Source organism: Triticum urartu, chromosome 2A (genome assembly GCF_056163025.1).
Source record: "Triticum urartu cultivar PI428250 chromosome 2A, HENAU_Tu73, whole genome shotgun sequence".
In the NCBI taxonomy this organism is placed as follows: domain Eukaryota; kingdom Viridiplantae; phylum Streptophyta; class Magnoliopsida; order Poales; family Poaceae; genus Triticum; species Triticum urartu.
The window spans coordinates 113,931,941-114,004,029 of NC_141874.1; the positions used below are offsets into that span (position 1 = coordinate 113,931,941).

Consider the following 72,089-nt stretch of genomic DNA (forward strand, 5'->3'; position numbering starts at 1 on the left):
AGCTCGTAGGTAATGGATCGGTGATAGAGAATTATGCCGGATGCAGTTCATCATGTAACAGTCATAACCTAGGGTGACACAGAACTAGCTCCAATTCATCAATGTAATGTAGGCATGTATTCCGAATATAGTCATACGTGCTTATGGAAAAGAACTTGTATGACATCTTTTGTCCTACCCTCCCGTGGCAACGGGGTCCTAGCGGAAACAAAGGGATATTAAGTCCTCCTTTTAATAGAGTACCGGACCAAAGCATTAACACATAGTGAATACATGAACTCCTCAAACTACAGTCATCACCGGGAGTGGTCCCAATTATTGTCACTTCGGGGTTGCCGGATCATAACACATAGTAGGTGACTATAGACTTGCAAGATAGGATCAAGAACTCTCATATATTGATGAAAACATAATAGGTTCATATCTGAAATCATGGCACTCGGGCCCTAGTGAGAAGCATTAAGCATAACAAAGTCATAGCAACATCAATCTCAGAACATAGTGGATACTAGGGATCCAACTCTAACAAAACTAACTTGATTACATGATAAATCTCATCCAACCCATCATCGTCCAGCAAGCCTACGATGGAATTACTCACGCACGGCGGTGAGCATCATGAAATTGGTGATGGAGGATGGTTGATGATGACGATGGCGACGGATTCCCCTCTCCGGAGCCCCGAACAGACTCCAGATCAGCCCTCCAAAGAGGTTTTAGGGCTTGGCGGCGGCTCCGTATCGTAAAACGTGATGAATCCTTCTCTCTGATTTTTTTCTCCCTGAAAGCAAATATATAGAGTTGGAGTTGAGGTCGGAGGAGCTCCAGGGGGCCCACGAGGTAGGGGGCTCACCCCCCACCCTCGTGGCTAGGGTGTGGGTCCCCTGGTCTTGATCTTTTGCCAGTATTTTTTATTATTTCCAAAAAGATGCTTCGTGGAGTTTCAGGTCATTCTGAGAACTTTTGTTTCTGCACATAAATAACACCATGGCAATTCTGCTGAAAACAACGTTAGTCCGGGTTAGTTCCATTCAAATCATGCAAGTTAGAGTCCAAAACAAGGGCAAAAGTGTTTGGAAAGTAGATACGACGGAGACGTATCAAAGAACCACTCAAAATCTATCACACTCCTGGAGCTTATTACTTGGATCATCTTCGATCCCTTTGTGCTCATGCTGTAACCCCAACTAGCTTAGTTGAGGGCAAATCTTTAGATGAGCATGCTTGTTATGTGCGACACCGTATATCTGAAGAAGGGAAACGTTTACTGGATCAAATTCATCATTTGCAATGCTATGCTTGGAATTTATGCGAAATATATGATTATACTTGTTGTTCTAAAGACCCTAAGAAACACCTTCCCTACCAATGTTTGTTTAGTGATAATGGAATCGTATCTTCTTATGCTAAGGGTGCTTATAATTACTATTATGTTCAACAAATTGAAGAATTTGTTGCTTTTAAGGGTGCTTATGAAATTGCTTCTTTGATTGAAAAGTATGATGCTACTCTTTACAAGTCTGAAAATATTGCCATACTTGAGTATTGTTATGATAATTATGCTTCTAATGCCTATGTTAAACCATATATTGAGGACTCCTCCTCTGTCCAAGAAGAGACTAATATTTTGCAGGAGTCTATGGAAGAAGAAATTGATGAAACTGTGAGTTCATTGGATGAAAAAGATGATGAGGAGAGCGAAGAACAAAAGGAGGAAGAGCGGATTAGGTACCCGTGCCCACCTTCTAATGAGAGTAACTCTTCAACTCATACATTGTTTAATTTCCCTTCGTGCTTACCGAAGGATGATTGCTATGATGATTGTTATGATCCCGTTGATTCTCTTGAAATATCCCTTTTTGATGGTGCTTGCTATGCTTGTGGCCAAGATGCCAATATGAATTATGCTTATAGAGATGAACTTGCTATAGTTCCTTATGTTAAACATGAAATTGTTGCTATTGTACCCACGCATGATAGTCCTATTATCTTTTTGAATTCTCCCAACTACACTATATCGGAGAAGTTTACCCTTATTAAGGATTATATTGATGGGTTGTGTTTTACTATTACACATGATGAATTTGATGAATATAATATGCATGTGCTTGCTGCTCCTACTTGCAATTATGATGAGAGAGGAACTATATCTCCACCTCTCTATGTTTCCAACACGAACAAATTGCAAGAAACTATTTATACTATGCATTGGCCTTTACTTTGTGTGCATGAATTGTTCTTTTATGACATGCCGATGCATAGGAAGAGAGTTAGACTTCGTCATTACATGATATATGTTACCTTGTGCTCACTACTAAATTACAATCATTGCTAATTCAAATTGGCTTTGATATACCTTGGGATCCGGGTGGATCCATTACTTGAGCACTATATGCCTAGCTTAATGGCTTTAAAGAAAGCGCTGCCAGGGAGACAATCCGGAAGTTTTAGAGAGTCATTTGTTTCTATTGTGTGCTTTTATAAGGTTTAAAAATAAAAATAATGTGCCAAGATTTGCCTTTAGGATGTTTACTTTGCCTGTTGGTTTGTACGGTGCAGGACAGAAACTTTGGCTGTAGTGCACGATTTTACACTTTTTACTGGAACGTCAAACGGTTCTGATTCTTTTTGAACTGTCTTTCTGTACAAATTTTTTATTTTTACTATTTTTTTTAGAATTTTTGGAGTAACATAGGTATGGTGAATGTTCAGATTATTACAGACTGTTCTGTTTTAGACAGATTCTGTTTTTGATGCATAGTTTGCTTGTTTTGATGAAACTATCGATTTATATCAGTGGATTAGGCCATGGAAAAGTTATATTACAGTAGCTATAATGCAAAAACAAAATATAAATCGGTTTGCAACAGTACTTAGAGTAGTGATTTGCTTTACTATACTAACGGATCTTACCGAGTTTTCTGTTGAAGTTTTGTGTGGATGAAGTGTTTGATGACCGAGAAGGTCTCGATGTGAGAAGAAGGAAGAGAGACAAGAGCTAAAGCTTGGGGATGCCCGAGGCACCACAAGTAAATATTCAAGGAGACTCAAGCGTCTAAGCTTGGGGATGCCCTGGAAGGCATCCCATCTTTTCTTCAACAAGTATCAGTATGTTTTCAGATTCGTTTCGTTCATGCGATATGTGCAATCTTGGAGCGTATTTTGCATTTAGTTTTCATTTTTCTTTTATGCACCATGATGGTATGAGATAGTCCTTGGTTGATTTATAGAATGCTCATTGCACTTCACTTATATCTTTTGAGTATGGCTTTATAGAATGCTTCATGTGCTTCACTTATATCATTTGAAGTTTGGATTGCCTGTTTCTCGTCACATAAAAAATCGCCATTTGTAGAATGCTCTTTTGCTTCACTTATATTTGTTTGAGCGTGGGCATATCTTTTGTAGAAAGAATTAAACTCTCTTGCTTCACTTATATCTATTTAGAGAGATGACAGGAATTGGTCATTCACATGGTTAGTCATAAAATCCTACATAAAACTTGTAGATCACTGAATATGATATGTTTGATTCCTTGCAATAGTTTTGCGATATAAAGATGGTGATATTAGATTCATGCTAGTGGGTAGTTGTGGATTAGTAGAAATACTTGTGTTGAGGTTTGTGATTCCCGTAGCATACACGTATGGTGAACCGTTATGTAATGAAGTCGGAGCATGATTTATTTATTGATTGTCTTCCTTATGAGTGGCGGTCGGGGACGAGCGATGGTCTTTTCCTACCAATCTATCCCCCTAGGAGCATGCACGTAGTACTTTGTTTCTATAGCTAATAGACTTTTGCAATAAGTATGTGAGTTCTTTATGACTAATGTTGAGTCCATGGATTATACGCACTCTTACCCTTCCACCATTGCTAGCCTCTCTAGTACCGCGCAACTTTCGCCGGTACCATAAACCCACCATATACCTTCCTCAAAACAGCCACCATACCTACCTATCATGGCATTTCCATAGCCATCCGAGATATATTGCTATGCAACTTCCATCATCTTCATATACATGACTTGAGCATCATTGTCATATTGCTTTGCGTGATCGTAAGATAGCTAGCATGATGTTTTCATGGCTTGTTCGTTTTTTGATGTCATTGCTATGCTAGATCATTGCACATCCCGGTACACTGCCGGAGGCATTCATATAGAGTCATATCTTTGTTCTAGATATCGAGTTGTAATATTGAGTTGTGAGTAAATAAAAGTGTGATGATCATCATTATTAAAGCATTGTCCCAGTGAGGAAAGGATGATGGAGACTATGATTCCCCCACAAGTCGGGATGAGACTCCGGACGAAAAATAGAAAAATAAAAAAGGGGAAAAAGGAAAAAAGAGAGAAAGGCCATAAAAAAAGAAGGCCCAAAAAATAATGAGAGAAAAAGAGAGAAGGGACAATGCTACTATCCTTTTCCACACTTGTGCTTCAAAGTAGCACCATGTTCTCCATATAGAGAGTCTCTTATGATATCACTTTCATATACTAGTGGAAATTTTTCATTATGGAACTTGGCTTGTATATTCCGATGATGGGATTCTTCAAATGCCCGAGGTCTTCATGAGCAAGCAAGTTGGATGCACACCCACTTAGTTTCCAGTTTGAGCTTTCATACACTTATAGCTCTTAGTGCATCCGTTGCATGGCAATCCCTACCCACTCACATTGATATCTATTGATGGGCATCTCCATAGCCCGTTGATACGCCTAGTTGATGTGAGACTATCTTCTCCTTTTTGTCATCTCCACAACCACCATTCTATTCCACCTATAGTGCTATATACATGGCTCACGCTCATGTATTGCGTGAAAGTTGAAAAGGTTTGAGAACATCAAAAGTATGAAACAATTGCTTGGCTTGTCATCGGGGTTGTGCATGATTTGAATATTTTGAGTGGTGAAGATGGAGCATAGCCAGACCATATGGTTTTGTAGGGATAACTTTCTTTGGCCATGTTATTTCGAAAATACATGATTGCTTTATTAGTAGGCTTGAAGTATTATTGTTTTTATGTCAAATGATAGACTATTGCTTTGAATCACTTGTATCTTAATATTCATGCCATGATTAGATATGTGATCAAGATTATGCTAGGTAGCATTCCACATCCAAAATTATATTTTTATCATTTACCTACTCGATGATGAGCAAGAATTAAGCTTGGGGATGTTGATACGTCTCCGTCGTATCTATAATTTTTTATTGTTCCATGCCAATATTCTAAAACTTTCATAAACTTTCGGCAACTTTTTATACTATTTTTGGGGACTAACATATTGATCCAGTGCCCAGTGCCAGTTCCTGTTTGTTGCATGTTTTTGTTTCGCAGAATATCCATATCAAACGAATTCCAAACGGGATAAAAACGGATGGAGATTATTTTTGGAATATTCGGAGAATATGGGAAGAAAAATCCACGCGAGACAGTGCCCGAGGGAGGCACGCGGCAGGGGGCGCGCCCCTGACCCTCGTGGGGCCCCTGTAAGGCGGTTAATGCCCTTCTCCGGCCGCAAGAAAGCTAATTTTTAGGATAAAATCACGGGGAATATTTCAGTCCAATCGCGGTTACGGATCTCCATATATATGCGAAACGGTGAAAGGGCAGCCAGGGAGAACGCAGAAACAGAGAGACAGATCCAATCTCGGAGGGGCTCTCGCCCCTCCCATGCCATGGAGACCAAGGACCAGAGGGGAAACCCTTATCCCATCAAGGGAGGAGGTCAAGGAAGAAGAATAAGAAGGGGGGCTCTCTTCCCCTCGCTTCCGGTGGCACTAGAGTGCCACCGGGGGCCATCATCATCACCGCAATCTTCACCAACAACTTCACCGCCATCATCACCAACTCTTTCCCCCTCTATGCAGCGGTGTAACCTATCTCTTACCCGCTGTAATCTATACTTAAACATGGTGCTCAACGCTATATATTATTTCCCAATGATGTATGGCTATCCTATGATGTTTGAGTAGATCCGTTTTGTCCTATGGGTTATTTGATGACCGTGATTGGTTTGAGTTGCATGTTTTATTATTGGTGATGTCCTATGGTGCTCTATGTGTCGTGCAAGCATGAGGGACTCCCGCTGTAGGGTTTGCAATATGTTCATGATTTGCTTATGGTGGGTGGCGTGAGTGACAGAAGCATATACCCGAGTAAGTAGGTTGTTTGCGTATGGGATAAAGAGGACTTGATACTTTAATGCTATGGTTGGGTTTTACCTTAATGATCTTTAGTAGTTGCGGATGCCTGCTAGAGTTCCAATCATAAGTGCATATGATCCAAGTAGAGAAAGTATGTTAGCTTATGTCTCTTCCTCAAATAAAATTGCAATAATGATTACCGGTCTAGTTATCGATTGCCTAGGGGAAAATAACTTTCTCGTAACAATAAGCTCTTTATTAAAACTAACTTAGTTGTGTCTTTATCTAAATAGCCCCTACTTTTAATTTACTTGCTCTTTATTATCTTGCAAACCTATCCAACAACTCCTATAGAGTACTTCTAGTTTCATACGTGTTATAGGTAAAGCGAACATCAAGCGTGCGTAGAGTTGTATCGGTGGTCGATAGAACTTGAGGGAATATTTGTTCTGCCTTTAGCTCCTCGTTGGGTTCGACACTCTTATCGAAAACTGTTGCGATCCCCTATACTTGTGGGTTATCACTAAGCGGGAATACTGCTTGTGCATCCAATTCCATAAACCCCAAAGTTGTTCCATATGAGTCCACCATACCTACCTATATACGGTATCTACCTGCCGTTCCAAGTAAATTTGTATGTGCCAAACTCTAAACCTTTAAATAAACATTCTGTTTTATATGCTCGAATAGCTCATGTATCAACTAAGGTTGCCCGTATCTTCCATGTTAGGCGGGTTATTCTCAAGAGGAGTGGACTCCGCTCCTCACTCAGGAGAAAATGGCTGGTCACCGGGATGCCCAGTCTCATGCTTTATGCAAATCAAATCAAAATAATTGCAAAAAAAACTCCCCCAGGACTGTTGTTGGTTGGAGGCACTCGTTGTTTCGAGCAAGCCATGGATTGATGCTTGTTGGTGGAGGGGGAGTATAAACTTTACCATTCTGTTTGGGAACCGCCTATAATGTGTGTAGCATGGAAGATATCGGCATCTCTTAGTTGTTATGTTGACAATGAAAGTATACCGCTCAAAATATTATTCATGTCTATTTCAAAATCGAGCTCTGGCACCTCTACAAATCCCTGCTTCCCTCTGTGAAGGGCCTATAGATTTACTTTTATGTTGAGTCATCATCCTCTTCTTAAAAAGCACCAGTTGGATAGCACCGCTGTCATTTGCATTCATTACTGTTAGTTTACATTGAGTATGACTTGACTGGATCTCTTTTACCATGAATTACAATGTCTAGTCAGTCCTTGATCTTTAAAGGTGCTCTGCTGAAAGTGCGTTATATCGACTAGACGGGGGGTGAATAGGCGATTTTTATGAAATTCTTCACTAAGGAATTTGCCGGTGAGGAAAATCCTTAGCGAAGAACTACTAGCAGCGGAATAAGTACTCAAAAGTAAACATAACAGAATACAAGCATAGTCATCATGATGAAATGAAGACAGGCACAGAGTACAAGAAGCGTAAGCACAAGATAACACAGGATGAAGACAAACAGACTGAAGAAATTGAACTGAGGAAATTGAGAAAGTCTTCAGTCAAAGTCTTCAAACACAGATATGAACAAACACACAACACAGTTATGAGGAAATGAAAGAGTTGAGGGAATAGAACTAGTAAGCTTGGCGAAGACAATGATTTGGTAGACCAGTTCCAACTGCTGTCTCAGTTGTACGTCTGGTTGGAGCGGCTGAGTATTTAAACTCGAGGACACACAGTCCCGGACAACCCAGTCCTGAACACGCAGCTCAGGACACCAAGTCCTCACCGTATTCTCCTTGAACTAAGGTCACACAGACCTCATCCGATCACTCGTGGTAAGTCTTCAGGTGACTTCCGAACCTTCACAAACTTGGCCACTCGACGATCCACAATTCCTCTTGGATGCTCTAGACCATGACGCCTAACCGTCTGAAAGAAGCACAGTCTTCAAAGGTAACAAGCGTCGAATCCACGCAGGATCAATCTCTTCAGTGATGCTCAATCACTTGGGGTTTGTAGGTGTTTGGGTTTGGGTTTTTCCTCACTTGATGATTTTCACTCAAAGTCCTCGGAGGATGGGTTGCTCTCAAATAACAAGTGTCAGTTTCTCTCGGAGCAGCCAACCAGCTAGTGGTTGTAGGGGGCGGCTATTTATAGCCTAGGGAGCAGCCTGACATGATAAGACATAAATGTCCTTCAATGATATGACCGTTAGGTGGATAGATATTTTGGGACAGCTGGCGCATAGCATAGCAACGGTCGGAATTTTGAGTAGCAAAATCCTAGGGCTATCATGTTCCTCACTGTGTACGCAATCCGCACTGGCGAATTCCTAACTCCTCAGTCAGAACAAATTCCTCAGAGACCAGAAGAACTTCATCTGTCACTGAAGAATATGACTGGACTGTATGAGATTTCCAATGGCTTCACTCGAAGGGATTGGTAGGTGTAGGATTTTGAGTTGAGCATCACATGGAAATTTTTCCTTAGTATTTCCTCGACCCCCTTTAACAGTACGGTGTTTCCTATGGCTCAAGAAAGAGAAAATTAAACTACGAAAACAAAAGTCTTCACCCTTCATGTTCCTCGAATGAATACCAAGTCTTCAAGGTCACACCAATTTCTTCACTTTCAAAGTCTTCAGAAAGTCTTCAGAGATCCAAAGTCTTCAGTCGAAGAACTTCATTTTAGGGGTCGACTTTCTCTGTAAATATCAAGCTCCTCATAGACTTATAGACCTGTGTACACTCACAAACGCATTAGTCCCTTAACCTATAAGTCTTCAATACACCAAAATCACTAAGGGGCACTGGAGGCACTTACAATCTCCCCCTTTTTGGTGATTGATGACAATATAGGTTAAGTTTTCAACGGGGATAAACATATGAAGTGTAAGTACTGATATTGCGGAATTTGATTGCAAGATATAGAAGAACTCCCCCTAAAGATGTGCATAGTGAGGAATTTGCTTTTGAAGCAATGCACACTTGAAGAGTTGAATCATGGAGATCTCCCCCTATATCTTGTAATTCATACACGCATTTGACATATAACAGTGAAGAATTTGAAATGCATGATGAAATATGGTGACTGATGTAATTCAACATGCGTGCATTAGCATATATGAGGAATAAGCATGCAGAAAAACATATCAAAAGTATCAGAGCACCATCGGGTTTAAGTTCACAACTCGATCCAATAAAGTCTCAGAAGAATGAGAGTTGTAACTTAAAAAGAAACACCCATATAGAAAGACCCGCTTGAAGACTAACTCAAAATTCTCCCCCTTTGTCATCAAATGACCAAAATGATCGAATATGAGGACTAACGCCCCTGAAGAATATCAAGTTGATGAAGGAGCGCCAGCGTTGTTGGGGTCGTTTGTTGTAGTAGGGCATGCCGCAGTGTCGTCCAAGTCTTCATTTTCATCAGTGTCGCGCGATGAAGAATATGAGCTGGCCACCAAGGAAGGAACCTTGACCTTCTTGAATTTCTTCGGTGGAGGTGCAGACCAGTCAAAGTCTTCCTTGAGACCCATTTTCTTTAGATCTTCTTCACCATACAGATGTGACAGTATTGCCCAGGTGCGACTGAAGACTTCATGGAGGTAGTAATGGTTTTTCTTCGCTGCATTGTGTGTAGCAGTCATGTTGTGAAGAAATGAACCAAACTAATGCTTAACCCATTTATGATTTCGATCCACCTTCTGGTGAAGACTAAGCAGAAGCTCATGATCAGTCATCACACGAGGAGCAGTGGCTTGAGGAGTAGACTTGGGTGCATTGGCGGAGTCATGTGTGGCAGAGCCATCATTGGTGGAATAAGAGGCAGCTTTGTGAAACTGTCCATCCAATGGACGAATGCCTTCATCTATAACAGCTGGTGCCTTGCCCTTTTCATTAACTGAGGAATAGGTCCGCTTGAGGACTTCAATTGGGGGCAAGTAGCTGAGGTGATTCTAAAAATTAGCTTTGTAGTTGAGTGAAGACCTTGTCCTAAGGAATCTCATAATCCAAGGTGCATAAGGCTTCAGCTCAAACAGAGACAGTGCAACATTTGCCAGAGTCCTCATGAAGAAATCGTGATAATTGACAGGAATGCCATGAACGATATCGAATACCAGATTCTTCATGATGCCAACAATTTCCTCATCAGATGAGTCGTGGCCTTTGATAGGACTCATTGTCCTCGTAAGAATACGGTAGACAGTTCTGGGCACATAAAGTAATTCCTTCACGAGGAATTTGGTTCATGGGGCCTGACTTGGCTTCAAAGGTTTCATCAGAACTTGCATGTAGTGATTTGTAAGCTCAGGTTCACTGTAGATGCAACGAGCTTCTTTAAGGGGAGGACTGAGTGGTAAGGCACGAAGCAATTCAGTAGATGGTGTTGTGTAGTGAGTGTTCTCAGACATCCAGTCCAGCACCCATGAATTGACATCTTCATAATCTCCTGTGATGTGCAGCGTCGCATAAAATTGAAGAATCAGTTCTTCATTCCAATCACAGATGTCAGAGCAAAAGTTTAATAGTCCAGCGTCGTGAAGAACACTGAGGACTGGCACAAAACACGGCAGAGATTCCATATCCACGTGAGGAATGTGCTCATGGTAGAAGATTTTCTCTTTGTTGAACAACACCAAGGAATAGAAATTTGCTTGACTAGCAGTCCAGAAACGCCTCTTCCTTATACGAGCAGAATCATATGGGTTGTAGTCTTCGAAGAATATGTGCTCACCGAAGAAATCATCATCCTTGAACTTTTGCTTGCGTGAGAATGGATCCTTTGGCTTGGGCAGAGGAGTGTCAGTAAGTTGCATCATGACCTCAGGAATCGCAATCTCAGGTTCTTCAGGCTGAGGAATTTCTGGTTCCTCTTCAGTGGCAGTCTGTGTCTTCAGATGTTCAGCAGCAGCAGTTTCTTTAGCACTAGTGGCTGGAATTTCCTCACGTACAGATGAAGTGGGGTGAGTTTCTTCAGAGCCCATTTGAACAGTTTGTGCAGGGGACTGAGGTATTTGCTGCAACAGTGTGAACATTGGAGAGTTTGGATGCTGACTTTCCCAGAATTCATCACTCATCACTAATGTGGAGCAGCCAACATCCACGTCTTCATCTTCTATTTCTTCAACGCTACCCTCTTCGGCTGTGAACTGAGGCATAGGCGAGGAGATAACAGGTGTTGAAGGGATCGTATCCACTTCAATTTCTTCATCAATCTGCTCTGACGAAGCAGCAGAATGATTTTCTTCATCAGATCCGCTAGGGATCTCATATTCTTCACCAAAAGGAACAAGGTCCTTTGATGGCATGGTTGAGATTGGAACAACATCAATGTGATTAGCAAATGAACTGGTCAAAGGCTTCATCTTCTTCGGAGCTGAAGAATCTGAAGTAGCTGATGCTTTCCTTTTCTTCACTGATGCACGCTCTGCAGTCTTGGTCTTCTTTACATCTGATGCAGATGGAAAGATCGGAGTTGGTGTTGGCGCAGGAGGTGCAGAAGAATCTGGTTGATTTTCTTCAGGCACAACTGATGCAGTTGCCCTGATTTCTTCAGTTTCTTCAGGCGCACCACTAGTGGATGCCCTGGCAATTGCTTCAGCGGCTGGAATGCAGTCATCAGCCCTGAAACTCACATTTTCTTTAGCAACCTGATTTTCATCAGCGGTGCTGGCATGTTCTTCAGTAGGCTGAGCAGATGCTTCAGCCTGAGGAATTTCCTGTTGCGTTGGGGCAGCAATATTGGAAGTGAAGTTATCAGCAAGTCTCACAAAACGAACCTTGGCTCCAAGCCAATCAGCGCGATATGCGTCAAAGTCATCACTGAGTTTCTTGATCTCAGTTTGAATAGCGACAAGTTCTTCAGTTGTCATAGAGACAACGTTTTTCTTCAGATAGCGCTCCTTCTTGTACTGCGCTTTCTTGATCTGCCTGGCCTTCTCAAATTTCCATTTTTCTTCTTGAATGAAGTGGGTCAGCATGTGACTTTGGCCAGGAGTCAGCTTGAAATCAGGCATGGGAGTGTTGGGGTTCTTGTGCCAAACATCAATGTATTCGAGGATCAACTTGGGATCCAAAAGCAGTGGCACATCTGTTCCCTTGGCTCTAGCGGCCTTGACTTGCCTATCTCTGATGATTTCGGCAAGTTCATCATCATCAGCTTCGTCTTCTTCAGACGGCACTTGGAAGGCGACCTGCTTCTTCTGAGGACTAGGGCGAGGACCTCGTCCAGCAGTAGCCTTTGTCTTCAGTAGAGAGGGTCCCGTTGAGGAATTTGGTGCAGCTGAGGAACTAGCTGAAGCTCCTGAGGCAATTGAGACGCCTGTGGTCCTTTGACACGTGGCGAGATGCACAGGTGCAGAGGACTTTGTCGGAGCGGCCGAAGACTTTGGCGGAGGAGCTGAGGACTTTTGTGGAGCAGGAGCAGCATGAGGAATTGGCCGTGAGGGCTTTGAGGATTCTGGCCATGAGGGCATTGCTGAGGAACTTGGCCTTGAGGGCACTGTTCATGAAGCACCTGGCTTGCGCGCAGGCTTCTTGGACATAGCCTTCTTCGGCTTGACAGCAGAGGCCTCAGCAGAGGCAGCAGCAGCAGAGTCTTCATTGAATTTCCTCACTGCTTCTCTGGCTTGCTTAGCCAACTTGGCTTGGCGCTTGGCCCATTCATCAGGATAGTCCTCACCGCTTTGAGGCTGATGGGATCAGCTATTTGGCCATGTGCCAATGGAGGTCTTGGGCATGGAGGATTGAGTGCAAATTTCTTCATGTACTTGGGAGTAACATACCTGTACTCCCTCCACTCCCTTGCCCATCTCCTTTCTATCCTCTATATGCACACCTTGCGCTGATTTTTGTCCTCTTTTCCAAACTTGGCCTCATCAGGAGTGCAGTAATCCTTGTATATGTCATCAGGGATTTCAAACGCCGTGTTGACCTCAGCCATCTTTCCTCCTTTCTATGGCTTCTTACCGTCGGCCATTTTCTTCAGTTGAGGAATTTGAACAATTGAATTTTCTGAAGAAGTATGCAACTTTTCTTCGAGGAACGCTGCAAATGAGTTAATTTGATGAGAACCTAGAGATTCAGCAGCTGACATGAGTACCTGTGAACAGAGTATAGTTGCGAGGAATTTGGAGAGGTCATATGCGTTCTCAGAAGGTTTTGTAAAAAGAACAAGTTTGAGGAATTTGACCAGATGAGTCTTGAAGAATTTCAGTAAGCGTTCTTTGTCTTAGGTTCCAGAGATGTGTAGATAAAAAATCCACACATTTGAGGAATCTTGAAGAAAAACATAGCTTAGAGAAACGAATCAAGAACAGATGATATGAGAGGTGTTTTAGTGTGTGAAGATATGAAGAAAAACACCTTTGAAGATTTTGTATATATTCATTCGAATCAATGAGGGCGGTAAAAATAACTTTTAATTAACCTGGATGAAGAACACAATGAACAGTGAGGTGGAGAGGTGAAGTTCGTCTATGTAGATCTTCCACGCCCTAACTTGGCGGAGGAAGACGGCTACGGCGGCGGCGGAGTGAAGATTTCCGCGGCCGGCGCGAGTACGGCGACGACGAGGTCGAGGCAGTGAAGCTCTTCCTCACCGGCGACGATGAAGTAGCGGCGGCGCTAGGGTTTGAGAAGCTCGAGCTGGAGAGAGGTCGAGCGGAGTAAAAGAAGTGAGGAAGGGGAAGAGGGGTTTTTATAGCCACGGTGAAAAACTGTTCGCCCGAAGAAATTGGACGAACGTGCCCCTGACCCTTCTCATTCGCTTGACATGTGTCACCCACATACTAGGAGGTGGAGATCGTGCGCGATCGTGGGTGAAAGGATAAGTGTATCGTGGGATGCGGAACGGTTTGAGCGGCAAAGCCGAAAATTTAGATAAGATAGGTTTTAAAGTTCCGTTTGCAATTTCTTCAGCTGACAAGGACACAGTGAAGATATTGAACGAGTTTCAAATAGAACGCACATGAAGAATTTGTGAACAGATTGGGTTGAGTATAGCATAGAGGGGGGAAGGGTCTGATCACATTCACTTAGCAGAAAAAAGACCAACTTGAAGAATTAGCAATAAGTGAATGCTGTAGAGGACATAAACTCATTTATATATATAGCCAATGAAGAAAAACGATGGAAACAGTGAAGACAATGCAAAGTTGAAGAATATGAACAACTGAGGAATTTCAACTTTTGGTGGTGGCGTGACCCACTGTATAAGAATGATGATTTCAGACACCGCATACAATTATCGTAGGGTTCTGAGAATCAATTCTTCGTTAATTTCTTCACACTTAGAGTGTTATTCTTCATTGATTGAAGAAAAACGTTTCTTCATGTGTTGCACATCTAAGTCATCAGTTTTGCATAAGTGTTAGGATGAGTGTCCTTTTCAAACAACATTCGAAGATTCTAGGATATTTAGCTCACACCGCAACTTGCTAAATCTCTTCTCATCCAAGGGCTTTGTGAAGATATTGGCTAGCTGTTATTCAGTCTTCGCATGCTCAATAGAAATGTCGCCCTTCAACACATGATCACGAAGAAAATGATGACGAATCTGAATGTGCTTAGTCTTCGAGTGCTGAACTGGGTTGTGAGCAATCTTGATGGAACTCTCATTGTCACAGAAGAGAGGCACATTCTTAATGTTGACGCCATAGTCCTTGAGAGTTTGCTTCATCCATAGAAATTGAGCACAGCAACAACCAACGGCAATGTACTCAGCTTCAGCAGTAGATAGTGATACGCAGTTCTGTTTTTTCGAGGACCAACAAACCAAAGATCGTCCGAGGAAATGACATGTACCAGATGTTGACTTGCGGTCCACACGATCATCAGCATAGTCAGAGTCAGAATATCCAATGAGATCAAAAGCCGAGCCCTTGGGGTACCATAATCCAAGTGTTGGTGTGTGAGCTAGATATCGAAGAATATGCTTCACAGCCTTATGGTGTGATTCCTTCGGTGTAGCTTGAAATCGGGCACACATGCAAACACTAAGCATTATGTCTGGCCTAGATGCACATAAGTACAATAAAGAACCAATCATGGAGCGGTATACCTTATGATCGAAGTCAATACCATTTTCATCAGTGCACAGATGGCCATTTGTGGGCATAGGAATTTTGACGCCTTTGCAATCTTGCATGCCGAATTTCCACAGTACATCCTTGAGGTATTTCTCCTGAGATATGAATATGCCATTGCGTTGTTGACGAATTTGAAGACCTAAGAAGAATTTCAAATCTCCCATCATAGACATTTGATATTCTTCACTCATCATATAGGCAAATTCATCACTATAACGTTGGTCAGTACAGCCAAAGATAATATCATCAACATATATTTGGCACATAAACAATTCACCATCATAAGATTTAGTGAAAAGAGTAGGGTCGAGTGAACCGAGTTTGAAGCCTTTCTTCATGCAGAATTCCTTCAAGGTATCATACCACGCCCATGGGGCCTGCTTGAGGCCATAGAGGGCCTTGTTGAGTCTGAAGACTTTGTCAGGATTCTTCGGATCTTCAAAACCTGGGGGTTGAGCAACATATACTTCTTCCTCAAGCTTACCATTGAGGAATGCACTTTTCACATCCATTTGATATAAAATGATATCATGATGGTTAGCATAAGCAAGTAATATGCGAATAGCCTCAAGTCTAGCAACAGGTGCAAAAGTTTCATCGAAGTCAATTCCTTCAACCTGTGTGTAGCCTTGAGCTATGAGCCGTGCCTTATTCCTTACCACAAGGCCATTTTCATCTTGCTTGTTGCGGTAGATCCACTTTGTGCCAATGATATTGTGCTTGCGAGGATCTGGACGTTTGACCAGTTCCCAGACATTGTTGAGCTCGAACTGATGTAGTTCTTCTTGCATGGCCTGAATCCACTCAGGCTCCAGAAATGCTTCATCTATCTTAGTGGGCTCTGTGATAAGACAAAAGCATAGTGCCCACAAAAGTTAGATAAATGTGAAGCTTTTGAGCGTGTGAGAGGACCTGGCGCTTTGATGACATTGATGATCTTTTCAACTTGCACTTCTTTTGCAATGTGAGGATGAGCTGGTTGTCGTTGAGGAATTTGACCAGAATTCTCTTCAGCACCATTTTCTTCAGTATTTTCTTCAGGTGCATTAGCTCGACGTTCTTCATGTTCTAGAATGAATTCTTCAGTAGGAATGACATCCTCAGTAGCCTTGAACTTGATAGTTTCCTCAGGTGCTGGTTCATCTATCACAGTAGGTAGGTGCTCTCTTTGTGAGCCATTAGTTTCATCGAACCGCACATCTACAGTTTCAACAACCTTGTGAAGAACGTTGTTGAAGACTCTTTAGGTGTGCGAGTCCTTTCCGTAACCAAGCGTAAAACCTTCATGTGCTTTCGGTGCAAATTTTGATTGTGATGATGATCTCTAATCCAACATTTAGCACCGAAGACTTTGAAATAACTTACATTGGGTTTCTTATCAGTGAGGAGTTCATAGGAAGTCTTCTTGAAGAATTTGTGAAGATATACTCTGTTGATGATGTTGCATGCAGTATCAATTGCCTCAATCCAGAACCGACGAGGCGTTTTGTATTCATCAAGCATAGTGTGAGCCATCTCAGCAAGAGTCCTGTTCTTGCGCTCCACGACGCCATTCTGCTGAGGAGTGTAAGGAGAAGACAACTCATGAGTAATACCAAGTTCATCAAGATAGTCATCTAGATCAGAATTCTTGAACTCAGTTCCATTGTCACTTCTGATGTGCTTGATCTTCACACCAAAGTTGGTTGAAGCCCTCGAGGAAAATCGTTTGAAGACTTCCTGCACTTCATGTTTGTAAGTAACAATGTGTACCCATGTGTATCGAGAGTAATCATCAACAATAACAAAGCCATATTGAGATGCATCATTTGAAACAACAGAATAATGGTTAGGACCAAAGAGATCCATGTGAAGCAATTCAAATGGACGAGTAGTGGTCATGATAGTCTTCGCTGGATGCTTGGCCTTTGTCATCTTCCTAGCTTCACAGGCTCCGCATAGGTGATCCTTGAGGATTTTGACATTCTCGATGTCGATGACATGCTTATTCTTCGCAAGCATGTGCAAATTCCTCACGCCTGCATGACCAAGTCGTCGATGCCAGAGCTAGCCTTCTGAAGCTTTTGCAAGTAGGCACACGGCTGGTTGTGGTCCTGTAGAGAAATCAACAATATACAAGTCTCCTCTCCTAAATCCTTCGAAGACTTTGGAATTGTCAGCTTCCATAACCACAACACAACGGTACTTGCCAAAGACAACAACCATATCAAGATCACAAAGCATTGAGACAGACATAAGGTTGTATCCTAAGGACTCAACAAGCATGACTTTGTCCATGTGTCGATCCTTTGTGATCGCAACCTTACCTAGACCCAATACTTGACTTTTGCCTTTGTCGGCAAAGATGATATGCTTCAGATGCGACGGAGATAATGGAGCATCCATCAATAGATTCTTGTCACCAGTCATGTGATTTGTACATCCACTATCGATGACCCACTCAGTGGCTTTGGGTTGATCATCCTACAGATGAATTAGTGCAGCTTACAAACTCATATACTTCATTAGTGAAGAATATGACATCAATTCATCAGATCAATTTCATCAACCAAAAGAACAGATAAAGCAGTATGAGGACGTGAGAAATGAAAGTTCATTTCTTCATGATTAGCCTGCGTCCTTTCAGGCATGCTCAGGTCTCCAGCAAATTCTTCAGACGATTACGTACGTCTGGAGACCTGACCCTGCAGAAGAGATTAGTTCTTTTTTTTCACCACCCACATCTGAAGGGGTGGCAAAGAGTTCATCATTCTGCGAGCTCCATAAGAGAAAGGTGGCATAGATGCCAGTCCATTTCGTTTCACATAAGAGGGGTTAGAGTAAGCATAAGAGTAAGCAGAGAAATTCTTCGAGGACTTATGGACATAATGATTTGAAGAATAATGCACATATCCATAATCCTTAGATCTTCCCTGCGAAACAGAAGGGTTAGCACGATGATGTTCATATGAGGACTTTGATCCTTTTGAGGAATATGATTCATGTGAGGAGTTTGGTCCGTATGAAGACTTGGATCCATATGAAGAATTTGGTCCATATGAAGAATTTGATCTGGGATTCCTATTCTTCACAGGTGGCGTCATGATGACATTCACCTGAAGATTTTCAAGGCATCTTTTGGGAACCCAGATTTTTTTTTCTTCATAGGAGGACCGTTCCTGCAGTTAGTGCCAACATATCTAGCAAATACTTCACCATTCTGATTTTTGAACAGTTTATAGTTGGAGTCAAATGACTCATCATCAGAACGAGGAGATTCACACGCAAATCCAGATAAGTTAGATGGATCAACTGGAGGTCCCTTTGCAGCAACCCATGTAGTTTTGGGGTACTGCTCAGGCTTCCAATATGTACCATTAGCATTAAGTTTCCTCTCAAAGGCAATACCCTCTTTCCTAGGGTTCCTGTTGAGGATCTGCTTTTTAAGCACATCACAAAGAGTCTGATGCCCTTTGAGGCTTTTGTACATGCCTGTCATGTACAATTCCTTCAGCCCTGCATCATCAGTGATACTAGCAGTGTCCTCGGATGAGGAATTAGTGATAGCAGAGGCATGTGAAGAATTTGAAACATTAGCAGCATTTGAACATTCAGGTGAAGAATTAGCAGATTCACGTTCAATGCATTTCAAACAAGGAGGAACAAATTCTTCCTGAGAAGCGTTGATTTGTTGAGCAAGTAATGAATCACGCTCCTTCTGAAGATCTTCATAACTCACCCTTAGCTTCTCAAGGTCTTGCTTTATTTGAAAAAATTCATAAGAAAGCTTCTCATGATCAGATAAGAGAGTGTTATGATGACCTTGAAGAGTGTCATACTTAGTATGAAGTCTCTGAAGACTTTCAGCCAAAGCTTTTGACTGATCCATTTCTTCACCCAACATATCATCGCTCTTATTTAGCATGTAGTGAACTTTTTCCAAAGCTCTTTGTTGTTTAGTGGCAAGGGAAGCAAGTTTGACATAGCTGGGTCCAAATTCATCACCAGATTCATCATCACTAGACTCGGATAGGTAGCATTCAGTTACCTTAGCATCTTTTGCCATAAGGCATGATGCAGAAGATGATGATTCTGGTTCGAATGTCATCGCTTTGAGATATTCCTTGAAGTCCTCAAACCAAGGATCATGACAGATTCAATGACCTTCATAGATCTCAGAGAGACGGTCCCAGATAAGCTTCGCATGATCGAGATGCGTGATATTCCTGCACTGATTTTGAGACAAACAGGAGCAGATGACGTCCTTCGTCGTGAGGTTGAGAAGAGTGTACTTGCGAATGTCATCTGCTTCCGCCATCTTGCACAGATCGGTCAGACCAATCTCAGTGACGGTCCGCAGCTCGCTGTTCATCGCCATGAGGCGCTTCTTCATCATGGCCTTCCACTTGGGATACTCATGACCGTCAAAGATGGGGCATGTAACTTTCTTCATACCCGCGGTCAACATAACTAAAACTCCAGGTGGTTAAACCAAAATCACACAGAACAAGGGAGTACCTCGCTCTGATACCAATTGAAAGTGCGTTATATCGACTAGAGGGGGTGAATAGGTGATTTTTATGAAATTCTTCACTGAGGAATTTGCCGGTGAGGAAATTCCTTAGTGAAGAACTACTAGCAGTGGAATACGTACTCAAAAGTAAACATAAGAGAATACAAGCATAGTCATCATGATGAAATGAAGACAAGCACAGAGTACAGGAAGCGTAAGCACAGGATAACACATGATGAAGACAAACAAACTGAAGAAATTGAACTGAGGAAATTGAGAAAGTCTTCAGTCAAAGTCTTCAAACACAGATATGAACAAACACACAACACAGTTATGAGGAAATGAAAGAGTTGAGGGAATAGAACCAGTAAGCTTGGTGAAGACAATGATTTGGTAGACCAATTCCAACTGCTGTCTCAGTTGTACGTCTGGTTGGAGCGGCTGAGTATTTAAACTCGAGGACACACAGTCCCAGACAACCCAGTCCTGAACACGCAGCTCAGGACACCAAGTCCTCACCGTATTCTCCTTGAACTAAGGTCACACAGACCTCGTCCGATCACTCGTGCTAAGTCTTCAGGTGACTTCCGAACCTTCACAAACTTGGTCACTCGGCGATCCACAATTCCTCTTGGATGCTCTTGACCATGACGCCTAACCGTCTAAAAGAAGCACAGTCTTCAAAGGTAACAAGCATCAGATCCACGCATGATCAATCTCTTCAGTGATGCTCAATCACTTGGGGTTTGTAGGTGTTTGGGTTTGGGTCTTTCCTTACTTGATGATTTTCGCTCAAAGTCCTCGGAGGATGGGCTGCTCTCAAATGACAAGTGTCCATTTCTCTCGGAGCAGCCAACCAGCTAGTGGTTGTAGGGGGCGGCTATTTATAGCCTAGGAAGCAGCCCGACATGATAAGACATAAATGCCCTTCAATGATATGACCGTTAGGTGGATAGATATTTTGGGACAGCTGGCGCATAGCACAACAACGGTCGGAATTTTGAGTAGCAAAATCCTCAGGGCTATCATGTTCCTCACTGTGTAGGCAATCCGCACTGGCGAATTCCTAACTCCTCAGTCAGAACAAATTCCTCAGAGACCAGAAGAACTTCATCTCTGTCACTGAAGAATATGACTGGACTGTATGAGATTTCCAATGGCTTCACTCGAAGGGATTGGTAGGTGTAGGATTTTGAGTTGAGCATCACATGGAAATTTTTCCTTAGTATTTCCTCGACCCCCTTTAACAGTACGGTGTTTCCTATGGCTCAAGAAAGAGAAAATTAAACTACGAAAACAAAAGTCTTCACGCTTCATGTTCCTCGAATGAATACCAAGTCTTCAAGGTCACACCAATTTCTTCACTTTCAAAGTCTTCAGAGATCCAAAGTCTTCAGTCGAAGAACTTCATTTTTGGACTCTAACTTGCATGATTTGAATGGAACTAACCCGGGCTAACGCTGTTTTTAGCAGAATTGCCATGGTGTTATTTATGTGCAGAAACAAAAGTTCTCGGAATGACCTAAAACTCCACGGAGCGTCTTTTTGGAAATAATAAAAAATACTGGCAAAAGATCAAGACCAGGGGGCCCACACCCTAGCCACGAGGGTGGGGGGCGCGCCCCTACCTCATGGGCCCCCCGGAGCTCCTCCGACCTCAACTCCAACTCTATATATTTGCTTTCGGGGAGAAAAAAAATCAGAGAGAAGGATTCATCGCGTTTTACGATACGGAGCCGCCACCAAGCCCTAAAACCTCTCGGAAGGGCTGATCTGGAGTCCGTTCGGGGCTCCGGGGAGGGGAATCCGTCGCCATCGTCATCATCAACCATCCTCCATCACCAATTTCATGATGCTCACTGCCGTGCGTGAGTAATTCCATCGTAGGCTTGCTGGACGGTGATGGGTTGGATGAGATTTATCATTTAATCGAGTTAGTTTTGTTAGGGTTTGATCCCTAGTATCCACTATGTTCTGAGATTGATGTTGCTATGACTTTGTTATGCTTAATGCTTGTCACTAGGGCCCGAGTGCCATGATTTCAGATCTGAACCTATTATGTTTTCATCAATATATGAGAGTTCTTGATCCTATCTCGCAAGTCTATAGTCACCTACTATGTGTTATGATCCGGCAACCCCGAAGTGACAATAATCGGGACCACTCCCGGTGATGACCGTAGTTTGAGGAGTTCATGTATTCACTATGTGTTAATGATTTGGCCCGGTACTCTATTAAAAGGAGGCCTTAATATCCCTTAGTTTCCAATAGGACCCCGCTGCCACGGGAGGGTGGGACAAAAGATGTCATGCAAGTTCTTTCCATAAGCACGTGTGACTATATTCAGAATACATGCCTACATTACATTGATGAATTGGAGCCAGTTCTATGTCACCCTAGGTTATGACTGTTACATGATCGATCGCATCCGGCATAATTCTCTATCACCGATCCATTGCCTACGAGCTTTTCATATATCGTTCTTCGCTTATTTACTTTTTAGTTGCTATTGTTATCATCACTATAAAACACCAAAAATATTACTTCTGCTACCGTTACCTTTTACCACCGTTACCACTACTATCATATTACTTTGCTACTAAACACTTTGTTGCAGATATTGAGTTTCCAGGTGTGGTTGAATTGATAACTCAGCTACTAATACTTGAGAATATTCTTTGGCTCCCCTTGTGTCGAATCAATAAATTTGGGTTGAATACTCTACCCTCGAAAACTATTGCAATCCCCTATACTTGTGGGTTATCATCCGCCCAAGGTGATATTTGGAACGCACCTTGGCGTGCTTCCAATATTTTGTTGCCAATTAGTCTTTCCCGGTGATCGCATCAAGAGAGATATCTTGTCATGTTAGGACAAGCGAAACATCCTCATCGTGCTTAAAGTTGCTTGCGTGAATTGTCTTCTTCTTCGAGCAGCCAACGACCTCCAATTGATCGAAATCAGTATCTTGGCCGGACTGATGATTAAAAAGCAAAAACAATGTGCCAGCTAAATCGACATCACGTGTCCCAGACTAATACATAATCGCATTAAGAAATGATTCTTCATTGAAGGCCAACCCTCCAAATTCATAAAATCTTCGCTATATCACACACATTGCGCATTTTCCAACTATTTTCCATGTTCACCTCACATTTAATCAAACAAAAACCGAATACAAGGAAAATGATTGATCTTTATACCTCATCACTGTATCTTGTGCGGCGTATGACTGGAAAGGTGACCCACTTTTGCCTCTGGAGCGAAGCGAGGTGGGGGAGGGTCGCGGGCACCTACTTTCCCCGTCTTCTTCCTCTACCCCTTTGGCACATGTGGGGGGATGCCGCCGCCTTCATGCAACATCATATGCATTGTCACCACTTTGCCAAACTCTTCAGCGGTAATGTGGACGAGGTGTTGGCCTAGGCGGAGGCGGCCGGCCGTCAAAGGCACATGAGCTTCCGGAGGAATGGAATCGTGCTCCAAAACAATGGAATCATACGCGAGGGTCGAGGTGCCATCCAAGCCGTCACCGACCATGACTAGGGAAGGTCGAAAGCGGTGCTATGACGTGGGAGTGGAGGCGGCACAAGCGGGAAGAGTAGCGGGAGGGGAAGATGTGATTTGCGTCAAGCCGTATTCTGGATGGAGCGCGCTCCAACCCTCCCCCCTCAATGCCAAATATGGAGGCTCGCAGGCTCATCTTGGAGCGTGATTCAAACATTATGATGATCAAGGGTGGAATGGCGACTCTGCTAGTGTCCTTTTCGATCAAAATCATCATAGTGGTGGTTATAATGGTGATTGACCGATATGGAGGCTCTACTAGAGTTGCTCTAAGCCCACCATAGCCCCTTGTAAAAAACTGAGAACAAATTATGTAGTACCAAAAGGCGCATTTTCTTGCATTGTATATTTCGTTCTATCTCTCGCTCTCTCCAGGTTTTTTTCCATTTTCAAGATTGAATAAGTGAAGTCATACTTTGGCGGTGCGGCGAGGAAATGAACATGGCTTGGAACTTCTAAAAAAGGTATCATTTGACGTGTTGGCAATGGTACGTGTATCAGAGTTTAGAGGGACCCGTGGATTCCTAGGGGACCTTTGTTTGGTTCTATCATGCTAAAAATGACGATGCAAACTTAATAGAGTCTCCGATTTTCTGGACATTAATGGAACTTGAAGAGTGGAATTATTGAACCAACACTTTATTGCCGTGGGTGTGTTGGCTATCCGTAAAATTCGCACGTCCACTTATTAGCAAGAGATTTTATTGCTTGGCAGCCAGATTCCAGAGGTTGCTTCAGCGTCCGCAGTGCCTATAAGCTCGCAATGGAACAACATGAAGAGACCTTCTCGGTGGGGTTTTTTCTAGTTCTAATCCCAATGGTGATAGAAGTTTTTGAAACTTAATCTGGCGTGCCACAGTTCCACATCGCATGTGATCACATGCATGAAAAAGGTTGGGGCAGGTGCACTATCGACCATGCAATGTACATGGGCGTGACATATACCCTGGCAGGCCTCCTGCTTGTTGTGTGGCGCTGCTATTGATGACACATCTCATGCATTGCTTACATGTGACATGGCGGCTGCACTTTGAGATTCCACGGGCGAGATTTTGCCAATACCACCGAAGGAACATGTGGCGAATACAAGTCCGGAATGTCTGCTGCATCTGTTAGCCATGCAAGATAGCACTGCTAGAGATATGATTCTGATGTTGCTATGGAGAGTGTGGAATCCTCCGAATGACCTTACACATGGAAAATCTATTCCGCCGACCGAAGTTTCAGGTGACTCTTTGAACAATTATTTGAACTCCATACGAGATGTGAAGGTCCCGAGTGTCGAGGAGATGTTAAAGGGCAAGACCCTTATGGATGCTCCCGTTCCGGTGCGGGTAGAGATACCGAAGCCGACTGAGCCATTTTGGTCTTTGCCTTCGCCCAGCTGGCTCGCCCTCTCAGTGGATGGCTCCTTCTCCTTGGAGGATGGGTCCGCTCGAGCGGGTAAGATCCTTCGTGAAAACAATGGTGGTGTTATCCCTGCAGCTCATCACGCGCTCTTCTTCAGGAACAATGCACTGGAGGCAGAAATGCTAGCAATGCAAGATGGAATGGCCTTGGCCATTCAATGCTCTAATCTCCCTATTTTGGTGCAGTCCGACTTGGTGGGCTCTGTCTCTCTCTTTATTGTCAAAATATCCCTTGTCAAATCGTCTTGTGGTCACTTGTTAGAGGAAATTAAGTTGCTCATGTTGAAGCATGAGTTTGTTTCAGTTAAGATAGCCCGCTACAAAATAGAGTTTCTCTCTGTCTTGATAATTAGGCTCGCATGGCTCTCAGTACCGCTTGTTGGTTATAGTGAGGACCGCCTTTTATTCTAGATCTTGTCTCAGCGGACTGTAATCTCAGTGCTTTGGGATAAAATTCTTTTACCCTTGCAGAAAGAAAGTCATACTAAATTTCTTATGGTAATTCTACCGAGCGAACGTGCTCCAGTGATTCCGTGTGCACCCCTTGATTCAACAAGCGGTCGCACGCGTGCCATGATCACACCGATGCATGATATCATCAAAAATCGATCGCATTGCACATGCGGATGAGTCATGCAAAATTTGAAAGATCGAGAAATGGTTGGGATGGTTGGCAAGGGAGAACATGGAGTTTCTTAGCTCGGGTTCAGTAAAAAAAAACATTAAAAAATATTTCAAGTGCTTGCAAAGCTTTATCATGGAATTACATCCGCGGAAGTCATGGCAAAAAATAAAATAATTGATGCTCCGAAGATGCTATTTTCAAAAGCATTTTGAAGCACTGATTTTATCTTTTTTGTCGGGACTTCCACAAATGTGATATGCCGATGAAAATTTGCAGGCACTCGAAACATTTATTGATGTTTGCCCACAAAAAAAATCAGAATTGTATTTTTTTTGATTTTACTGTTCATGCCAAGAGCATTTGAGCGTAGATTAGGACTTTCGTAGTAATTCCTTTCTGTTTTCTTTCTTTAACCTTCGGTATATAAAATTCGCACGGGATCACGAGGCCGGATGCCACCGGGCACGCGCGAGCCCGTGGCGGGATCCAGGTCGGACCGGATAAACTAGGCGCGGGGCCAGCGGCGCCACGCCGCCCACCCGCCGCTGGGTCCGGAGGCTCGTGCCCACCACGGCACCGCGCCCTCGCCCTCGCCCGCCACGGCGCCAAGGTGCGAAGTCCACGCAGCAGCACGCGCGGCCGAACGGTGCCGTCCACGCGCCCCGCCCCATCGCCATCCTCCTTTCCCCGCCCCACGGTTCGGCTACGCTACACGACGTCCCCAATCACACGGCGGGTCGCTTTCTCCCTCCGCCCCCGGCTTCTCCCCCCCGTTGGACGATCCGCCCGTCGTCCTCCCCCTACTTAGCTTCCCCTCCCCGTCTCTCCCCCTCTTCCTCCCCCCCTTCACCTCGAGCGATCACGGAGAGGAGAACCACAGGTAGACGAGCCCCTCGCGCCCCCAAATCCTCGGCCCTTCCCCGCTTCAATTGGAGGTAATCGTCGTGATTGATCGTTTTGGCGCTGGGTCGGGCCGTGTGGAGGAACTGACGGAACTCGTGCTTGGTTTTACAGTCGCAGGGGAGGTACCGGATCGAGCTTCCCGGTCGGCATGGTGCCCAGGGACATGGTGAATGCCCCCGCCGAGAGGCTGCACGACCAAGGGTGAGTTCTGGGGCCTGTAATTTTTTTTTCAGTCTCGGGGAGAGGAACAAGAAAATGAACTGGCCCGCAGATGGAATTCCAGAGCAAAAGGAATTCTAGAGCGATTTTTACCCTGTAGAATTGGTTCGAGCACCATCTTTTTCAATAAAGTCTTGGCGAGTGATATGGAAATACTGAAACCCACATGACTTCATATTCAACCTTGAAGTAGAGGAACCAAGCACTGGATTTTTGCCCTGAACAATCATTGTTTCTGAGATTATAAACTGCTTGCAAGTTGTAGCATCCATTCCATTGGTAATCACGTGGCCGCGGAAGAAGTAATTCGGTGTGGCTTCTTGTGTTTCTGATTTCGTGAGCTACAAATTTGATGTGTGCAATAGCGCTCACCGTGGTTGGTGCCTTATGATCCTGAAAACTCCTACCACTTCATGGTGAACCACCGCAAAGATAAAACTGCCCCGTACAATTCTGATACCACCTGACTGTGTTCTTCCACTGATGTTTGAATATTGTGCAGGTCTGTCGTGAACAGGAAGTGTGAGAAGGTGCCAAAGAAAATCCATAAGTCGGAGAGGGAGAAACGGAAGCGAGGCACGCAGAATGACCTCTTTAATGAGCTGGGAGCCATGCTAGGTATGTGTATATATATCTTACTAGTACAAAGCAGCAAGCTGCAACAACATGATTTCTGGTGCCACTACCGCGTTTGGAAGTTTCTTTATATGAGCTTGTGGGGTGGTTATCTCTATGTAAAACTTAGCATGCTGGTAGAGCTCTTGGGTCATCCAAATGCTAGGCTGATTTTATTAGGATAATAAAGCAAGATCACAGATTCAACATCTAGCAAATAGCTTGTATTCACACAATAGCCTGAGTTTTGACCTTTCACTATGCAAGGCAAATTTACATCTGAGTGCATATATGTCACGACTTTCTCCCCATGTGTCTGATTAGTTTGTATCAAATCTACAGCCCCATCCTTTTGGATATGCATTAATACTTTCTAAAACAATGCAAACATCTCCTTTTCAGAACCAGACAGGCAGAACAACGGGAAGGCATGTGTATTGGGTGACACTACACGGATACTGAAGGATTTAGTTTCACAAGTGGAATCTCTTCGGAAGGAGAATAGCACACTGAAGAATGAATCTCACTATGTAAGACCTTTTGAATAGAGCAACTCTATTCAGCAATTTGATGATTTGTGTCTATTATATCATGGATATGAAAATGTTAGTACATATTCTTGTGCTGAGATTCCTTTAGAATAGGAAACCAATCCCATCCTTTAACATTTATGGCTTCATGCCCAGTAACATTATTTATGAACAAATAAGAACTACTCCCTCTGTTCCTAAATATAAGCCTTTTTAGAGATTCCAACACGGACTATGTATACGGAGCAAAATGAGTGAATCTACACTCTAAAATACGTCTATATATATACGTACATAGTCTGTATTGAAATTCTAAAAAGGCTTATATTTAGAAATGGAGGGAGTAATTTACACTATTATCACTGCTCAGATAATACACTTCCTCAGCACTTCATCACTGATGCATTTCCTACTTTCCTCATGATATGAAACAGGTTGTGTTGGAGAGAAATGAACTGCGTGATGACAACAGCATGCTTCGCAATGAAATCCTGGAGCTTCAGAACAAGCTTAGAATGCGTCTGCAGAGCAACCCTATTTGGAGCCAGGATACTACTACAAGATCAGCCGTTGCAGTACCTTATCCCACAAGCGGAGTGTTCCCAGTACAGCATTCGCCACATTCACCAGTCATCACCTCGACAGCACTTTCTCTGCATCCCGTAATCACTGAGCAATGCTATGCTGCCCCACCACGAGAGCTGCAGCTCTTCCCGGAAGCTTCATCTGCATCCACTGAAGACAGCGAACTGTCACAAGACCAGGGGATTTCCAATAGTGTGACGCGGCCCCAGGCACGGTACCCAACACCAGCGGTGATGTCACCAGTAAACGAATTCCCAATCCTTCCAAGGATGGGAGAAGAGCAACAATATAGTAGTGGCACTAGTGAGGAGGTTTAAGTACATAACACAATTTGCTTCACCGTTTGTGAAGTTTCCGTAGTGTGAGTGGAGTGTGTTTCTGTGCAACAGATACATACGCAGATGTGCATGTAAACTCCAATCTGTCTCCGAATCTTTATCTTAACGGGTTAAATAGGTGATAATAAAAACTGCTTTACCCCTGAATCTTGTATCTGATAACTGCACATGTATGGATTGCTCTTCAGCAAAAATCAGTCGAGATGATGATACCGTTGTTAGTCACCTGTGCATAAGTATATTTTCGAATCGACAGTCCGACCTTGTGATCAATTGGTGGTCGCTGCTTCAGTTCAGCAAGGTTAGATATCTTAGGAAGACACATCAATGGAGCTGCAGCCCGCTTCTTTCCTGTCCGTGACCATTTTCTGCCCTTGTGAATCCCTGATCTGTGCTATTTCATCCCAACGGCCTTCCATTGCGTATGCGTTCGACAGCAGAATGGTATCAGACGGATGGTAATTGCCCATGGCGTCCAACCGTGCCTGCACCATCCTCCCCAGCTCGACATTGCCATGAACTCTGCAGGCTGCAAGTAAAGTTCTCCATCCCATAGCGTCGCCATGGGACGACAAACTTCTTATAAGCTCATACGCTTCATCCAATCGCCCCGCCTTTCCGAGGAGATCGATGATGCAGCCATAGTGTTCGGTGTGAGGAGACATACCATATTTCCGGACCATGCTCTCGAGGTGCTTCTTCCCTTCAAACACTAACCCGCCATGGCTACAAGCATTGAGCACCGCAAGAAAGGTAACCTCGTTAGGAGTGACACCGACTTGCTGCATCGAGTGAAACAGGGATATCGCGGCATCTGACTGCCCATTAACCCCCAACCCCATGATCATCGCAGTCCATGCCATCACATCCCTGTCGCGCATTGCATAAAAGACTGCAATCGCCTCCTTGGGGTACCCACACTTGAAGTACATATCCACGAGCGATGTTCCTAGTGCAGTGTCAAGCTCAAGGCCAAGCTCCAGCGCAAGCTCATGGATGTGACGACCGGGTACGATTGCCCCCGATGCTCCACACGCAGAGAGCACACCCACAAGAGTCCCTGTGTTTGGTTTCAGTCCCTCCTGTCTCATCCTATCCACCAAGCCCATTGCCTCCTCAATTTGCCCCGCCTTTGCGCAACTATCCACCATGCAATTATACAGCACCAAGTCCCTCCTCGTCGCCTCTTCGAAGACCTTCTTTGCGCATCCAATATCCCCTTTCCTAGAATACATCCCCTCCATTGCTGCCGCCACCTTGACATCCTTGCAGAACCCTGTCTTGACGCTGAACCCATGCACTGACTCCCCTCGCCACCTGCACGCAACCAAGGCGACCACCGCCGTCGGACTGACATCCACACCACAGCACATCATAGCCCTGAACACCTCCACCGCCGCACTGATCTCTCCGGCTCTGGCATAGCTCCCGATCATCGTGTTCCACGACACGGTGTCCCTCTCAGGCATTTCATCGAACATCCTCCGCGCGTCCCCCATGCTCCCTATGCAGCAGTAGAAGTGGCACAGCACGTTCCCCAGGCCCACGACGCCGGAGAACCCGAACCGCAGCAGGAGCGCATGGACCTGCCGCCCGAGCGAGGCCGCCGCGTCGTCGCCGGAGTTCTTGGCGCAGAGCGCGACGAGCGGCTGGAAGGCGAACTCGTCCAGCGCGGGGAGGCGCGCGCGGGCGGAGGCGAGGACGGCGAGGGACGCGGAGGCGGCCGGGGAGAAGGAGGGCGAGGCGGAGAGCGCGCGGAGGAGGGCCGTGTGGTGGAAGAGGGTGGGGCACGGAATGGCGGCGAAGAGGGAGAGCGCGTAGGGCAGCGGCGCGAGCGGGGAGGCGAGCAGCCTGGCGGTCGGGAGCGCGTGGTGCGGGAAGAGCGAGACCTTGAGCATGGCTGCGTGGAGCTGGAGCAGGTGCGCCGGCCGCGTCGCCGACCTGAGCAGCGCCGTGATCGTGGTGACCAGCGGCTTCCCCGGCGACGGCCGCGGCATGGCTCGGCCGGGCGTGTTTTTTTTTTTTTCTGAGTGCGCCCCGTTCGCTGCTTCGAGTTCACGGCCTTATTACGCGGGGTGGGCCGCATGGGTCTGCCTCGCCGTTAAAGGCCCACTAGGGCTTTCATAAGCAAAGAGGACCAAATACCAATGTTCCAAAGCCCGGCCCATCAGACAGAACTAGGTTTAGCCCTCCCCTATATAATATCGCCTCGTCCTCTCGGCCGCCACTCTCCACCGATCCCCTCACCCCAGCACCGGCGGCGCACAGCTCGACGACCCGAGCGATCCTGCGGAGGCGGCAGCCATGGTGCACGTCAACTTCTACCGCAACTGTAAGCCCCCCTCCACGCACCCCCCCGTGTCGTCGTAATGTGGGCTGCATATGCTGAACGGCGTCACTCTCTCTGGGCCGATCCAAACTTGATTCGCTAGTTTCATGAGGCAGTGTCTGTTATAGGATCGCAAATGCTTAGTTTCGTCCCCGTTTCTGGTTTTGATCGGATGAAGTAGACGCTCTGTGCCCTGTGGCGAAGCAGATTTGTAGGCTAGCCTGGTACGTAGCAGATTTGGTTGTAAAACGAGAGATTTTGGTTATGATCTGATAACTAATTGAAATATATTTTCTCAAACTTGAGATTTCTGTTATCTTGTGACACTTCACTCGGTTTAGTCTAATGCGGCTTCCAGGACGTGAAGTTTAGAATCTGATGTGAGATGCACGACTTGTGCTTTTAATACATAGTGTTCGTCTCCTGCTTAACGTTTACGTGTTTAAGCCATGTCATTTCCGCACGATATTTTACGTGCTTGTGTTGTATCTGATTGTTCTTGTTGGGTTCTACATGTATCTTACTATTTTGTTGTGGTGCAGATGGGAAGACCTTCAAGAAGCCAAGGCGTCCGTATGAGAAGGAGCGTCTTGACGCTGAGCTGAAGCTGGTTGGGGAGTACGGTCTGCGGGCCAAGCGTGAGCTCTACCGTGTGCAGTACGCCCTCAGCCGCATCCGAAATGCTGCCAGGGAGCTGCTCACCCTGGATGAGAAGAACCCCCGCCGTATCTTTGAGGGTGCAGCGCTCCTCCGCCGCATGAACCGCTACGGTCTTCTCACTGAGGAACAGAACAAGCTTGATTATGTGCTTGCCCTCACTGTTGACAACTTCCTCCAGCGCCGTCTCCAGACCATCGTCTTCAAGAATGGCATGGCCAAGTCAATCCATCATGCTCGTGTCCTTATCAGACAGCGCCACATCAGGTTAGCCATCCACACTCACCCATCTCTTCATGCATGTTGAAATTTACAGGGCTACTAGTTTATCCTGTCATGCAATATCATTCAGCACTCACCTGGGAATCATTTATCCACAATGAGATATGTACCTATGTTGTTGTAGCCAACAGTTTTGTGTTTCACTATAATATCATCATAGATCATATGCATAAGTTTGTTTGGATGCAGTTTGGTAATTTAGATGATAGTTTTCTATATTTGTGGCTGATATTGTTATGCATTTTTTTGGCTTGTGGATCTATACTGATTGTATTACACATGACTTGTGCCTTTTCATTTTGGATGGGGCATATGATGAGAAACTGTATCCAAACTCATGACGGTCGTCTAAGATACTTTGTGTATAATGTTGCAATCATATTTTCTCTGATGTCCCTTGTTCTTGAAGTCTGGGGTATGCTATCTGTGATGGATCATTTTGTGTGACCCTGTTTTTTGTTGTATAGTTGCTTGTCTTGCTGTAATCATGTCCTTGTTTAATTGAGTTTTGCAATCTTAATCTGGAAAAATAATGCAATCTAAAAGTTTCTGAGTTTCATAATGCCTATTCAAATCTATTAAGTGAATTACATGCCTGGGTAACCTTGGCTTAAGATATGTTTTTTTAGTTTTCTGAATTACCATTTGTTTATCTGAACTTGTAAATCCCATGTTGCTCTTAAAGGTTTGAACAACATGATTTTCCTTGTTTTTGTTTAATGATATTCATCAGTCTAGAACCGATCCTTGTAAACTGTAGTAGTGTCAGACCTCAAGATGGTGATTTAGATCATGCTTGGTTAGTTGTGAGGTTGCCTATTTCTGTTGGTTTATGTTAGGCAGTTTGTTTCCAGTTATTTTGCCAATATTTGTACATTTTTGGCTGGTCAATCTGTACTGATTGAAGGATACAGGACATATGATGAGAAACTTATGTCACTCACGACGGTCGTCTGAGACACTTTGTGTGTAATGTTGCAATCAAATATTCTCTGATGTCCTTGCTTTTTCAGCTTTGCAATCTTATTCTGGAAAATTATTTCAATCTGAAATTCTTAGTTTCAGAATCTCTATTCAAATTTATGAAGGTTGTAGGTCAAGTCTTCCATGGTTTATATGCTAATAGATCCTTTTTTGGGCAATCTTATTTTGAGTTGATTGATAAATGCTTAGGGAGTTAATTTTTCATATTAACTCTTTTGTAGTTATGTAAAAATATCTAACAGTGCATGTTTTTTATGGCACAATGAGGAGTTAATATATCTCTACCGAGGTTGGAAGACCAATGACTCTTTATGTCCTTTTCATTCTGAGTGCCCTATTTTGCTGCAAACCTCTTTATTTTGATTGATATATGCTGTTTTCTTCTTGGTCTTTGTCTACCAGCCTTTTCATTTTCTTCGCTGAACAGTTGGCTTTTGTGAATGAACATGTCTGGGTAACCTTGGCCTAAATTTTGTTTATTGGTTTTCTGAATTTCCATTTGTTGTTAAACTTCTAGCTCACTTGTCTTCAAGGTTTGAACAACATAATTTCCTTGTTGTACTTTGGAACATTTTCATCACTCTAGTGTTGTCTTTACTGTAGATGTGAGACATCATATATAATGATCAGCACTTGTTGTTTCTTTAGTGCTGTTTTTATCCTTTGATGATCTTACTGTTGTATATGTTCCTTCACAGGGTTGGAAAGCAGCTTGTCAACATTCCTTCTTTCATGGTGAGGGTGGACACTGAGAAGCACGTTGACTTCTCTCTCACCAGCCCCCTGGGTGGTGGCCAACCTGGAAGAGTGAAGCGGAAGAACCAGAAGAAGGCCTCAGGTGGTGGTGGTGATGACGGCGAGGAGGAGGAAGACTAAGCGCTCAGCCTCACCCGCATAACTTTTGTTGCAGAAATGTTGAGATTGCCTTGTGGAACTCGGAAATGATTCAAACTTTCCTTCTTAGGAACTTAGTGGTGTAGAGCTTTCGTTGCTTCAGAATCTTTTGGCTGTCGGTTCTAAAATTAAACTTATGTGTGTCGGTTTTGCTTGGTTAGTGACCACCGAGCAGAAGTGAACTCTTGAGGCTGCTTCGTTTTTTGTGAACCAAACGTATCTTGTTTATCGATTTGACAAGCCTGGTTCTGAGTTATTTTACTCTGCATGAAGTGTTACTGTTGTCCTTACTATTTTTCTCTTTTGTCTGATCGGTTAGGCTGGTGACAATTTCGAGTGTGTCGACCGAATGGTACTCTTTCCCTGTCTATAATTACAATTGTAGTATTAGTAACTAATCGGAATGGGAATAAGAAATTTGTAGAAATGCCGTAATTTTATCGAGAAACATCACCTTCTTCGGATATCAGCCGAAACATTCCTATGATACATTCTTTGGATATTTGGGATACAACCTTAGTGATTCTTACCTCAGCAGCCCCGTTAGCTGATTGCCGATTCTAGCTTACCTCGTGTCATTCCTTGCTAGCCAAAGAGCGTATAAACCCTGGATTATCATCGACCTCTTCCTCCGTGGCTTCTGCGGATCATGGCATCATCCATCTCACTCTGAGAGCCTGCTGAAACAGGTGGCACCATCCCCGGAGCTCCCAATTCCGAGCACAAATATCTCCAAAAAGGTATCGAGTGAGGACATTGCCCAAAACGTGTGATATAATGTCTCTCCCTACCACATGTGGCGCAATACACACCCGCCTTGATCTGTCGACGACGAAGCTCACCCCCAACAGCGAGGCCATTGCGCATTAGCGGCCATGTATGTATTCTTCTTTTTCTTTATTTGGTCTATCCCATGGTGCAAGCCATCCTTTGTGGTTGACAACGGTCGAAAAAGGTTTCTGTCATCCGGTCTCATGCGATTCTTTGTCATGGGCAATTGGGCAGGTTATCAGAATTGCTATTCTATTATATGATTTTACGACTTTACAATCCATACTAACTTTTTTGATTCTACGATTTTGGTTAGTAGAATCTACGTTTTTATGATTCTAATAGTTAAGATTGTATAATTTGTGATTCTACCATCAGAGCTTTGATCCGATTCAGAATTACAATTATGACAACCTTGGTTGACTTAACTGTGCACCGTCCTAAAAATAATAATTAGAAAACATAATCGCCTTCGACATCGACCTTACCAACAGAGGGCAAAAAGGGCCTCCCTTTCGATTTGGAAAGAGCACCCCGAGAATAATATTGAGCCGTTCTTCAAATTCAAAGGTGAATGCCGATGCAACAATATAGGATTAACGAAGAACCTCAAAGCAAGTTTGCGTTCACCACAAAACGTCATATCTGATTTGGCCAAACATAGATCCACAATTGTTTTCCCTTTCATCTCCATGACCCTAAAAGAGGTGAGGAACAAGGCCATCATAAGCCCGATCCAGCCGTACGCCAAGTTTACTAGGGGTCCCATCGGGTCCACCACTTGCAATCACATATTTCTCCATAGAAAATAACTGAGCTAAAGGGCGTGCGTCTTGAAACACCGCTAGAGAGCGCCGGAGTGAAACCCCACAACAACATAGCGCCACAAATAGTGAGGCCATCGGAGGAGGAAGGGAGGGGTGCCGGAGCACCCTCAACGACTCCCAAGGAGGAGAGATAAAGGGAAGGGGAATAAGCCTACTTTCCTGTTTCCGAACCTATCATCGCTTATTACTTGCCTTGTTTCTACAATAATCATTGCTTAACTCATGTTAGATGATAGATTAGAGCATGGTCAATAATGTAGCCGGTTGGTGGCTATAGAGAGGGAACTGGATCCTCTAACATTAAGAAGGAAAGTTAGAGAAGCTACAATTAGATGCCAAGCCATGTAAAGTTTTTATGAAAAAATATTCATAGAATAGGTTCGCTCTTAGATAGGCTCCAAGTACTCCCTCCGGTCCTTTTTAGTTCGCATATAAAATTTGACTGAAGTCAAGCCTCATAAAGTTTGACCAACTTTATAGAAAAAAGTACTAACATTCATAATCTGAAATCAATATTAATAGATGTGTCATGATTTAAAGTTTCATATTGTATAATTTTAGCATGTCAGATGTTGATATTTTTTCATATAAGTACGGTCAAATTTTGTGAATTTCGACTTCAAAGAATTCTAATATGCAGAGTAAAAAGGACTGGAGGGAGTATTTAGTATTTTCATGAACAATGCATAAGATTGGAAGTGAACTACATGCATACTACTTTTTCCCGATCCATGTGCCATAGCAGAGAATAAGAGGCCACTCCAGACTCTATCATTTCTTCTCACTCTTCCAAATAAGATTTTGTGGAATGAAAAGTCTTGTAGCCTACTGATTAGGCTTTATTAGACTTGCTTTTAGAGCATGGTTAATAGTATAATCAAACTGCTGGCTATATGATCTTGTCACATCATCTATAGTCGAGCTTATAGCCGGCAAGTACAATAATTACGTGTAAATATGTACTACTTTATTGATACATGGTCTACCTCTCACTCTCATAAAGAATCTAGGAGCACATGCTACAACCGGTTATTAATAAGTAGTTCGCTTCTCTTCTCTCTCTTCTTCTCTCGCCTTTATCTCATAAAAAATATATTTAAAATCTTACAGCCCGCCTACATCATCTTATTGTACTTGCTCTTATCACATTTATCAATCATACACATACTAAGAGCATCTACAGCCAGACTTGGCAAATCTGACCCCTCAAACACCTACGGATGCACCCAGGCGCGTCCGCAGACAGTGACCGATCACGCCTCAAATAACCCATTACACAACCGGATACCTTAAATTAGGAACCTCAAATCCATACTATTACATGCAACACAAACCTAATCTTAAGCGAAGCCCGTCCAACTCCGCCGCTCCCATGTCCGGCGGCTGGCTGCGCTCCCCAGAGTGTTTGTCCGTTCGTCGGCGAGTAGAATAGGACGTGGGGCAGAAGCCGACTCACGAAACTCAATGTGTCACCGTCTCCCATGCTCTACACTTTCTCGTCGGAGCCCGGAACCCTGACGCTGTCAGTGGACGACAGATCGATGATGGACCCGTCCTAGGATGAGCCGACGACATCCCCCATGATGCAGTTGCAGCACCCGGACTGGTGCACAGCATGGGACACCGAAGAATGCGACTTCGCCACGCCAACGTCCACTGCTGCCTCGCACGGCGGGCACGTCGTGCCATGTTTGCGTCAGACGACGCCCATGGTGCGTCATGCTGCTCAGCCCTCCAACGGAGGGGCGCGTCCGCCACTGCTTTCGGACACCAGACGGACCGCACCGCCTCCGATGAGGCAGCGATGCCACATGCCACGGCGGATCCATGCGTCATTTGGGCGGACGCAATGGATTCCCGACAGAAGGAGTCCGAGATCTGCTGTCGGGCGGCCTCCTCACGGGAGCGGCGGCGGAGCGCAAGGCGGACGGTCATCTCCTCCTCGGGGCCACGTGGGATGAGCTTAGACTCGACGGATCTGGAGGTGTTGGGCTCGGATCCGCTGGCTGCCATGCCGAAGCAGTCCGAAGGGCGCCGGATAGGAGCTTCGATGGCGGATGGGAGTGGAATAAAGTGGCTAGTGTTTGGTTCTGGAAGTGGGTGAAGAGGAATATACATGGGGCTGGGTGGGTCAGCGTGGACCGGGTCCAATGTGACGAACGCCCACATATCCATCTCAGATTTGGGCTGGATATGAGGGTTAGCCTGGACATTTGAGCCCCGTTTGAAGTTTCCGTCTGAGTTGGCTTTTTGTGATCGATCACTAACTGGATTGTCTGTTTGGACGTATGAGGCGGGTTTGAGGCGTCTAGCTGTATATGCTCTGAGCAGTGAGCTACGTAGTGCATAGTTACCATATAAATAATAAAAAATCAAGGAGTTTGGTTTAGTTAATTAGCTCGTGGTTTGCGTGGATAAGGACATGTTTCGCTTGAATCCACTGCACAGCCTGAACAGATTCGCTACGAGGGTCACGCCTTTCGATGGAAAGTGGAAGAAATATTGTTTGTTGCAGAAAGTGATCTTTTATTTTGTTATTATGCAGGAACAATAATGACAGTGCCAAAAAAAATCTAAGAGCATTTGGCTAACGTTTTAGAAGATTCCTTGCAAAAATAAAACTCGCAAATATAATTTCTTTAACACAGTATCGACATAGACGCTTATATATGCACGCATACACTTATTTTTATTATAACACACATTTTACTCCTATGAGCACCTTCAAAAAACTGAGTCGGCATATTATCTTGAGATTGAGGAAGTCACTAAAGGCGCCTTGTAGTCAATGGGAATTTTTCCTCACACTAAATGTGCATAGCTGAAAGTACTGAAATAAATTCAAGAATAAATATGAGCACCAGGCCATGAACTTTGATGGGTTGGGAATACCACTGCCACCTAAGGGCATATCCAATAGCAATCCGTAAATTTCCTCCCCTCATCCGTCCGCGGACATGGATGCGAGAGGCCGCCGTCCAACCGTAGCCGCATACATCCGGTTTTCCTTATCTTTTTAAATGCACACGATCAAATAGCCGCATACATAGGGTACATACGTTCAAGTAGCCGCATGCAGTAGTACTTCAAAATTTAAAAAGTTCAAATATTACATCCCAACATTGTTTTCCCCTTTAACCGCCCATTGATACTCAATCAGATTTTCGTTCAGCTGCTCGCGAGTTCGTCAATGCCGAATTTGTTGATGCATTTAAATAAACTCTTTAGATATGGCCGGATTCTGGTCTGGAAGTTGGATAGGATCATCCATGTTCTCAAATTCTAGTGCCGCGGCATCATCGCCACCCTCATCCTCAACGAACATGTTGTGCATGATCACAGAACATGTCATGACCTCCCACAAGGCCTCCGGGTCCCATTGTTTAGCAGGTCCACGAACAATCGCAAAATGGACCTGCAGAACTCCAAATGCTCTCTCGGCATCCTTTCTAGCTGCTTCTTGTGTTTGGGAAAAATGAACCTTTTTCTGGCCAACTAGGTTAGAGATGGTACTGACAAAAGTAGCCCACGGTGGGTAGATACAATCAACCAGATAGTATCCCATATTGTACTCATGCTCATTGAAAATATAGTAGCAAGGAAGAGCTTTTCCTTCAATCAGCCTCGCGAACAACGATGATCACTGCAGCACATTGATGTCATTGTTCGACCTGGAATGCCAAAGAAAGCGTGCCAAATCCAAAGATTTTGTGATGGAACTGCTTCAAGAATTATGGTGGGCTTCTTAACACGACCCTGATATTTCCCTTGTAAAGCCTTCAGATAGTTCTTCCATTTTCAATGCATGCAGTCAAGAGATACAAGCAAACCTGGCCACCCTCCTGCTTCTCAGATTGCTAAGAGCCTCTCGATGTCTTCCAGAGGTTGATAGAGGCGAGGGTGTCCCGATCTTTCGATGAGATGATAACTATCGATTTGGTGGAGACGACTTTGATGATCCGACTACAAACGTGCAAGACGTCGCGCCTTAGCAATCGCTAAATGATACGTCTCCAACGTATCTACTTTTCCAAACACTGTTGCCCTTGTTTTGGACTCTAACTTGCATGATTTGAATGGAACTAACCCGGACTGACGCTGTTTTTAGCAGAATCACCATGGTGTTATTTATGTGCAGGAGCAAACGTTCTCGGAATGACCTGAAACTTCACGGAGCCACTTTTCAGAAAATAAGAAAAATACCTGCAAAAGATGAAGCCAGGGGCCCACCACCTTGCCACGAGGGTGGAGGGGCGCGCCTGCCCCCTAGGGCGCGCCCCCTACCTCGTGGGCCCCCTGTTGCGTCTCCGACTCCAACTCCAACTCCATATATTGAGTTTCGAGGAGAAAAAAATCAGAGAGAAGAAATCATCGCATTTTACGATACGGAGCCGTCGCCAAGCCCTAAAACCTCTCGGGAGGGCTGATCTGGAGTCCGTTCGGGGCTCCGAAGAGGGGAATCCGTCGCCATCGTCATCATCAACCATCCTCCATCACCAATTTCATGATGCTCACCGCCGTGCGTGAGTAATTCCATCGTAGGCTTGCTGGACGGTGATGGGTTGGATGGGATCTATCATGTAATCGAGTTAGTTTTGTTAGGATTTGATCCCTAGTATCCATTATGTTCTGAGATTGATGTTGCTATGACTTTGCTATGCTTAATGCTTGTCAGTAGGGCCCGAGTGCCATGATTTCAGATCTGAACCTATTATGTTTTCATCAATATATGAGTGTTCTTGATCCTATCTTGCAAGTCTATAGTCACCTATTATGTGTTATGATCCGTTAACCCCGAAGTGACAATAATCGGGATACTTACCGGTGATGACCGTAGTTTGAGGAGTTCATGTATTCACTATGTGTTAATGCTTTGTTCCGGTACTCTATTAAAAGGAGGCCTTAATATCCCTTAGTTTCCGTAAGGACCCTGCTGCCACGGGAGGGTAGGATAAAAGATGTCATGCAAGTTCTTTTCCATAAGCACGTATGACTATATTCGGAATACATGCCTACATTATATCAATGAACCAGAGCTAGTTTTGTGTCACCCTAGGTTATGACTGTTACATGATGAACCGCATCCGGCATAATTCTCCATCACTGATCCATTGCCTACGAGCTTTCCATATATTGTTCTTCGCTTATTTACTTTCCCGTTGCTATTGCTATCATCACTACAAAATACCAAAAACATTACTTTTACTACTGTTACCTTTTGCTACCGTTACCACTACTATCATATTACTTTGCTACTAAACACTTTGCTGCAGATATTAAGTTTCCAGGTGTGGTTGAATTGACAACTCAGCTGCTAATGCTTGAGAATATTCTTTGGCTCCCCTTGTGTCGAATCAACAAATTTGGGTTGAATACTCTACCCTCGAAAACTGTTGCGATCCCCTATACTTGTGGGTTATCAAGACTATTTTCTGGCGCCGTTGCCGGGGAGCATAGCTCTATTCTTTGAGTCACTTGGGATATATATCTGCTTATCATTATGAAGAACTTGAGAGATCCAAAAACCAAGATCTATCCCTCAACTACGAGGGGAGGTAAGGAACTGCCATCTAGCTCTGCACTTGATTCACCTTTTGTTATGAGTAAGTTTGCGACACCTACACCTGCTTCTGCCATTCGTTCTGACATGTCGCATGTTATTGATGATGCCACTTCTGCTATGCATGATACTTATGATGAAACTACCTCTATGTCTGATACTACTGTGCCACTTAGTGATTTCCTTGATGAACAAATTGCTAGAGCTAGAGAAATTGAAAATATTGAATCTGATGATACTGATGAAAGTGATGATGAAGAATCACTTGTTATTCCTAAGGGTTATGTTTTTGATCAAGAAGCTTCTTTCGCTATCTTGGCTTGTGAAAATAGAAATGAACTAAAAGGTTATTAGCTAAATGGAGTAAGCAATCTCTAAGTGCTAGAATGAAACCTGACCCTGGTTTTGCTACTTCACCTATCTGTGTTACTGATAAGGATTATGAATTCTCTGTTGATCCTGATATAATTACTTTAGTTGAATCTGATCATTTTCATGGTTATGAATCTGAAACAGTTGTGGCACATCTTACTAAATTGAATGATATAGCTACCCTGTGTACTAAAGATGAGAGAACTCGTTACTTTTATATCCTTAAAATATTTCCGTTCTCATTAAAGGGTGATGCTAAGATATGGTTTAATTCTCTTGATCCTGGTTGTGTGCGTAGTCCCCAGGATATGATTTATTACTTCTTTGCTAAATATTTCCCTGCTCATAAGAAACAAGCTGATTTAAGATATATATATATATATAATTTTGTGCAAATTGAAGAAGAGAGTCTCCCACAAGCTTGGGGGAGGCTTCTACAATTACTTAATGCTTTGCCTGATCATCCTCTTAAGAAAAATTAAATACTTGATATCTTTTATAATGGACTAACCGATGCCTCCAGAGATTACCTGGATAGTTGTGCTGGTTCTGTTTTCAGGGAAAGAACACCGGATGAAGCTGAAATTCTATTGAACAATATGTTAACAAATGAAAATAATTGGACACCTCCGGAGCCAATTCTTGAGCCTATTCCTAAACCAACTCCGAAGAAGAGGGGTATTCTATTTCTCAGTCCTGAAGATATGCAAGAGGCAAAGAAATCTATGAAAGAAAAGGGTATTAAAGCTGAAGATGTTAAGAATTTACCTCCTATTGAAGAAAAACATGGTCTTAATTTACCGCCTGTTGAAGAAACATATAATCCAAATCCTTCTCCTATTGAAGAAACTCATGGTCTTGATAACCCGACACAGGTAGTAAAGGTAAATTCTCTCTACAGATATGATAAAGTTGAAATCCCATTTACTAAATTTGCTAGCCCATGCTTAGATGAGTTTGATAAATTTATGGCTAAGCAAGAAGATTTTAATGCTTATTTTGGTAGACAATTGAAATACAATTCAAATATGCTTGAACACTTGGGTGATTATATGGCTAATGTCAAAGGTGAACTTAAACTTATTAGTAAACATGCTTCTATGGTTACCACTCAAGTAGAACAAGTACTTAAAGCTCAAAATGATTTGCTCAATGAATTGAATAGTAAAGATAATGATAATGTTGTTAGAGTGGCTACTAGAACTGGTAGAATGACTCAGGAACCTTTGTATCCTGAAGGCCACCCTAAGAGAATTGAGCAAGATTCTTAGAGAAATAATATAGATGTGTTGGAGATATGCCCTAGAGGCAATCATGTATGATGATATTTCCTATGTGTTTATGAATAAAGATAGTCCTTGGACATTATCAATGATGTGTATCAGCAAGTACGTGACTTGTTTGTGGGACTATGCATTGTATGATGACTGTCCTAAAAGGTCCCTAGTCGAAAGGGCTGTGTGGACGCGCAGCCAACTAGACTAGCATATGACACGGTCGATGGCTTGGTATCACTAGCCATGGAGCATTGGATGCTAACCGGATAATATGGACTTGGAAGGATCTGGTTGGATTCGACGTAGTCGGATCCGAGTCGAGATAAGGTCCAAGTCGGACAGACCCAACTATGAGACGCAGCGATATGTCATCTGTGAGTCTCTAGTACAACATATGTTCTATGTCCTAAGACCTGAGCTGACGCATGTACTCAGGATGGTGACAGACTTGCTTTGGTTCGACCAAACGCTACTCCGTAACTGGGTAGTTATAAAGGTAGGTTTCGGGTTTGTCCAGAACCATGCTGCGAGACATGGTCGAGCAAGATGGGATTTGCCCCTCCGATTAGGAGAGATATACTCTGGGCCCCTCGTGTGATCCGACCAGGATAAGCATGGCCATGCGACAAGGATTATGAGATAATCCGGTTTGTGGTCGGCATCACTGGAACGAGAAAGAGGTCGGGCTAGCACAAGGATGACAGACTCTCCTTGAGCTCGACAACATATATCGTTTGGCAAAAGGAATGGAAGTGTGATGTACAGGTTCGCTAACCAGCTTCATAGTCTGCTTGGTGTTCGGCATGCCTTGCTAGAGGCCGCTACCAACCGTGCAGTTCGGAGGTGATCCGAACTGCGACCAAGCCGACTTGAACCTAAGGGGTCGCGCGCTTAAGGGAAGGAACCTATGAGGTCGGATCAGAGGACACTGGTCGGATGTGATCCGAACTGTATTCCGATTGTGGCCGAGTAGACTTATGGGCTTTAGGGTCCGTGCGAGGCCCAAGTGTTGAGCCCGTGACGAACGCCTATATATATAGTGGAGGTGCGGCACACTCAGTAGTTGATCGCTTCGGCGCTGTCACTAGGGTTTGCATGTGTTGCGAATAGACACCTCCACTCGCTGCCGGTTGTGTGATCGGACCTAGCAGTCCGCCGCACGACGTTCCTCCTGCACGCGCGGATACCGTTAGAGAAGTGCACTTGCGCCGCTCCGGCGAACCTGTACGTGGCAACCGACCACCGGCTATGCGAGGGAGATCGGACGAGGAGGAGACGATCCACGCGGACGCGCTGCCCCAACTCTTCTTCCGCTGCACGGCACTGCGCGTCTAGTGGTAACGAACTGTGATCCATCTCCCGTAGCACATTCTTGGTTGTTATGCGCGTAAGAAATTTTAATTTACAGTCGAGGCGCCCTACCGTAGATCCCAACAAGATGCACCTAGTTCTTCTAAAAAGAAGAAAAAGAAAAATGATAGGACTTTGCATGCTTCTAGTGATCCTATTGTTGAAACACCTGAGAATCCAAATGATATTTCTATTTCTGATGATGAAACACAATCTGGTAATGAACCTGAAACTAGTGGTAATATTAATGATAATGTTCATGATGATGCTCAACCTAGTAATGATAATGATATAGAAACTGAATCTGCTGTTGATCTTGATAACCCACAATCAAAGAATCAATGTTATGATAGGAAATATTTTGTTGCTAGGAAACATGGTAAAGAAAGAGAGCCTTGGGTTTAGAAACCCATGCCTTTTCCTCCCAAACCATCCAAGAAAAAGGATGATGAGGATTTTGAGCGCTTTGCTGAAATGATTAGACCTATCTTTTTGCGTATGCGATTAACCGATATGCTCAATACCAATTCTTATGCTAAGTACATGAAAGATATTATTACAAATAAAAGAAAGATACCGGAACCTGAAATTTCCACCATGCTTGCTAATTATACTTTTAAGGGTGGAATACCAAAGAAACTTGGAGATCCAGGAGTACCCACTATACCATGCTCCATTAAAAGAAATTATGTTAAAACTGCTTTATGTGATCTTGGAGCCGGTGTTAGTGTTATGCCTCTCTCTTTATATCGTAGACTTGACTTGAATAAGTTGACACCTACTGAAATATCTTTGCAAATGGCTGATAAATCAACTGCTATACCTGTCGGTATTTGTGAGGATGTGCCTCTTGTAGTTGCAAACATTACTATTTTAACGGACTTTGTTATTCTTGATATTCCCGAGGACGATAGTATGTCTATTATTCTTGGAAGACCCTTTTTGAATACTGTAGGGGCTGTTATTGATTGCACTAATGGCAATGTCACTTTTCATGTTAATGGTAATGAGCATATGGTACACTTTCCGAGGTAACAATCTCAAGTTCATAGTATCAACTCCATTAGAAAAATTCCATCGATTATATTTGGAGGTTTTGAATTTCCTCTTCCTACTGTCAAGAAGAAATATGATATTCTTATTATTGGGGATGTGCATATCCCCGTTGAGGTAACATAGTGTTATTCGAAATTTCTCCGGTTACATGTTATTCGGAATGAGTTCGTTAACAAGACTTGATCAACCTTGTTAGAGGATTCCTTTTGATGATCATGAGATGGATGAAACTAGAAGGCACAACCTTCTGTACCCTCCTTTTACTTTCTGTTATTTATATTAAATAAAATGAAAATAAATATTTTTCTGTCTGTTATCTGATTATCCATGCAATATAAAAATACCTTAAAAATAAAAGTTCTCCAAATGCCCTGAAATTTAAATATGATTTTTTCTAGAATATTTGAGAATATTTGGCACTGAGAACACAGCAGGGGGGCCAACCACGTGCCCATGAGGGTGGAGGGCGCGCCCTACTCCCCTGGGCGTGCCCCTGCCTCGTGGGCCCACAGTGGCCCTCCTCAACTTATCCTTTCATCCACACACTTCATCTTCATCCCACAAACACGAATATCCAGCTCAAGCACGAGTTCTAGCTCACTTTGCTGCCATTTTCGATCTCCTTGCTCAAAGCACCTCTCACAAAACTGCTTGGGGAGATTGTTCCTTGGTATGTGATTCCTCCATTGGTCCAACTAGTTTTTGAGTTAATACCACTTCTAGTACATAAACTTGTCCTGGTGGGAACAAGTTCATACAAGAATTAAAAAACCCCATAAAAGTAGTACACAAACTTTTGCTAGCGGAACATTTTAGTCCATTTCCGTCTATTCTGCCGGTGCACGCTCTCTGCTGTTATAACTTCGCTGATATGGAACCGGCTCCATTTGTCAGTGTCGCACACAAAAGAATAAAATAGTACGCAGCCGGATTCGAAACGAAGACCTCGCGCACTCAGTCTGCTTGCCAAAACTGCAACGCGCTAAACACTCTGACAAAAAACACTTGTTGTACAAATTGGAGCTGCAACCTTTATAATCTTTTATTCACGTACAGTTTACACTCATAATTTTTTCTTAAATACGAAGAGCTGTATTCTCCACTAAAGATACGTTCAGTGCTCCATTTGAGTATGTATGCTTCACATTTGAGCCAGGGTTTCTTGTACACGAGCCGAACCACGATGCCGCTGTTCACTAGCTTCAATATATGAACCACTGGCATATATTCAACGATCGAGACCAAATAACCGGGCCAGCTAACATAGCTATATTTCTGTGCTGGCAACATTGAGCAGATCCGTCATCCCGCCGATACAGTCACTATCCCACAACACAACACTGTCCCCTTCACAGGAGGCGAGGCAGACCGGGGATGATGTCAGTGGGAGGCAGAGAAACCCTGGTTTTGGGGTGGCGGCCACTGTAGGGAATCATTTTATCATAATTCACCATCAGTAACCATAAATCATTGGTTGTGTGTATCATTCGATGTAGAGGCACAATTGGGCCGCCTCTTCTTCCGGCGTGGCATCGAAGTAGCAGGGAGGCGCGCTCACCCACTCACGGATCTCGTCGGTCCACGATTAGGTCTCCTCCGGCCAAGAGGGGGGGGGGAGGGGGTGACCGCTTGCACGTGAGAGTTGGATCGTGCTCCGGTTCCGGCTCGGCCTTGAGCTCGATGACGGGCGGCGCCGACAGCGGTGGCGGCACTAACAAGGGTGCCTAGACAGAGTCCCCCACCGCGGACAAAAGGGCTTGCTCCATCCCATCCCAATGGTCGTCCTCCTTGAGTCGGCTCGTCTCCAGCGCGTGCTGCAGGGCCTCCTCGAGGGCGGCTTGGTACTCCGCCTCCGCCTCCTCTTCCTCCGGCTCTACCCTAAGGGGCGGCGGTGGAAACAGGGGGTTGATGTGGACGCTTCGCCGTTGTTGCTCCTCGTGTTCGAGGGCAAATCAGGCCTCCCAGTTGGGAGAGTCGGTGGCATACTCGGGCATTCGCCGCTGCGCTGGCGTGAGCTGCGCCTAGCGCCTGCGCACCTCCTCGTTGTGCGCCCGCTGTGACCGCGGAATCACCGGCACCGGGATCTGTTACAGATCGAGGTGTCAGTGGCGTGACAGTGTCACGTCAGGGTAAGGCAACGACTGCCTGTACTCCTAGCGCCACCACGTTTGGTGCACCGGGATGTGCAGACGCTGCCGACCTGAGTGGGAACGCGCCGGTGGTGGAGGAGGAGGGGGAGGAGGAGTACGGGAGGATGAGGCGTCGGGGGTGCCCTTGCCCTTGTCGCTGCCGGAGCTGTTGCCGAAGAGGCCCATTGCTAGGGTTTAGGTTGTCGCCGGCGAGGAAGCATGAAGGGGGTGGTGGGGGCTAGATGTGGACGGAAGTGGATGAGGCCGCCCCCTTCCCTGCACACGTGGGTTAAGAAACAACGTTTTCACTAGCTGACTAGTGGACCCGGTGTCTGTGGTCGTCATAAATTAGATGATGGGCGATAGTTGCGTGGCCGCCAAGTGGGACCGCGGCGGACACCGAGGGGACATGCGGCGCGTCCGCTTCGCGTCCGTGCCGATGCATTTCAGGCACAATTTTGGGCCGGAAATGGGTTTGTGCGGACGCGAAGCGAACAGTTTTTCGAAATGGGTCGGTGCGTTGGGCCGGTTTTTTTGTCTGCGACGACCCAAACGGACATGGGTTGCCTCGTTGGAGTTGCTCTTAGGCCCACAAAAAGTATTTTTATTAAATAGGAGTACGTATTTCTTTTAGGTATACCGATTAGTGATCGGTTGAAGTGTTCTCGTGCCGTGCGCGACCAAAGACTATAAGATGTGCAGCTCTATTTGGATTGACTCGCGCCTTATGCTGGGGTGGTTAGCACGCTGCTAGTTGCAAGCTAACTTGTGCGCGAGGTTTGCAGTTCGAAACCCCTCAGCTCGCTATTTTGTTGTTTTGGTTTATTCTTTCTTTGTGACACTGACATACGGGCCCGGTTTCACGTCATCAACTGTAGAAGCACATTATAACGACAGGAGATGACGCACCGGCAGAATAGACGGAAATGGACTAAAATGTTCTGTTAGCAAAGTTGTTGTACTACTTTTGTGGGTTTTTTTAGTTCTTGTATGAACTTTTTCCCACCAGGACAAGTTTATGTACTAGAAGTGGTATTAACTCTTAGTTTTTGTTCTAGTGCTTTATTCATTGCAAATTTTTGCTGCTTAGGTGACCCTATTCTTGAGCTTGCATGTCAAATTTATATGGTCAAAAGTAGTTTTGATGCATGATATAGGCCCTAGGCACTTGTAGGAGTAGTTGCTATCAATATTATTGAGTTTGGTTTACTTTTATTTTGAAGTTACTAAAAATTTCAGAATTTTTCAGAAAATCACGAGGAGACTATTGAGGGGCTCATCGAGTCAAAGCTCGAAGGAAAAGGCACTGAAGTCTAAGTATAATTTGCCGTGCACCGCGGAGGTTCGGGCGTGTGAATGGCCTTCCGAGGATTTCTTGAGAGCAGCCGGTATTTATGAAGATTTTCATGAGTTGGCTAAGAATGCAGGCCTCACCGCTTTCCTCCATGACCAATGCGATCAGTATCTCTTACTCACAAATACCTTTGTGCAAAACTTTCATTTCCATTCTAGGAATTCGCCACCTACAGTGGAGTTTCATTTATATGATGAGCATAAGGAGATGTCACTCTATGATTTTTGTCGGATTTGTTTGGTCCCTTTTGAGGGCAAGACATAAGAACCACATCATGATGATGTGGAGGGGTTTATTGATACTATCACTGTAGGGGAAACTAGGAAGGTTTCCGATGCACGAATCACTAGCATACATTTTCCTATTTTACGTTAGTTTGCATTATTTGCTAGTCGTTGCTTAATTAGACGCGGAAACTGTGGAAACCTTAGTATCCCTGATATCATTATTCTGCTCCACGGTTTATATAGTGATAACACTTTTAGTATGGGCGGCATTATTGCTAAACGGTTAAGTCTGAATCGTACCAAAGGCCCCATCTTTGGAGGCATCTATGCTTCACGCCTAGCTGCACATTTTAACATACCTATTAGGCATTTTGAGAAGGAAGAAAAGGTGCTGCCTCGTGTTTATCTAGATTATAAAAGTATGGTGGCACATGATTTTATTGTTAAGAATAGGGAAGGAGAGCTTAAATATCAATTGTTCTTTAATAAACACCATCATGAGACTATTGCCCTGCCTGCTCCTTCTTTGTTTGATTTATTTGTAGGCACGTACCTTGTACCGTTGAAGGCTATTCACGCCTACCGGAACCCTGCACCAGCCAAGGAGTCAGAGCCGGAACCACAAGTTGATCCTCCACGACAGTCTAATTACCAGTGGGATCCGGAGATGATTGTCAGCCAGTGGCAATTGGAGTCTTCGTCTTCTTCATCTCGCTACGACCCGAACTACTATTATGGATATCCGCCAGGCCAGCCGTGGCCATAGACCAACTTAGGCCAAAACCTAAGCTTGGGGGAGTACGTATTTCTCACCAACATTACATTTATGTTCACACACTCATTTCTATATGTCGGTGCTCATACTTTTTCATTGTATCATCCATGCTAGTTTACTTTCCTTTTTATGCTTTCTTCTTGTGTGTTTAATAAACCTTAAGAAAAACCCAAAAAATTAGTTGTAGATTTTAGTTAGTTTAATTTCCATGCTTGTAGTAGTAATTAAAAGGAAAACCCAAAAAAATTTCCTGTTCTTCTTTTGCTTGTTGGGAGCTTTCCCGTGTAAATAGTTTTATTTCTTTCCTTTTCTTTGGGGGTCGATAGGAGAAGACCATAATTAAATTGTTGAAGTGGCTCTTATATGCATACTTGTTGATTTGACAAAAGAGCCCATATTGCCTTGTCTTCTCTTGTTTATTGAATGCTTGCAGATTCCATCTTAGTCCAATGCACGTGCACTATTATTATTATTCACACTATTCGGTCGTACAAGTGAAAGGCAATTATGATGTTATATGATGGACTGGCTGAGATAAGAAAAGCTAGTATGAACTCGACCTCTTTTGTTTTTGTAAATATGATTAGTTCATCGTTCCTGATTCAGCCTATTATAAATAAACATGTTTGCAATGACAACTAGAGATCATAGTTTCTTATGCCATGCTTGATTAGCTATGAGTCATAATGGTTTACCTTGCGTGCCAACATGCTATTAAAATGGTTATGATGTTGTATGATAGGGTGGTATCCTCCTCCGAATGATTTAAGTGACTTGACTTGGCGCATGTTCACGCATGTAGTTGAAACAAAATCAACATAGCCTTCACGATATTTATGTTCATGGTGGATTATATCTTACTCATGCTTGCATCCGGTGTTGATTAATTTTAATGCATGTTCATGACTGTTGTCGCTCTCTAGCTGGTCGCTTCCCAGTCTTTTGCTAGCCTTCACCTGTACTAAGCGGGAATAATGTTTGTGCATCCAAACTCCTTAAACCCCAAAGTTATTCCACATAAATCCACTATACTGTGACGCCCCGAGACCGTTGCGCCAGGTGTCTTCCAGTTATTCGCTGTCATTGCCATGTCATTTGCTTGCATGTTGCATTTCATCATGTCATCATGTGCATTGCATCATCTGTTTTTGATACCTGCATCCGTCCGGGTTCCCCCAGTTCCGTCCGTTGTCCGTTCTGAGCCCAACCACACTTGCACGCGCCCGCGGCACGTCCGAAATATTATTTTATAGGTGGCCGGAAAATGTTCTCAGAATGGGATGAGAGTTGGCATGCGGTGTTGTTATAGTGTTAGTAGGTCGCCTGCCAAGTTTCATTGCATTCAGAGTTCATTTGATAGCCCAACCGTTACACTATAGCGGCAGTATAGCCGGTCTATCGTCGGGCGTTTTCGGTCTCCGGAAACAGTCGCCGGACCTCTCCTCTTCTCTCTTCTCAGAACTTTGCCTTCTGCACTACCTCTCACCACCAGGCCCTATCTAACCTCTCTCGTCAGCCGCGGACCTCCTCCCGCGCGCGTCCGAAATCTGTCCCGGACCCGACCCGGACTGTCGCCATCGTTGTGTCCGGATCATCCCCAAACATCTACAAAACGTCACCGTTTTATTATTTGGACTCCCTACCTATTCTTTATTCTCTCGACCGTCCGATTTCGATCGGAGGGACCAAATGACCATATGCCTAGCCCACTGCTATATATTCAGATGAAACCCTAGGCCTAGCTGTCCCATCCATCAAATCCTCCCCCGCCGCCGCCACTGTCATTCTCCCACCTCGGGATCCCCTTCGCACCAACCAGCCACCACCAAACTGCCAAATCCATCGCTCCACACAAACTAGAGCCCGCACCCATGGTCCAAATCCTCCCCGACCAGCCTCCTCATTCCTCGGGATCGAGCCTGAGGCAACGAGCGCTGCTCCTGATTCCCTCGATCTCGTGTCTCTCTCCAACACCCTCGCTCGATCTGGACTAGGAGGGCCCCGAGCTCCTCGACCACCGCCTCGCGCGCCCGATCCTCGAGCCGCCTCCTCTGCCTCGTTCCCGAAGCCGTTGGCGCCGAGCTCCCCCTTGCGCCGCCGTGCACCTCGCGCCCCGAGCACCTCGTCGCTGCTGCCCAAACAACCGCCGGCAACCAGCAGGTTACCAGTGCCGCGCCCCTGCCTCTATTTTTCTTCTACACTGAGGCTCTCTCTCTCTTTCCCTCAACTCTCTCTCGTCTTCAGGGACCCCATGACGCCGCCGCAGACCCGGCCATGGAGCCATGGATACCGCCCTTTGCAGCTCTGTAGCCAAGACCGTGCGCCCTCGCCGTCCGGAGTTCCTGCTGCCGCCATCGTTGTTCGAGGCCAGCGCCTCGACTCTTCGAACCAGGGACGAACGCCTCGCATCGAGTCCGCGGCCATTGCCCCGTTCTTCTTCAAGCCGTGGTCGTGCTGCCGCAGAAGTGCCGCCATGGATGCTCGAACCTCCCTCTGCTTCCCGCGTGGGACGACCCCAGTGCCGCGCCCCTGCTTTGCCTCGCCGGCAGCAAGCTCCGCCATGCCAAGTCCGCCGCCGTTCCCGAGTCTCCGGATGCCATGGACTTCCTCCACCGCTCAACGCTGCCACGGGACACCGGCGCCCCCAACCTCCTCATCGCCCGCACGCCAACAGGTCCCCTGCCTCGCCTCCCTATGCTTGGATCCGGCCGTCCCCGCGCCGTCATGGCCCTACAGAGACGTGCCCAAGACCCATCTGCGTCGCCGTTCAAGTCCCAGCACTGCCTCGTTCTTCTTCCTGGAGCGAGAGTAGCCACCTGCATCGTCTGAAGCCGCCCGCGTTCCCCTCTGTCTTCTTCCTGTCGAACAGAGGAACCGCTGCCTCGCTCGCCCGTGTTGACCCCGTCCCAGCGCGCTTCCAGTCCAGCAAGGCCCAACCGCCAGATCCGGCCCAGCGTGGTGAGGGCACCCCGCACCCCTCTTTTTTCTCTTTCCCTCCTGTTGGGTCAGCCATCCTGTTGTGTTTCGGCCCAGTGTGTTTTTTTCCCTGCTGTGATTTTGTCTTTTATCTAGAGATTTACCGGTTTTACAAAAAAGCCCTTCAAGTCCATGCATTTAATAACTTTATAACCATGCATCACATGTAAAAACTTTATATATGAAAGTTGCTTAGAATCTTGTCTAGTTTCATAATATGCCCCTTTCACCCATGTTCGAAATGTTTAAAATGCTGTTTGATTAAATTTACTCCTATGCCATGCTAAAATGCTTTATTTCATAACTAAATAACCGTAACTCGGTTTGTAACAAACTTTATATGTAAATGGGGTAGAAAAATGCCTAGTTTAATACGGTGGCCTCACTTTGCATGTTTAACAACTATAAAATATGGTTTAGGGCAGAACAGTACCATAACCAAAATATGCACATGAGGAGTTTCCGGACTTGTTGTTTGTCGTTCCGGCCTCATTTAAACTTGCCTAGATAGGTAGTTTTCATTTGCTTCACCCTCTTGCCATGTTTAACAACATTTAATATTGTTGGGTACATAAACGAGATCGAGCTAAATAACTTGAACGTGGTGTTTCGTCAATATGCAACGGAGTTGCATATTGAGCTCCACTTAATTTGTAGGATTGCTTGTGCACTTTGCCATGCCATGCCCTCTTTAAACCGGACATGCATCATACTTGGTTGTGCATCATGCCATGTTATGTGGTGGTTGTTTACTATGTTTGTTTGCTTCTTTCCGGTGTTGCTTCGTCGGGTTGGTTCCGATAACGTCGTGTTGTGAGGATTCGTTCGGCTATGTCCGTTTGTCTTCCTCATGGACTCGTTCTTCTTCGTTGCGGGATTTCAGGCAAGATGACCATACCCTCGAAATCACTTCTATCTTTGCTTGCTAGTTGCTCGCTCTTTTTGCTATGCCTATGCTGCGATACCTACCACTTGCTTATCATGCCTCCCATATTGTTGAACCAAGCCTCTAACCCACCTTGTCCTAGCAAACCGTTGTTTGGCTATGTTACCGCTTTGCTCAACCCCTCTTATAGCGTTGTTAGTTGCAGGTGAAGATTGAAGTTTGTTCCTTGTTGGAACATAGAGATGTTGTTCCTTGTTGGAACATGTTTACTTGTTGGGATATCACAATATCTCTTAACTAATTAATGCATCTATATACTTGGTAAAGGGTGGAAGGCTCGGCCTTATGCCTGGTGTTTTGTTCCACTCTTGCCGCCCTAGTTTCCGTCATATCGGTGTTATGTTCCCGGATTTTGCGTTCCTTATGCGGTTGGGTTATAATGGGAACCCCTTGACAGTTCGCCTTGAATAAAACTCCTCCAGCAATGCCCAACCTTGGTTTTACCATTTGCCACCTAGCCTTTTCTTTCCCTTGGGTTCTGCAGACTCAAGGGTCATCTTTATTTTAACCCCCCCGGGCCAGTGATCCTCTGAGTGTTGGTCCGAAATGGGCAGCCTGCGGGGCCACCTCGGGGCAACTCGAGGGTTGGTTTTACTCGTAGCTTGACCTATCTGAGTGTGCCCTGAGAACGAGATATGTGCAGCTCCTATCAGGATTTGTCGGCACATTCGGGCGGTGTTGCTGGACTTGTTTTACCATTGTCGAGGATGTCTTATAACTAGGATTCCGAGCCTGATCGGGTCTTCCCGCTAGAAGGAATATCCTTCATTGACCGTGAGAGCTTGTGATGGGCTAAGTTGGGACTCCCCTGCAGGGATTTGAACTTTCGAAAGCCGTGCCCGCGGTTATGGGCAGATGGGAATTTGTTAATGTCCGGTTGTAGAAAACCTGAAGTTGACCTTAATTAAAATACATCAACTGCGTGTGTAACCGTGATGGTCTCTTTCCGGCGGAGTCCGGGAAGTGAACACGGTGTTGGAGTTATGTTTGACGTAGGTTGTTTTAGGATGAGTAAAATGCATCATAAGTCCTAAAACTATCGGAGGTGTGTCAGTTTAGTCCTATAACTTTGAAACTGCACTTTTGGGTCCTAAAACTATCAGAGGTGTGTCAGTTTAGTCCTATAACTTCGAAACTGCACTTTTGGGTCCTAAAACTATCAAAGGTGTGTCAGTTTAGTCCTATAACTTTGAAACAGTAGTTGTGGGTCCCAAAACTATGTAAGTTTCTTCCTCTTAGGTGCTAAGCTTGCATGGTTAGCATTGACCCACCAACGAGTCACTTGGAAATGCTTGGATTGTAGCCACGTTGACCTGACCCAATGGGCCCACCAGGTAAATATGCAAAAAAAACTAGAGCGTTGTCTCGCCTCATTCTCACGCGCTCGTCTTCTCCCACGCACAGAATGCTCAGAGGCGATGGTACAGAGGCCATCAGTGGAATGATGGTTTGAGCTCCAGCGAGGAGAGTAGACCGGTCATCTCAGCCTCCCCCAACAGCAGCAGAACGACATGCCGCACAACGTCCAATTGCTACCCACCTATGGCTACTGCTAGGGTTGTGTCACTCTCGACGACCTCTGCGCCTGCTTTGCAGTTTCTGCGCACTCCTCTGTGTCGGCCGACAGCTCACCACCTATGACCATGCTCGTGCCCAAACAACAGCCTGCACGGCCAACTCTACGGCAAGGGTGTCGGGGCAATGACGATATCATCAAACAGAGAGAGAGAGAGGTGGGATGGCGTACTCCATCCCAATTGGATTGGGATCTCCCCGGCGGCCTCGCCGAGGGAGAGGGATGTTGTCCTTCATGCCGACTAGCTCGGGGTCTCCCCGATGGTCACGCCAAACCTCTCAGGGAGGCTACCGTGCAGCTCATGGCCATGCAGGTGGTGGGCATGCAGGTTGCAGGACACACTGCAACGTGGAAGCGTATGTACCACTTTGGGGGATATAAACACATACAAAGGGCTCATTTGAAAAAATGCACCATGGATGGTGGCCATGCAAGATTAGGACCTCAGATGAACAAACATACATAGTTTTAAGACCTAAAACTGCAATTTTGAGGTTATGAGACTAAAAATGACACACCTCCAATAGTTTTAGGACCCAAAAGTGCAGTTTCAAAGTTATAGGACTAAACTGACATACTTCTGATAGTTTTAGGACCCAAAAGTGCAGTTTGAAAGTTATAGGACTAAACTGACACACCTATGCTAGTTTAAGGACTTGTGATGCATTTTACTCTTTTAGGATCACTTCTTGATCATAGTTGTTCGACCGTGCTTTTGCCTTCTCTTCTCGCTCTCTTTTGCGTATGTTAGCCACTATATATGCTAGTCGCTTGCTGTAGCTCCACCTCGTACCTTTTACCCTTCCTATAAGCTTAAATAGTCTTGATCGCGAGGGTGTGAGATTGCTGAGTCCCTGTGACTCACAGATACTTCCAAAACCAGCTTGCAGGTGCCGTTGAACTGTGCAGATGACGCAACCAAGCTCAAGGAGGAGCTCGATTAAGATCTTGTCCTTTTGTGTTGTTTCGTTCTAGTTCATCAGTAGTGGAGCCCAGTTGGGGTCGATCGGGGATCTGTGTAGCATTTGGGGTAGTCTTCTTTTTATTTTGGTTCCGTAGTCGGACCTTGTGTGTATCTGGATGATGTAATGCTTCATTCTTGTATTTGTGTGAAGTGGCGATTGTAAGCCAACTATGTATCTTTTCCCTTATGTATTACATGGGTTGTGTGAAGATTACCTCACTTGCGACATTGCTTTCAATGCGGTTATGCCTCTAAGTCGTGCTTCGACATGTGGGAGATATAGCCGCATCGAGGGAGTGACATATACCTATCTATATACGGTATCTACCTGCCGTTCCAAGTAAATTTGTATGTGCCAAACTCTAAACCTTCAAATAAATATCCTGTTTTGTATACTCGAATAGCTCATGTATCAACTAGGGTTGTCTGTATCTTCCATGTTAGGCGGGTTATTCTCAATAGGAGTGGACTCCGCTCCTCACTCACGAGATAAATGGCTGGTCACCGGGATGCCCAGTCCCATGCTTTATGCAAACTAAATCAAAATAATTGCAAACAAAACTCCCCCTGGGACTCTTGTTAGTTGGAGGCACTCGTTGTTTCAAGCAAGCCATGGATTGATGCTTGTTGGTGGAAGGGGGAGTATAAACTTTACCATTCTGTTTGGGAACCGCCTATAATGTGTGTAGCATGGAAGATATCGCCATCTCTTGGTTGTTATGTTGACAATGAAAGTATACCGCTCAAAATATTGTTCACCTCTATTTCAAAACTGAGCTCTGGCACCTCTACAAATCCCTGCATCCCTCTGCGAAGGGCCTATCTATTTACTTTTATGTTGAGTCATCATCCTCTTATTAAAAAGCATGAGTTAGAGAACACCGCTGTCATTTGCATTCATTACTGTTAGTTTACATTGAGTATGACTTGACTGGATCTCTTTTACAATGAATTACAATGTCTAGTCAGTCCTTGGTCTTTAAAGGTGCTCTGCATTTATGTTCGCGGTCTCAGAAAGGGCTAGCGAGATACCATCTTGTTATATCATATTATGATTGTTTTGAGAAAGTGTTGTCATCCGAGATTTATTATTATGGCTCGCTAGTTGATTATGCTATTGATATGAGTAAACTTGAGACCTATGCGTTATTGCGAATGTGGTTAGTTATAATCTTTGCTGAAAACTTGAATGCTGACTTTACATATTTACAACAACAAGAGCAAATAGAGTTTGTAAAAGTTTTTCTTTATCACTTTCAGTTTGTCAACTGAATTGCTTGAGGACAAGCAAAGGTTTAAGCTTGGGGGAGTTGATACGTCTCCAACGTATCTACTTTTCCAAACACTTCTACCCTTGTTTTGGACTGTAACTTGCATGATTTGAATGGAACTAACCCGGACTGACGCTGTTTTCAGCAGAATTACCATGGTGTTATTTATGTGCAGGAGCAAACGTTCTCGGAATGACTTGAAACTTCACGGAGCCACTTTTCAGAAAATAAGAAAAATACCAGCAAAAGATGAAGGCCAGGGGCCCACCACCTTGCCACGAGGGTGGGGGGCACCTGCCCTCCTAGGGCGCGCCCCCTACCTCGTGGGCCCCCTGCTGCGTCTCCGACTCCAACTCCATATATTGAGTTTCGGGGAGAAAAAAATCAGAGAGAAGAAATCATCGCGTTTTACGATACGGAGCCACCGCCAAGCCCTAAAACCTCCCGGGAGGGCTGATCTGGAGTCCGTCCGGGGCTCTGGAGAGGGGAATCCGTCGCCATCGTCATCATCAATCATCCTCCATCACCAATTTCATGATGCTCACCGCCGTGCGTGAGTAATTCCATCGTAGACTTGCTGGACGGTGATGGGTTGGATGGGATCTATCATGTAATCGAGTTAGTTTTGTTAGGGTTTGATTCCTAGTATCCACTATGTTCTGAGATTGATGTTGCTATGACTTTGCTATGCTTAATGCTTGTCAGTAGGGCCCGAGTGCCATGATTTCAGATCTGAACCTATTATGTTTTCATCAATATATGAGTGTTCTTGATCCTATCTTGCAAGTCTATAGTCACCTATTATGTGTTATGATCCGTTAACCCCGAAGTGACAATAATCGGGATACTTACCGGTGATGACCGTAGTTTGAGGAGTTCATGTATTCACTATGTGTTAATGCTTTGTTCCGGTACTCTATTAAAAGGAGGCCTTAATATCCCTTAGTTTCCGTAAGGACCCTGCTGCCACGGGAGGGTAGGATAAAAGATGTCATGCAAGTTCTTTTCCATAAGCACGTATGACTATATTCGGAATACATGCCTACATTATATCAATGAACCAGAGCTAGTTTTGTGTCACCCTAGGTTATGACTGTTACATGATGAACCGCATCCGGCATAATTCTCCATCACTGATCCATTGCCTACGAGCTTTCCATATATTGTTCTTCGCTTATTTACTTTCCCGTTGCTATTGCTATCATCACTACAAAATACCAAAAACATTACTTTTACTACTGTTACCTTTTGCTACCGTTACCACTACTATCATATTACTTTGCTACTAAACACTTTGCTGCAGATATTAAGTTTCCAGGTGTGGTTGAATTGACAACTCAGCTGCTAATGCTTGAGAATATTCTTTGGCTCCCCTTGTGTCGAATCAACAAATTTGGGTTGAATACTCTACCCTTGAAAACTGTTGCGATCCCCTATACTTGTGGGTTATCACTAAACCAATCTCCTGAGGTTACTAACGATGCTGGAAGCACAGTCAGCCTGACCACGAAGGTCTATTCCTGCAAAGCAATCGAAGAACGAGCAAGAATATGATAAAGCAATCTGAATATTGCGAATATATATGAAGTATTGATAATGGTGGGGATCCGTAAGCGGTCTTGGTCTGGTCGTTGGACACAAACTAAGTGCACGAAGATGCAATGGCTAACTTTTAACTAAACAAATCCCAAGGAAAAAGCTACTAGATGGATCTACTTATATAGGAGCAAGGGGTGGCGGCAGAGGAGGTGGGAGGACGTCCCAAGGCAGCCTAAAACTAACCCTAGGTCGTACAAGGCTCATGGGCCCAAGTGGAGGTGATGCAACACCTTTGAGCTTGTAGTTTGACTCGGATTTTGTTGCAACGTGAGATAGTTTCGTCCATAACTCAACGCTCCAGACGAATTTGAAGGTGAATCCAATTGTGTTGGAAAGAGCACGAAATCTACTTTCAAACAAAAAAAGAATCACCCAATTCGGAGTCCGTATGAAAAAGTTGTTGGCGTTTTGAGTCAGGTATGTCTGTGAAGTCCGAATCTGAATCCAGAACGTGAGAGACTTGGACTCTATCTTCTCTTAGCCCAAAAGTGACATGAGAGAACTTTTTTAATAGCACATAAACTTAGCTTTTTCCCTTATCTTCATATGTGGATTGTACAAATGTCCCATACACCTGCAATTAGACATGGCACAAAAGTTTGTGAAGTATTTTTGTCCTGGATGACATAAATAAATTATTGCATAGTTTGCATTAGAAATCAGCTCACAAATATACATGTATGTAATATTTTTGGTCGTATCCAAGGTATTCATGTCCTCATCATCCTCCCCTTCTTGAAAACAAATCCGTCCTCGGTGTTGCTTAATCTGAAATGTGGCTAACAAAAGAGACAAGGTGTACATGTTGTATATGTATATGTCATCCATTTTTACTTCCCTTGGTTTTTGCACAAATGACACATGTATACATGAGTAATTTTCATAGTTCATAAAATCTGGAGCCAAAATATTATCACAAGAAGTAGAAGGCATGAAAATATTGCAACTCAGTTTGCACATATAAGTGAAGCTCTTATTCATATCAAAGGATTGACAATGTTCATCATTAAACCATCCCAACATTGGTGAATAAACCTTATTTGCATCAAATTTACATTCTACAACATGCTTAAATAAGCAAACATGCAATAAGTCATTTGACACAGAATCATCACCAAGATTAGAGGTCATATCAAAATGATTAAACATTGGTTCTTTTGCATCAACAGTTAATTCAATGGGTGCACTCAAAATTGTTGGTATTTCAGTTGTTTGATCACATGATGCATTCATGACAGTAACAAGATTCTCTAAAATAGGTGGTGTGCTCAAATCAAGAGGTATCTCAACACATGATGCATTCAAGTTAACTAGGCATTCATCATTCTCATGTGAAGTTATATCATCAATACCTTTACCGTTACCTTTTCGCAAAGACGTAGCTGATGTAGGTACGGACGTTGACAATGTACCATACTCTTGAGATGATGTCGCACTCATAATCCGAGGTGGGGCTGCTCTAGTAGGTGCAACGGTGGAGGAACCAACCGGCGGTGGTGATCATGAACTGGAATAGTAGTTGTTGTAGTCTCCCAATGCATCCTCCCGTATCTGTCTCTCAAAGGTACAAGCATGAACATACATACCAGTAATGCAACGAGGAATATACTGAAATCTTTCCTGAATATCATGGTTCAAACCATCAAAAAAATCTATTCATTGTATCATCCTTAGATTCTTCTATGTCACAATGATGCATATAAGATTTGAACTCTTGGTAGTAAGCATGAACAATGTTGTTGCCTTGTTTAAACTGTTCAAATTTGCAAAGCAATTCACGACGATAGGAAGGAGGGAAAAATTGTTGTCTCATTACATATTTCAAATCTTTCCATGTTGTGGGTTGGTTATCAATGTTTTAAGCAAAACCAGTAAATGCTCTAGTGGCAGATCATACTCGCTCAAGTTTAGAAAAGTCATGGTGATTAAAAACTTGTTCTACTTCAAGCTCCCAAGTTAGATAAATAGCAGGATTGAATCTACCCTCAAATGACGGTAAAAAGTTAACCTGACCATGTGCTTGTGTGTGTTGTCCCAACTCTCGTGATGGTGAAGATGTGTCCGTCGTCCAAGAACTTCTATCTCCGGAACCTGTCATGATTAGTAGAAACAAGAAGCAAAATTTGAGAATAATGTTCCTATGAACTGCTAGGATGTGGTTGTAAAGTGCTCACAGTAAAGCAAATATCAATATCTTACAAGTTCTTTCCATGCGGCAGGTGGTGACAGGCAACCAGCGGTGTCAAATAACTCCGAAGATTGTGTAAAACAATTGCCAGGGGAACGCACATATACATGGTGTAGAAATATGTGGAGCTGGGTTGGCTATATATGGTAGCAAAAGATTAGCAATAATCAATCCAGAGATGCAATGTTGAATAAACGCTCAACGACGGCACTGTGCTGGTCCTAGGCTAGACCGGACTAGAGACGCGAGCCTAGAACACTAATGAGGTCACGACGTAGCACAACTAGCATCAATGAATGATACTAAGTAGCTCTGTGATACGTCTCCATCGTATCTACTTTTCCAAACACTTTTGCCCTTGTTTTGGACTCTAACTTGCATGATTTGAATGGAACTAACCCGGACTGACGCTGTTTTCAGCAGAATTACCATGGTGTTATTTATGTGCAGAAACAAAAGTTTTCGGAATGACCTGAAACTTCACAGAGCAACTTTTTGGAAAATATAAAAAATACCTGCAAAAGATGAAGGCCAGGGGGCCCACCACCTGTCCACGAGGGTGGGGGTGCGCCTGCCCCCTAGGGCGCGCCCCCTACCTCGTGGGCCCCTTGGATCTCCTCCGACTCCAACTCCAACTCTATATATTTGGTTTCGGGGAGAAAAAATCAGAGAGAAGAATTCATCGCGTTTGATGATACAGACCCGCCGCTAAGCCCTAAAACCTCTCGGGAGGGCTGATTTGGAGTCCGTTCGGGGCTCCGGAGAGGGGAATCCGTCGCCATCGTCATCATCAACCATCCTCCATCACCAATTTCATGATGCTCACCGCCGTGCGTGAGTAATTCCATCGTAGGCTTGCTAGACGGTGATGGGTTGGATGAGATCTATCATGTAATCGAGTTAGTTTTGTTAGGGTTTGATCCCTAGTATCCACTATGTTCTGAGATTGATGTTGCTATGACTTTGCTATGCTTAATGCTTGTCACTAGGGCCTGAGTGCCATGATTTCAGATCTGAACCTATTATGTTTTCATCAATATATGACAGTTCTTGATCCTATCTTGCAAGTCTATAGTCACCTATTATGTGTTATGATCCATTAACCGCGAAGTGACAATAATCGCGATACTTACCGGTGATGACCGTAGTTTGAGGAGTTCATGTATTCACTATGTGTTAATGCTTTGTTCCGGTACTCTATTAAAAGGAGGCCTTAATATCCCTTTGTTTCCGTAAGGACCCCGCTGCCACGGGAGGGTAGGACAAAAGATGTCATGCAAGTTCTTTTCCATAAGCACGTATGACTATATTCAGAATACATGCCTACATTATATCAATGAACTGGAGCTAGTTCTGTGTCACCCTAGGTTATGACTGTTACATGATGAACTGCATCCGGCATAATTCTCCATCACTGATCCATTGCCTACGAGTTTTCCATATATTGTTCTTCGCTTATTTACTTTTCCGTTGCTATTGCTATCATCACTACAAAATACCAAAAAGATTACTTTACTACTGTTACCTTTTTCCACCGTAACCACTACTATCATATTACTTTGCTGCTAATACTTGAGAATATTCTTTGGCTCCCCTTGTGTCGAATCAATAAATTTGGGTTGAATACTCTACCCCCGAGAACTATTGCGATCCCCTATACTTGTGGGTTATCAAGACTATTTTCTGGAGCCGTTTCCGGGGAGCATAGCTCTATTCTTTGAGTCACTTGGGATTTATATCTGTGTATCATTATGAAGAACTTGAGAGATCCAAAAACCAAGATTTATCCCTCAACTACGAGGGGAGGTAAGGAACTGCCATCTAGCTCTGCACTTGATTCACCTTCTGTTTTGAGTAAGCTTGCGACACCTAAACCTAATTCTGCTATTCGTTCTGATATGGCGCATGTTATTGATGATGCCACTTTTGCTATGCATGATACTTATGATGAAACTACTTCTATGCTTGATACTACTTTGCCACTTGGTGAATTTCTTGACGAACAACTTGCTAGGGCTAGAGAGAATGAAATTATTGAATCTGATAATACTGATGAAAGTGATGATGAAGACTCGCCTGTTATTCTTGAGGGTTATGTTTTTGATAAAGAAGCTTCTTTAGCTATTTTAGCTTGCAAAGATAGATACGAACTCAAGAGGTTATTAGCTAAATGGAATAAGCAATCTCTAAATGCTAGGATGAAACCTGACCCTGCTTTTGCTACTTCACCTATTTGTGTTACTGATAAGGATTATGAATTCTCTGTTGATCCTGATATAATTACTTTGGTTGAATCTGATCCTCTTCATGGCTATGAATCTGAAACTGCTGTGGCACAACTTACTAAATTAAATGATATTGCCACCCTGTTCACTAAAGATGAGAGAACTCACTACTTTTATATCCTTAAAATATTTCCGTTCTCATTAAAGGGTGATGCTAAGATATGGTTTAATTCTCTTGATCCTGGTTGTGTGCGTAGTCCCCGGGATATGATTTATTACTTCCCTGCTAAATATTTCTCTACTCTTAAGATACAAGCTGCTTTAAGGGATATATATAATTTTGTGCAAATTGAAGAAGAGAGTCTCCCACAAGCTTGGATGACGCTTATCAAGTTACTTAATGCTTTGCCTGATCATCCTCTTAAGAAAAATGAAATACTTGATATCTTTTATGATGGACTAACCGATGCTTCCAGAGATTACCTGGATAGTTGTGCTGGTTCTGTTTTCAGGGAAAGAACACCGGATGAAGCTGAAATTCTATTGAATAATATGTTGACAAATGAAAGTAATTGGACACCTCCGGAGCCAATTCCTGAGCCTATTCCTAAACCAACTCCGAAGAAGAGGGGTATTCTATTTCTCAGTCCTGAAGATATGCAAGAGGCAAAGAAATCTATGAAAGAAAAAGGTATTAAAGCTGAAGATGTTAAGAATTTACCTCCTATTGAAGAAATACACGGTCTTAATTTACCGCATGTTGAAGAAACATATGATCCTAATCCTTCACCTATTGAAGAAACTCATGGTCTTGATAACCCGACACAGGTAGTAAAGGTAAATTCTCTCTATAGATATGATAAAGATGAAATACCATTTACTAAATTTGCTAGCCCATGCTTAGATGAGTTTGATAAATTTATGGCTAAGCAAGAAAACTTTAATGCTTATTTTGGCAGACAATTAAAATACAATTCAAATATGCTTGAACACTTGGGTGATTATATGGCTGATGTTAAGGATGGACTTAAACTTATTAGTAAACATGCTTCTATGGTTACCACTCAAGTAGAACAAGTACTTAAGGATCAAAATGATTTGCTCAATGAATTGAATAGTAAGAATGATGATAATGCTGTTAGAGTGGCTACTAGAACTGGAAAAATGACTCAGGAACCTTTGTATCCTAAAGGCCACCCTAAGAGAATTGAGCAAGATTCTCAGAGAAATAATATAGATGCAGCTAGTCCTTCTAAAAGGAAGAAAAAGAAAAATGATAGGACTTTGCATGCTTCTAGTGAACCTATTATTGAAACACCTGAGAATCCAAATGGTATTTCTATTTCTGATGCTGAAACACAATCTGGTAATGAACCTGAAACACCGCTAGAGAGCGCCGGAGTGAAACCCCACAACAACATAGCGCCACAAATAGTGAGGCCATCGGAGGAGGAAGGGAGGGGTGCCGGAGCACCCTCAACGACTCCCAAGGAGGAGAGATAAAGGGAAGGGGAATAAGCCTACTTTCCTGTTTCCGAACCTATCATCGCTTATTACTTGCCTTGTTTCTACAATAATCATTGCTTAACTCATGTTAGATGATAGATTAGAGCATGGTCAATAATGTAGCCGGTTGGTGGCTATAGAGAGGGAACTGGATCCTCTAACATTAAGAAGGAAAGTTAGAGAAGCTACAATTAGATGCCAAGCCATGTAAAGTTTTTATGAAAAAATATTCATAGAATAGGTTCACTCTTAGATAGGCTCCAAGTACTTCCTCCGGTCCTTTTTAGTTCGCATATAAAATTTGACTGAAGTCAAGCCTCATAAAGTTTGACCAACTTTATAGAAAAAAGTACTAACATTCATAATCTGAAATCAATATTAATAGATGTGTCATGATTTAAAGTTTCATATTGTATAATTTTAGCATGTCAGATGTTGATATTTTTTCATATAAGTACGGTCAAATTTTGTGAATTTCGACTTCAAAGAATTCTAATATGCAGAGTAAAAAGGACTGGAGGGAGTATTTAGTATTTTCATGAACAATGCATAAGATTGGAAGTGAACTACATGCATACTACTTTTTCCCGATCCATGTGCCATAGCAGAGAATAAGAGGCCACTCCAGACTCTATCATTTCTTCTCACTCTTCCAAATAAGATTTTATGGAATGAAAAGTCTTGTAGCCTACTGATTAGGCTTTATTAGACTTGCTTTTAGAGCATGGTTAATAGTATAATCAAACTGCTGGCTATATGATCTTGTCACATCATCTATAGTCGAGCTTATAGCCGGCAAGTACAATAATTAAGTGTAAATATGTACTACTTTATTGATACATGGTCTACCTCTCACTCTCATAAAGAATCTAGGAGCACATGCTACAACCGGTTATTAATAAGTAGTTCGCTTCTCTTCTCTCTCTTCTTCTCTCGCCTTTATCTCATAAAAAATATATTTAAAATCTTACAGCCCGCCTACATCATCTTATTGTACTTGCTCTTATCACATTTATCAATCATACACATACTAAGAGCATCTACAGCCAGACTTGGCAAATCTGACCCCTCAAACACCTACGGATGCACCCAGGCGCGTCCGCAGACAGTGACCGATCACGCCTCAAATAACCCATTACACAACCGGATACCTTAAATTAGGAACCTCAAATCCATACTATTACATGCAACACAAACCTAATCTTAAGCGAAGCCCGTCCAACTCCGCCGCTCCCATGTCCGGCGGCTGGCTGCGCTCCCCAGAGTGTTTGTCCGTTCGTCGGCGAGTAGAGTAGGACGTGGGGCAGAAGCCGACTCACGAAACTCAATGTGTCACCGTCTCCCATGCTCTACACTTTCTCGTCGGAGCCCGGAACCCTGACGCTGTCAGTGGACAACAGATCGATGATGGACCCGTCCTAGGATGAGCCGACGACATCCCCCATGATGCAGTTGCAGCACCCGGACTGGTGCACAGCATGGGACACCGAAGAATGCGACTTCGCCACGCCAACGTCCACTGCTGCCTCGCACGGCGGGCACGTCGGGCCATGTTTGCGTCAGACGACGCCCATGGTGCGTCATGCTGCTCAGCCCTCCAACGGAGGGGCACGTCCGCCACTGCTTTCGGACACCAGACGGACCGCACCGCCTCCGATGAGGCAGCGATGCCACATGCCACGGCGGATCCATGCGTCATTTGGGCGGACGCAATGGATTCCCGACAGAAGGAGTCCGAGATCTGCTGTCGGGCGGCCTCCTCACGGGAGCGGCGGCGGAGCGCAAGGCGGACGGTCATCTCCTCCTCGGGGCCACGTGGGATGAGCTTAGACTCGACGGATCTGGAGGTGTTGGGCTCGGATCCGCTGGCTGCCATGCCGAAGCAGTCCGAAGGGCGCCGGATAGGAGCTTCGATGGCGGATGGGAGTGGAATAAAGTGGCTAGTGTTTGGTTCTGGAAGTGGGTGAAGAGGAATATACATGGGGCTGGGTGGGTCAGCGTGGACCGGGTCCAATGTGACGAACGCCCACATATCCATCTCAGATTTGGGCTGGATATGAGGGTTAGCCTGGACATTTGAGCCCCGTTTGAAGCTTCCATCTGAGTTGGCTTTTTGTGATCGATCACTAACTGGATTGTCTGTTTGGACGTATGAGGCGGGTTTGAGGCGTCTAGCTGTATATGCTCTGAGCAGTGAGCTACGTAGTGCATAGTTACCATATAAATAATAAAAAATCAAGGAGTTTGGTTTAGTTAATTAGCTCGTGGTTTGCGTGGATAAGGACATGTTTCGCTTGAATCCACTGCACAGCCTGAACAGATTCGCTACGAGGGTCACGCCTTTCGATGGAAAGTGGAAGAAATATTGTTTGTTGCAGAAAGTGATCTTTTTATTTTATTATTATGCAGGAACAATAATGACAGTGCCAAAAAAAATCTAAGAGCATTTGGCTAACGTTTTAGAAGATTCCTTGCAAAAATAAAACTCGCAAATATAATTTCTTTAACACAGTATCGACATAGACGCTTATATATGCACGCATACACTTATTTTTATTATAACACACATTTTACTCCTATGAGCACCTTCAAAAAACTGAGTCGGCATATTATCTTGAGATTGAGGAAGTCACTAAAGGCGCCTTGTAGTCAATGGGAATTTTTCCTCACACTAAATGTGCATAGCTGAAAGTACTGAAATAAATTCAAGAATAAATATGAGCACCAGGCCATGAACTTTGATGGGTTGGGAATACCACTGCCACCTAAGGGCATATCCAATAGCAATCCGTAAATTTCCTCCCCTCATCCGTCCGCGGACATGGATGCGAGAGGCCGCCGTCCAACCGTAGCCGCATACACCCGGTTTTCCTTATCTTTTTAAATGCACACGATCAAATAGCCGCATACATAGGGTACATACGTTCAAGTAGCCGCATGCAGTAGTACTTCAAAATTTAAAAAGTTCAAATATTACATCCCAACATTGTTTTCCCCTTTAACCGCCCATTGATACTCAATCAGATTTTCGTTCAGCTGCTCGCGAGTTCGTCAATGCCGAATTTGTTGATGCATTTAAATAAACTCTTTAGATATGGCCGGATTCTGGTCTGGAAGTTGGATAGGATCATCCATGTTCTCAAATTCTAGTGCCGCGGCATCATCGCCACCCTCATCCTCAACGAACATGTTGTGCATGATCACAGAACATGTCATGACCTCCCACAAGGCCTCCGGGTCCCATTGTTTAGCAGGTCCACGAACAATCGCAAAATGGACCTGCAGAACTCCAAATGCTCTCTCGGCATCCTTTCTAGCTGCTTCTTGTGTTTGGGAAAAATGAACCTTTTTCTGGCCAACTAGGTTAGAGATGGTACTGACAAAAGTAGCCCACGGTGGGTAGATACAATCAACCAGATAGTATCCCATATTGTACTCATGCTCATTGAAAATATAGTAGCAAGGAAGAGCTTTTCCTTCAATCAGCCTCGCGAACAACGATGATCACTGCAGCACATTGATGTCATTGTTCGACCTGGAATGCCAAAGAAAGCGTGCCAAATCCAAAGATTTTGTGATGGAACTGCTTCAAGAATTATGGTGGGCTTCTTAACACGACCCTGATATTTCCCTTGTAAAGCCTTCAGATAGTTCTTCCATTTTCAATGCATGCAGTCAAGAGATACAAGCAAACCTGGCCACCCTCCTGCTTCTCAGATTGCTAAGAGCCTCTTGATGTCTTCCAGAGGTTGATAGAGGCGAGGGTGTCCCGATATTTCGATGAGATGATAACTATCGATTTGGTGGAGACGACTTTGACGATCCGACTACAAACGTGCAAGACGTCGCGCCTTAGCAATCGCTAAATGATACGTCTCCAACGTATCTACTTTTCCAAACACTGTTGCCCTTGTTTTGGACTCTAACTTGCATGATTTGAATGGAAATAACCCGGACTGACGCTGTTTTTAGCAGAATTACCATGGTGTTATTTATGTGCAGGAGCAAACGTTCTCGGAATGACCTGAAACTTCACGGAGCCACTTTTCAGAAAATAAGAAAAATACCTGCAAAAGATGAAGCCAGGGGCCCACCACCTTGCCACGAGGGTGGAGGGGCGCGCCTGCCCCCTAGGGCGCGCCCCCTACCTCGTGGGCCCCCTGTTGCGTCTCCGACTCCAACTCCAACTCCATATATTGAGTTTCGAGGAGAAAAAAATCAGAGAGAAGAAATCATCGCATTTTACGATACGGAGCCGTCGCCAAGCCCTAAAACCTCTCGGGAGGGCTGATCTGGAGTCCGTTCGGGGCTCCGAAGAGGGGAATCCGTCGCCATCGTCATCATCAACCATCCTCCATCACCAATTTCATGATGCTCACCGCCGTGCGTGAGTAATTCCATCGTAGGCTTGCTGGACGGTGATGGGTTGGATGGGATCTATCATGTAATCGAGTTAGTTTTGTTAGGATTTGATCCCTAGTATCCATTATGTTCTGAGATTGATGTTGCTATGACTTTGCTATGCTTAATGCTTGTCAGTAGGGCCCGAGTGCCATGATTTCAGATCTGAACCTATTATGTTTTCATCAATATATGAGTGTTCTTGATCCTATCTTGCAAGTCTATAGTCACCTATTATGTGTTATGATCCGTTAACCCCGAAGTGACAATAATCGGGATACTTACCGGTGATGACCGTAGTTTGAGGAGTTCATGTATTCACTATGTGTTAATGCTTTGTTCCGGTACTCTATTAAAAGGAGGCCTTAATATCCCTTAGTTTCCGTAAGGACCCTGCTGCCACGGGAGGGTAGGATAAAAGATGTCATGCAAGTTCTTTTCCATAAGCACGTATGACTATATTCGGAATACATGCCTACATTATATCAATGAACCAGAGCTAGTTTTGTGTCACCCTAGGTTATGACTGTTACATGATGAACCGCATCCGGCATAATTCTCCATCACTGATCCATTGCCTACGAGCTTTCCATATATTGTTCTTCGCTTATTTACTTTCCCGTTGCTATTGCTATCATCACTACAAAATACCAAAAACATTACTTTTACTACTGTTACCTTTTGCTACCGTTACCACTACTATCATATTACTTTGCTACTAAACACTTTGCTGCAGATATTAAGTTTCCAGGTGTGGTTGAATTGACAACTCAGCTGCTAATGCTTGAGAATATTCTTTGGCTCCCCATGTGTCGAATCAAAAAATTTGGGTTGAATACTCTACCCTCGAAAACTGTTGCGATCCCCTATACTTGTGGGTTATCAAGACTATTTTCTGGCGCCGTTGCCGGGGAGCATAGCTCTATTCTTTGAGTCACTTGGGATATATATCTGCTTATCATTATGAAGAACTTGAGAGATCCAAAAACCAAGATCTATCCCTCAACTACGAGGGGAGGTAAGGAACTGCCATCTAGCTCTGCACTTGATTCACCTTTTGTTATGAGTAAGTTTGCGACACCTACACCTGCTTCTGCCATTCGTTCTGACATGTCGCATGTTATTGATGATGCCACTTCTGCTATGCATGATACTTATGATGAAACTACCTCTATGTTTGATACTACTGTGCCACTTAGTGATTTCCTTGATGAACAAATTGCTAGAGCTAGAGAAATTGAAAATATTGAATCTGATGATACTTATGAAAGTGATGATGAAGAATCACTTGTTATTCCTAAGGGTTATGTTTTTGATCAAGAAGCTTCTTTCGCTATCTTGGCTTGTGAAAATAGAAATGAACTAAAAGGTTATTAGCTAAATGGAGTAAGCAATCTCTAAGTGCTAGAATGAAACCTGACCCTGGTTTTGCTACTTCACCTATCTGTGTTACTGATAAGGATTATGAATTCTCTGTTGATCCTGATATAATTACTTTAGTTGAATCTGATCATTTTCATGGTTATGAATCTGAAACAGTTGTGGCACATCTTACTAAATTGAATGATATAGCTACCCTGTGTACTAAAGATGAGAGAACTCGTTACTTTTATATCCTTAAAATATTTCCGTTCTCATTAAAGGGTGATGCTAAGATATGGTTTAATTCTCTTGATCCTGGTTGTGTGCGTAGTCCCCAGGATATGATTTATTACTTCTTTGCTAAATATTTCCCTGCTCATAAGAAACAAGCTGATTTAAGATATATATATATAATTTTGTGCAAATTGAAGAAGAGAGTCTCCCACAAGCTTGGGGGAGGCTTCTACAATTACTTAATGCTTTGCCTGATCATCCTCTTAAGAAAAATTAAATACTTGATATCTTTTATAATGGACTAACCGATGCCTCCAGAGATTCCTGGATAGTTATGCTGGTTCTGTTTTCAGGAAAAGAACACCGGATGAAGCTGAAATTCTATTGAACAATATGTTAACAAATGAAAATAATTGGACACCTCCGGAGCCAATTCTTGAGCCTATTCCTAAACCAACTCCGAAGAAGAGGGGTATTCTATTTCTCAGTCCTGAAGATATTCAAGAGGCAAAGAAATCTATGAAAGAAAAGGGTATTAAAGCTGAAGATGTTAAGAATTTACCTCCTATTGAAGAAAAACATGGTCTTAATTTACCGCCTGTTGAAGAAACATATAATCCAAATCCTTCTCCTATTGAAGAAACTCATGGTCTTGATAACCCGACGCAGGTAGTAAAGGTAAATTCTCTCTACAGATATGATAAAGTTGAAATCCCATTTACTAAATTTGCTAGCCCATGCTTAGATGAGTTTGATAAATTTATGGCTAAGCAAGAAGATTTTAATGCTTATTTTGGTAGACAATTGAAATACAATTCAAATATGCTTGAACACTTGGGTGATTATATGGCTAATGTCAAAGGTGAACTTAAACTTATTAGTAAACATGCTTCTATGGTTACCACTCAAGTAGAACAAGTACTTAAAGCTCAAAATGATTTGCTTAATGAATTGAATAGTAAAGATAATGATAATGTTGTTAGAGTGGCTACTAGAACTGGTAGAATGACTCAGGAACCTTTGTATCCTGAAGGCCACCCTAAGAGAATTGAGCAAGATTCTTAGAGAAATAATATAGATGTGTTGGAGATATGCCCTAGAGGCAATCATGTATGATGATATTTCCTATGTGTTTATGAATAAAGATAGTCCTTGGACATTATCAATGATGTGTATCAGCAAGTACGTGACTTGTTTGTGGGACTATGCATTGTATGATGACTGTCCTAAAAGGTCCCTAGTCGAAAGGGCTGTGTGGACGCGCAGCCAACTACACTAGCATATGACACGGTCGATGGCTTGGTATCACTAGCCATGGAGCATTGGATGCTAACCGGATAATATGGACTTGGAAGGATCTGGTTGGATTCGACGTAGTCGGATCCGAGTCGAGATAAGGTCCAAGTCGGACAGACCCAACTATGAGACGCAGCGATATGTCATCTGTGAGTCTCTAGTACAACATATGTTCTATGTCCTAA

General features: G+C 43.9%; 3 protein-coding genes and 3 non-coding genes across 6 annotated transcripts; 5 read left to right on the top strand and 1 right to left on the bottom strand.

Moving 5' to 3' along the window:
- The first annotated feature begins 26,101 nt into the window (after positions 1–26,101).
- On the top strand, positions 26,102–28,663 carry LOC125536136 (transcription factor BHLH062). Its single transcript, XM_048699281.2, has 5 exons — positions 26,102–26,261; positions 26,341–26,430; positions 26,951–27,066; positions 27,466–27,593; positions 28,028–28,663. The coding sequence occupies exons 2-5, from the start codon at positions 26,378–26,380 to the stop codon at positions 28,493–28,495; spliced, it is 765 nt and encodes a 254-aa protein (XP_048555238.1). The 5' UTR covers positions 26,102–26,261; positions 26,341–26,377; the 3' UTR covers positions 28,496–28,663.
- Positions 28,664–28,734: 71 nt separating this feature from the next.
- Positions 28,735–30,546, bottom strand: LOC147984184 (Pentatricopeptide repeat (PPR) superfamily protein). Its single transcript, XM_087543421.1, has one exon. It carries the CDS (start codon positions 30,511–30,513, stop codon positions 28,828–28,830), a length of 1,686 nt encoding a protein of 561 aa, XP_087399547.1. The 5' UTR covers positions 30,514–30,546; the 3' UTR covers positions 28,735–28,827.
- A 174-nt stretch (positions 30,547–30,720) lies between these two features.
- LOC125536138 (small ribosomal subunit protein uS4y) lies at positions 30,721–33,923 on the top strand. The gene is made up of 3 exons (XM_048699282.2): positions 30,721–30,848; positions 31,388–31,769; positions 33,467–33,923. The coding sequence occupies exons 1-3, from the start codon at positions 30,821–30,823 to the stop codon at positions 33,642–33,644; spliced, it is 588 nt and encodes a 195-aa protein (XP_048555239.1). The 5' UTR covers positions 30,721–30,820; the 3' UTR covers positions 33,645–33,923.
- LOC125541939 (small nucleolar RNA Z161/Z228) lies at positions 32,090–32,180 on the top strand. Its single transcript, XR_007297733.1, has one exon. It is a non-coding gene; the product is annotated as a small nucleolar RNA Z161/Z228 (small nucleolar RNA).
- On the top strand, positions 32,698–32,785 carry LOC125541938 (small nucleolar RNA Z161/Z228). Its single transcript, XR_007297732.2, has one exon. It is a non-coding gene; the product is annotated as a small nucleolar RNA Z161/Z228 (small nucleolar RNA).
- Positions 33,022–33,104, top strand: LOC125541940 (small nucleolar RNA Z162). The gene has a single exon (XR_007297734.1). It is a non-coding gene; the product is annotated as a small nucleolar RNA Z162 (small nucleolar RNA).
- Positions 33,924–72,089: the final 38,166 nt, after the last annotated feature.

Excerpts from the sequence above, each read along its gene's own strand:
- LOC125536136 (XM_048699281.2), top strand. The coding sequence starts at position 26,378 with ATGGTGCCCAGGGACATGGTGAATGCCCCCGCCGAGAGGCTGCACGAC. Across the intron at positions 26,431-26,950 it reads GAGAGGCTGCACGACCAAGG|GTCTGTCGTGAACAGGAAGT; the intron begins GTGAGTTCTGGG and ends AATATTGTGCAG. Across the intron at positions 27,067-27,465 it reads TGAGCTGGGAGCCATGCTAG|AACCAGACAGGCAGAACAAC; the intron begins GTATGTGTATAT and ends TCTCCTTTTCAG.
- LOC147984184 (XM_087543421.1), bottom strand. The coding sequence starts at position 30,513 with ATGCCGCGGCCGTCGCCGGGGAAGCCGCTGGTCACCACGATCACGGCG.
- LOC125536138 (XM_048699282.2), top strand. The coding sequence starts at position 30,821 with ATGGTGCACGTCAACTTCTACCGCAACT. Across the intron at positions 30,849-31,387 it reads CGTCAACTTCTACCGCAACT|ATGGGAAGACCTTCAAGAAG; the intron begins GTAAGCCCCCCT and ends GTTGTGGTGCAG. Across the intron at positions 31,770-33,466 it reads ATCAGACAGCGCCACATCAG|GGTTGGAAAGCAGCTTGTCA; the intron begins GTTAGCCATCCA and ends GTTCCTTCACAG.